The sequence below is a fragment of the Oncorhynchus gorbuscha genome, linkage group LG08 (genome assembly GCF_021184085.1).
Source record: "Oncorhynchus gorbuscha isolate QuinsamMale2020 ecotype Even-year linkage group LG08, OgorEven_v1.0, whole genome shotgun sequence".
Lineage (NCBI taxonomy): Eukaryota > Metazoa > Chordata > Actinopteri > Salmoniformes > Salmonidae > Oncorhynchus > Oncorhynchus gorbuscha.
Window position 1 is genome coordinate 66,707,875 of NC_060180.1, and position 54,799 is coordinate 66,762,673.

General features: G+C 43.6%; 1 protein-coding gene across 23 annotated transcripts; it reads left to right on the top strand.

The window, feature by feature from the left end:
* Positions 1-2,161: 2,161 nt before the first annotated feature.
* LOC124042060 (kinesin-like protein KIF1A) lies at positions 2,162-54,263 on the top strand. 23 transcript variants are annotated; one of them, XM_046360347.1, is made up of 49 exons: positions 2,162-2,475; positions 4,212-4,401; positions 10,983-11,056; positions 11,564-11,746; positions 22,013-22,081; positions 23,163-23,341; positions 23,857-23,968; positions 24,062-24,139; positions 24,363-24,428; positions 24,536-24,553; positions 24,729-24,807; positions 24,979-25,057; positions 25,312-25,454; positions 25,672-25,710; positions 26,705-26,904; positions 27,188-27,267; positions 27,546-27,621; positions 27,785-27,864; positions 28,160-28,266; positions 30,843-30,941; positions 31,219-31,399; positions 31,500-31,572; positions 31,673-31,769; positions 31,898-32,058; positions 33,258-33,436; positions 33,588-33,725; positions 34,007-34,125; positions 34,262-34,356; positions 34,482-34,617; positions 35,025-35,223; positions 37,428-37,518; positions 37,681-37,799; positions 37,878-37,951; positions 38,058-38,166; positions 38,283-38,349; positions 38,449-38,533; positions 38,857-38,962; positions 39,335-39,358; positions 42,253-42,367; positions 42,508-42,641; positions 42,774-42,835; positions 44,295-44,440; positions 44,731-44,919; positions 45,111-45,182; positions 46,379-46,485; positions 48,124-48,246; positions 49,059-49,251; positions 49,550-49,668; positions 49,878-54,263. In XM_046360347.1, the coding sequence occupies exons 2-49, from the start codon at positions 4,296-4,298 to the stop codon at positions 49,915-49,917; spliced, it is 5,220 nt and encodes a 1,739-aa protein (XP_046216303.1). In that variant the 5' UTR covers positions 2,162-2,475; positions 4,212-4,295; the 3' UTR covers positions 49,918-54,263. The 23 variants fall into 23 exon arrangements, with proteins under 23 accessions (XP_046216303.1, XP_046216312.1, XP_046216307.1 ...); XM_046360356.1 differs by having other exon boundaries at positions 45,111-45,155; XM_046360351.1 differs by having other exon boundaries at positions 37,896-37,951.
* Positions 54,264-54,799: the final 536 nt, after the last annotated feature.

Sequence of the window (54,799 nt, forward strand, 5' to 3'; positions counted from 1 at the left end):
CTCCATAGTTAGATTCCTCCATAGTTATATTCCTCCATAGTTAGATTCCTCCATAGTTAGATTCCTCCATAGTTAGATTCCTCCATAGTTATATTCCTCCATAGTTAGATTCCTCCATAGTTATATTCCTCCATAGTTATATTCCTCGCAATGTTAATGTGTGTAACATCTTCTGAATCTGCTGACACGTGTCCAGATAATGTGACAGAGTAACAACTGTTTGTCTAAATAATGTCTTTCCTTATCCGATGAACAGAAGAGCAACAGAGGTGTTGTAACGTTCGTCGTCCTCGTCTGAGGAGTATGAAGGATCGGAGGACCAATGCGCAGCGTGGTACGTGTTCATGATGATATTTATTAAACTCAGAACACTAAAACAAAAATAACAAAGAGAATGACATGAAACGAAACAGTCCTGTACGGTGACAAACACTAAACAGAAAACAATCACCCACAAAACACAGGTGGGAAAAGGATACCTAAGTATGATTCTCAATCAGAGACAACGAACGACACCTGCCTCTGATTGAGAACCATACCAGGCCAAACACATAAACACAACATAGAAAAAAGAACATAGACCATCCACCCAACTCACGCCCTGACCATACTAAAACAAAGATATAACAAAAGAACTAAGGTCAGAACGTGACAGGTGTGATCATCAGGAGAGGATAATGAGAAATGATAAAGGAAGTCATACATTGCTAATGGCAGGTCTTACAATACATTATTACCACATCATAATGCATTATATACACTGAGCGTACAAACATTAGAACACCTGCTCTTTCCATGACATAGACTGACCAGGTGAATCCAGTTGAAAGCTATGATCCCTTCTTTTTTATTTGTTTATTTTATTTTAATTGGATATTGAAACATACAATCTACCTGCAGTGAAGCCGCTCAACATTTACATTACATTCAGTTACATTAACAGACTCCCATCCAGAGCGACCCACGGAAGCAACCAGGTTAAACACCCTGCTCAAGGGCACGTCGACAGATCTCCCACAAGGTCAAAAACGGGAACTGGAACCAGCGACCTATCAGCCAGGCCACCAGCCCTCCAAGATCCCCTCCGCAGTAACCCGAAAGATACATAAAATAAAATAATTCCCCAACCCCAACACCCCCGCGTGTATCAACAATGGTCCACCACCCGAAGGACATCCAGCCAACTTGACACAACTGAGGGAAGCGTTGGAGTCAACATAGACCAGCATCCCTGCGGAACTCTTTTGACACCTTCTGGAGTCCATGCCCCGATGAATTGAGGTAGTTCTGAGCGCAAAAAAAAGAAAGGGGGGTGTTCCTAATGTTTGGTACACTCAGTGTATGTTGGCTTTATGTAATATTGACAGCTGTCCAGCAGATGGGGTCCAATCCAAGAGCTTATTTGACCTTCCTCAGCTCCCTCTATGACCCTCTATGACCAGGCTCTGACAGGGTATGTGATCAACGTTTGATCCTGTTCATTCAAATGGATTACTTTGTGAACTGATTTGATGAAAGAGTTTATGTGGAATATCTTGGAAAAGAGAGGAGTATCTTGGAGGGAGGAAAATCCCATTCAAGTATAATATGTTTCCTTCACATAGATCATTCATGAACATGTCAAATACAATAAAATACATGCTTACTTCTATGAAGATGTATTAACATATCTCTGCTCTCTACTCTGTAATAGCGTTACAGTCCAGTATAATAACATAGATTTGTTGTGGTCACTAGACAAAGAAACCATATTCATGAGAAACAATAGCCTATATTGTTAACTTTTGCCCACACAGCTAAATACTTGAACTTGAACAACAAAGACTTCATTCATTGGACAGCCAGTGGATACATTTCTGTTGTAGTACTGTAGGTATAGAATTACAACCTTACTATCTACTGTTTAGCTCAGTGAGAAACCAATGAGATCTGCATCACCTCAAATGATCTGTGCTTTGTATAATGGGGGCTTCCCATTGGTACCTGCATGCTTCCGCCCTCAACCTGGTCTTCTCCTCCTACCCCTCCCATTCCTTTCTCTCCCTCCCTCCCTCACCCCCCTCCTTCTCTGCGCTGCTTCACTGTTCTCTACCTGCTCCACTCCGATGATGCTGATGATGTCATCATTGACATCATCAGCACCATTTTTTTTGGACCTACCGTATAGGACGTTCTCTCTCTCTGAGCTCTCCTCCTGCATTAATCCAGTCTAGCCCCCTTCTCTCTCTCCTCCCCGTTCACTCCCCTACCCTTGGCTGGCAGACCGACTGACGCACCACTGTGTACCAGGCCCTGTTGTTAGAACCCACCCAGCCATAGCCCTGACTGGGGTGGTCTAGCTCTCGCCGTTTCTCTCTATTGCTCGAAGCGGATACTCCCTGCATGGATACACTGAGGGAAGCTGTTAGCTGATATTAACGGAAGGAAACATATCAAGGAGGAACCCACTGCGGTTGTTGAATTCGAGGTGGTTTGGTAAGACATTTTGAGTTTTTGTTCTTTTCTGATGAGATGTTGTTTCTGATCACGGTCTTGAGTTGACGCAGTGGGGAACCAACGGTGTTGTTGTTCCTCATGGTTGTCTGTTTGGATTGGCCATTTTGAGGCTCTTCTTCCTTATCTTGGGGCAGTAAACAAGGATCTTAAAAGGGCACTGCGACATGTTTATGCATGAAGTCTGGATTATTTGGACAATGTAAACTAAATGTGTTGTTATTATGAGGAACACTGGCATCCACATGATTAGACATTGTGAAACAATTGTTTTTAAATGTATAGAATCATCTTGTCAATAGCTTCTGATCAGATCCACAGTCCAAAATAAACTAAATCTGATAATCATGAATTTGTTAATGTGTTGCAGGGATTCATTTATGTCTGGAGGAATTCAATGACATTGATTTCTACAGTGGGCGAATAGCCTAGCAGTAAATTGAGTGATGGCCTATATTAAATTGCTTCGACAGTGCGTTTGCTTTGAGGTGCGGCAGCGCTAGATGGTGGAGATATTATATTATTTATATTATTTATATTATTATTATAACAATATTTACATTATGAATGTTGGGTCATTTCGAGTGTAAACAAAAACCACGAACTAGGTTGCTGCTTACTAACATTTGTCACTTTAATATCCATGTCAATTATGTCATTTCTGTATTTATTACATTATTTTTTCGGGCTGTAGGTTTTATGATGCTCTGTCTGACAGTGTGCATATAAAATGATATGACTGAGATTTTTAGCTGCTGCGTCGAGTGGACATTGATGTCTGTAGAATCAACGAATTCATGAAACGTAACAAGCCAACCCATTTTGTAATGGGTGGTACATTTTTTGGTCAATATAGGACAACAGACCCAGGCCTCAGTTAGGCTACATATTATTACCCCTAGGCTATGACTCTTCAGGCAGGTGCAGTAACGTCGGCATTGTGAGCTGCAGCGTTGTAGACGCGCCCATTGTAAGTAGGTCCGTCGAGGATGGAGAAAAATAAGGAATGATGTCCGCTACGATGAAAGCAGCCATTTTAATTTTAGATAGCCTAGATTAGAATGTTTACCCCAGCATGTACTAGTTTATAGTCGACTAAAATGACGCAATTTATTGAGAATATTTTAATTTTAGGTTTTGAATTATCCCGACTAAAGAAAAAAAAGTAAGAAGGAGGCCCTACATTGTGATGATGGCATGATGTATCGTAGGCAAATCAACTATACCGATACATTGATTCATGAAGTGCAGGTGATGATGTGGGTCATCCGAATTCATTGAGGAGGTGGCGAATGACGCAGCATGTAGGGCTGCCTAGTCTACGTTTGTGGTTGTCAAAAATAGATTTAGGAGAACTTCATTCTGTGTGCAATAAGTAGACAATGACAACATGTCATGTGTTTCTTGTCATGTGATTCTTCCAGAATAAGAAACACTGTATGTCATCTAGCAGTCAATTCATAACGGAAATATATGTGCCTAGACTACAACCATACAGTGCTACTAAAAACAAGGTGACTGGCTGGCATTTAGTCAGGATCATTATAAGATGCCAGGTCCTCATGAAGTCTTTCAATGCACTATAACTGCATCATAATGCAACCATGCAGGTTATGTAAAGTTGTTACCCGTTTTTATGTTAGATGATAGCATTACAAAGTAGTTGAAGCTCTGAATGAAGATCTGATTTTATCTCACCATGACATCCCTCTCCACAGGTGTCAGGTGTCTACCTGGCAACAAGTCCCTCCCCTCCTGACTGAACTCCTCTATAAACACGTCGCCCCCCACTGACAGGAAGCATGGCGGGGGCTTCAGTGAAAGTGGCAGTCCGGGTCCGCCCCTTCAACTCTCGAGAGATCGGGAAGGAGAGCAAGTGCATCATCCAGATGACAGGGAACACCACAAGTGAGCATTGGATATTTGGTGTTTTAAGACATTTCTAGTATTGTAAGAAAATGCAAAAGGCACTTGCACGTCTGAGTTATCTTTGTTGCAGTTGCATGGTAGTAATTGAATAACATGATAAAAAAGTAGATTTTTTTTGTTGCAAATGTATTAAAAAAAAAACGGATATCACATTTACATAAGTATTCAGACCCATTACTCAGTACTTTGTTGAAGAACCTTTGGCAGCGATTACAGCTTTGAGTCTTCTTGGGTATGACGCTACAAGCTTGGCACACCTTTATTTGGGGAGTTTCTCCCATTCTTCTCTACAGATCCTCTCAAGCTCTGTCAGGTTGGATGGGGAGTGTCGCTGCATAGCTATTTTCAGGTCTCTCCAGAGATGTTTGATCGGGTTCAGGTCTGTGCTCTAGTTGGGCCACTCAAGGACATTCAGAGACTTGTCCCGAAGCCACTCCTGCGTTGTCTTGGCTGTGTGCTTAGGGTTGTTGTTCTGTTCGAAGGTGAACCTACGCCCAATCTGGTCCTGAGGCCCTGAGCGCTCTGGAGCAGGTTTTCATCAAGGATCTCTCTACACTTTGCTCCGTTCAACTTTCCCTCGGTCCTGACTAATCTCTCAGTCCCTGCCGCTGAAAAACATCCCCACAGCATGATGCTGCCACCACCATGCTTCACCATAGGGATGTTATTGGCCAGGTGATGAGCAGTGCCTGGTTTCCCCCAGACGTGAATCTTGACATTCAGGCTTGGTTTCACCAGACCAGAGAATCTTGTTTCTCATGGTGTGAGAGTCCTTTAGGTGCCTTTTGGCAAACTCCAAGCGGGCTGTCATGGGCCTTTTACTGAGGAGTAGCTTCCGAATGGCCACTCTACCATAAATGCTCTGTCAGAGTGACAATCGGGTTCTTGGTCGCCTCCCTGACCAAGGCCCTTCTCCCCCGATTGCTCAATTTGGCTGGGCGGCCAGCTCTAGGAAGAGTCTTGGTGGTTCCAATCTTCTTAATTTAAGACTGATGGAGGTCACTGTGTTCTTGCTGCAGAAATGTGGTACCCTTCCCCAGATCTGTGCCTTGACACAATCCTGTCTCTGAGCTCTATGGACAATTCCTTCGACCTCATGGCTTGGTTTTTGCTCTGACATGCACTGTCACCTGTAGACCCTTATATAGACAGGTGTGTGCCTTTCCAAATCATGTCCAATCAATTGAATGTACCACAGGTGTAGAAACATCTCAAGGATGATAATTGGAAACAGGATGCACCTGAGCTCAATTTCGAGTCTCATAGCAAAGGGTGTGAATACTTATGTAAAGCAGTAGAATGGCCTTACTGAATAGCTCAGTGACTTTCAACATGGCACCGTCATAGAATGCCACCTTTCCAACAAGTCAGTTTGTAAAATTTCTGCCCTGCTAGATTTGCCCCGGTCAACTGTAAGTGGTGTTATTGTGAAGTGGAAACGTCTAAAAGCAACAACAGCTCAGCTGCACACAAGCCTAAGATCACCATGTGCAATGCCAAGCGTCAGCTGGAGTTGTCTAAAGCTCGCCGCTATTGAACTCTGGAGCAGTGGAAACGCATTGTCTGGAGTGATGAATCACGCTTCACCGTTTGGCGGATGTCAGGAGAACGCTACCTGCCCCAATGCATAGTGTCAACTGTAAAGTTTGGTGGAGGAGAAATAATGGTCTGGGGCTGTGTTTCCTGGTTCGGGCTAGGCCCCTTAATTCCAGTGAAGGGAAATCTTAACGCTACAGCATACAATGACATTCTGGATGATTCTGTGAATCCAACAGTTTGGGGAAAGCCCTTTCCTGTTTCTGCATGACAATTCCCCCGTGCACAAAGCAAGGTCCATACAGAAATGTTTTTTTGAGTTCGGTGTGGACGAACATGACTGGCCTGCACAGAGCCCTGACCTCAACCCCATTGAACACCTTAGGGATGAATTGGAATCCCGACTGACTGCGAGTCAGGCCTAATCGTCGAATATCAGTGCCCAGGGTCAGGTCAGGCAGAGGTCGGTACTCCAGAGTAGGGGCAAAGGCACATGACGGCAGGCAGGCCCACGGTCAGGTCAGGCAGAGGTCGGTACTCCAGAGTAGGGTCAAAGGCACAGGATGGCAGGCGGGCCCAGGGTCAGGTCAGGCAGAGGTCGGTACTCCAGAGTAGGGGCAAAGGCACAGGATGGCAGGCAGGCTCAGAGTCAGGACAGGCAAGGGTCACAACCAGGAGGGCGAGACTTAAGAGAGCCTGGGGAAAAGCTGGGACAAACCACTGGTTGACTTGAACAAACAAGACAAACTGGCAACAGACAAACAGAAAACACCGGGATAAATACCCAGGGGATAATGGGGAAGATGGGTGACACCTGGAGGTGGGTGGAGACAAGCACAAAGACAGGTGAAACAGATCAGGGCGTGACAAATCCTTGAAAGTGTCACGAATATTACCGAAGGTGACTCCCCTCCTTGTTCGGGTGGCGCTCGGCGGTCGTCGTCGCAGGTCTACTAGCTATCACCGATCCGTTGTTCTGTGTTCCTTTGGTTTTGTCTGATTGGTATCACCTGTTTCTTGTTTGGTTGTTAGGGTGGGGTTATATAAGTTTGTTCAGCCCGCTTCTGTTTCGTGCGGGCTTGTTCGTCTGTTCAGTGTTTGAGTGTATTTTGTTTGCTTTTTGGGTTTCGCGCTGTCCGTTTATATTTCTGTTCATTTGTTTTCCTACCTTTGTTCATGTTATATTTCCTGGACATTAAAGCGTGTTTTCCCCACATCTTTTGCTCTCTGCGCCTGACTCCACACCTCTTCACTCATTTATTCGTAACAGAAAGGCCTTCCATTGTGATATACATCATTTTCCAGTCTGATAACTCCAGGCAAATATGTTCTTGACAATAATAAATACAGTTTGATGAAATATTTACTATTATGGTCTGATTTAGATTGGGCCTTCAGGAGATGATCTCATATTGTTGCGGTCTGATGAAAAATCTTGTAACTCCTTTTTTTGCCATTACATTTGAAATGTTTTAAATTTGTTGAGAGCAGTAATTCCCCCCAATGTACTCTGAACATTTCATGACTCTCGGACCAAGGACCAAGATGGTAGCCTTGTGGTTAGAGCGTTGGGCAAGTAACCGAAAGGTTGCTAAATCAAATCCCCAAGCTGACAAGGTAAAAATGTGTCGTTCTGTCCCTGATCAAGGCAGTTAACCCACTGTTCTTAAACTGTCGTTGTAAATAAGAATTTGTTCTTAACTGACTTGCCTAGATAAATAAATAATCATTCTGAAGTTTCATATTTTTATGCTCATTCATGGGAAAATGTGGTCAAGAAAAGCTTCTGTTTTGAAGAGAAGAGATTTTCATCAGACATTGACGATATGACATTGAATATGGTTGTAAAATACACGCTTGAAAGCAATGTGACGGTGGGCAGTGGGGCATGTAACACATCTCCATAGGAAGTGAAACAAAGGGTCCAGTCAGAACCGAGTGTGTCTGTGTGTGTGGACCTCTAGAGCGTCTTATCCCTCGACCCAGAGGGTCCAATAGGCCTCGTTGTTTCTGTCTGAGCTGAGACACTGAGTCAGCTGATGTGTGTGTGGGTGTGTCTTGTTCATCTGCTTTGTGCCTGTCGGCGGGTCTGTTTATGACCTCATTCCCACAATCTTTGGCATGGTACTTTCGCGTCTTTACTATCATTAACTGAAGACTGATAGTTTTTATCAAAGATCCTCTGTAATTAGTTACTATGCGATCAACTGATTAATCACGTAACTAATTAACTATGAAATCGGGGCACCAAGGGAAAATAGGGGGATGGCTTGCTATACCCAAAAAGGCCAACGTCATGACAGTACAGATTAGGTTAGATCTCTGGAAATCTCTGAAATTGCTTTGGTGAAGGTAATACATTGTACTGTTTACCATGTAAACATCAGCTAGCATCATCCTCTTCCCGGTTGCTTCCACTCTATGGTTATTTCAAGGAACTTTAGACTATTAGGATGGGAATGCTTGCAGAAATCTCATCTGTCTTGTATCACTGAGGGATTGTAACCACATTTCCATCTACAGTTTCTATGTGATTAAAGTAATTTGTTATGAACAAAAAAAGTCACGACAGCTGTGATGGAAACAGGAAGTTTCAGGGCAATTATATAAATGCTGACAGATAATTTGTTGAGTCGATATGGTGGGATCTTTTTGTGTCTGTAAAATGAATTTAGTTGATAATGGCAGTCGACACGCCTTTATGAGCAAATATTGATATAATAACCATCATATAGGAAGTAAACTTGGAGTTACGAAATGATATGGTGTGTGGTCCTCACACTACAACTCAGGAAACCATGCAGTTTATTAGGCTACAGATTAAATAAGTTATGATGAACTTCACAAGGTGGGGAAGTGCACAGTGATCTTGATGCTCCTTTCCAATAAATATTGAGGGTCTGATTTTTGGTGACATGATGATTGATGCTTGACTGCGTTTGACAAATAAAAATATTCTCACTCTTATCCATAATAATGTCATCATGTAGACTAGACTTCCCGCACAGCCTACCTGTGAGCTGTTGGCTAGAGTGCACGTGCAAAGACCAGAGTAGACACATTTGCTATTTAATTTCAACAGTTTTTGTGACAAAACTATCGGTAGAGCTGAATTGAGATGGAAATACATTGACCTTTAGATTTTTATTCTGTACATGAAAACATAAGTGAAAAAGTACATTTTGTGTGTGGATTTCTGTGCGTTTTCTATGCAGATTTTAGAATATTTAGATGGAAACATAGCTACTGACGCATTCTTCTGTTCAACTGAAACATTGTTTTACGACTTTCTTGCCTACTATGTACTGCCTACATCCTTCCTGTGACTGCCTACATGCTTTTTGTCACTGCCTACTTCCTTCCTGTGACTGCCTACATCCTTCCTGTGACTGCCTACATGCTTTCTGTCACTGCCTACTTCCTTCCTGTGACTGCCTACATCCTTCCTGTGACTGCCTACATGCTTTCTGTCACTGCCTACTTCCTTCCTGTGACTGCCTACATCCTTCCTGTGACTGCCTACATGCTTTCTGTCACTGCCTACTTCCTTCCTGTGACTGCCTACATCCTTCCTGTGACTGCCTACATGCTTTCTGTCACTGCCTACTTCCTTCCTGTGACTGCCTACATCCTTCCTGTGACTGCCTACATGCTTTCTGTCACTGCCTACTTCCTTCCTGTGACTGCCTACATCCTTCCTGTGACTGCCTACATGCTTTCTGTCACTGCCTACTTCCTTCCTGTGACTGCCTACATCCTTCCTGTGACTGCCTACATGCTTTCTGTCACTGCCTACTTCCTTCCTGTGACTGCCTACATCCTTCCTGTGACTGCCTACATGCTTTCTGTCACTGCCTACTTCCTTCCTGTGACTGCCTACATGCTTTCTGTGACTGCCTACATGCTTTCTGTCACTGCCTACTTCCTTCCTGTGACTGCCTACATCCTTCCTGTGACTGCCTACATGCTTTCTGTCACTGCCTACTTCCTTCCTGTGACTGCCTACATCCTTCCTGTGACTGCCTACATCCTTCCTGTGACTGCCTACATGCTTTCTGTCACTGCCTACTTCCTTCCTGTGACTGCCTACATCCTTCCTGTGACTGCCTACATCCTTCCTGTGACTGCTTACTTCCTTCATGTGACTGCCTACATCCTTCCTGTGACTGCCTACATCCTTCCTGTGACTGCCTACATCCTTCCTGTGACTGCCTACATCCTTCCTGTGACTGCCTACATCCTTCATGTGACTGCCTACATCCTTCCTGTGACTGCCTACATCCTTCCCGTGACTGCCTACATCCTTCCTGTGACTGCCTACATCCTTCCTGTGACTGCCTACATCCTTCCTGTGACTGCCTACATCCTTCCTGTGACTGCCTACATCCTTCCGGTGACTGCCTACATCCTTCCTGTGACTGCCTACATCCTTCCTGTGACTGCCTACATATCTCTATCAATACCTAATGCTGATACAGCAGCATCATCAGTGGTGTCTGACCAATCATGATGTCACTTATGTCATAGACTGGGGAATGTACTCTAGCCGCGTTCACGTGCTTGCAAGTTGAAAATGTCAGTTTCCTAGTTCTGACTAGCACATGCACGCGAGTACATTCCCCAGTCTATGACAAAAGTGACATCATGATTGGTCAGACACCACTGATGATGCGGCTGTATCAGTCACGCTCAGATTAACCTAATCGCTGCATTACCTCTAAGGGCCACAGGCACCAGCTGCTGCCAGGTGCTTTCTCTGCTTCTGTGCCTTGGCCATTAAAGCTTTCACAGAGACGGACTTGCTCAGTTTTCCACAAACGCCAGGCCTAGTTTCAGATTCTACCAGCTCCACAATTCTTCCTGAAATGATGACAATGCATTTTCCACTTCTGTATGTAGTCAGCCAAATATATTATATATCTGGTCTGCCATATACAGTGTATCACAATAGTTTACTTGGTGTAGATTTCTGGGTTTGGTTTGGATACTTCTAACCTTTGTTTCCTTCCTGTCTGTCCTTTCAGCGATCCTAAACCCCAAACAGCCGAAGGAGAACAAGAGCTTCAACTTCGACTACTCCTACTGGTCACATACCACGGTGAGTTTTGCCACACAAGTCCCACACTAGAGACTTGAATTTGAATGTTGTGCATTTAAAGATCATGCAAGTCATGAGGTCAGAATTTACTCTGTAATTGCTTAATAAAGGTGTATTAAAACTCAATCCCTTTCGCTCTCCTCTCTCACTCTCTCTCTCTCTTGCGCTCTTGCTCAATCTCTCTCTCTCTGTCTCTCTCTCCTCTCTTGCTCTCTCTCTCTGTTTCTCTCTCCTCTCTTGCTCTCTCTCTCTCTGTTTCTCTCTCCTCTCTTGCTCTCTCTCTGTTTCTCTCTCCTCCTTTGCTCTCTCTCTCTCTCTCTCTCTTGCTCTCTCTCTCTCTCTCTTTCTCTCTCTCTCTCTCTTCTCTCTCTCTCTCTCTCTCTCTCTCTCTCTCTCTCTCTCTCTCTCTCTCTCTCTCTCTCTCTCTCTCTCTCTCTCTCTCTCTCTCTCTCTCTCTCTCTCTCTCTCTCTCTCTCTCTCTCTCTCTCTCTCTCTCTCTCTCTTCAGCCGGACGACATCAACTATCATTCACAGAAGCAGGTGTACAAAGACATTGGAGAGGAGATGTTGCTGCATGCCTTTGAGGGCTACAACGTGTGTATCTTTGCATATGGCCAGACTGGATCTGGGAAGAGCTACACCATGATGGGCAAGCAGGACCAGAAGGACCAGCAAGGCATCATCCCTCTGGTAGGATGGATGGATAAAATGGATGGATGACTAAATGTAGTAAAGACATCATAATCTATAGTTACTTCATCACGTACATGTCAAATACTGAAACTATGAAAACACATTTAGGTTTATGCCAAAGAAATGCCTCTTATTCATAATACATACTGATTGCTGTGTTCAATGACCCAAGCCCAGCTCAGTTAATCCCTACCATTGTGTCGCTGAGTTGTCATAATGCTTCAGCAAATGTACATTACCCCTTGTGTGTTGGTAGACACAATGTAAGTAACCTAATTTATGTCGCTCTTAACCTGAATGTCTCTGCTCATCCTACATATATTGTATGCAGTAATCATGTGCCTATAAACCAGAGTTAAACTGTTAGCACTGAGCTGGTGTGCCCTAGTAGGAAGTCCACTGTGTGCAGCACACCCTGCACTAACATAAATAATATGAGCATGTCTACTTCTGCTAAGCATCCCAGGAAAGCAATGAAAACAATCAAGTATCACAGAAAAGTGCAAAATAAATTGCCCATGTGAACATATGTAGCTTAAGAAACAAGGTTCATGAAATACATTTTTATTAGTAACAGATGACATTCATATACTGACAATCTCTGAAACTCACTTAGATAATACCTTTGATGATACAGTGGTAGCAACACATGGTTATAACATCTACAGAAAAGACAGAAATGCCAATGGTGGAGGTGTTGCGGTTTATATTCATGATCTACAGGGTCATATGTCTCACCTGAATCCCATTCTTGTGGGAAGCTGCTATAGACCACCAAGCGCTAATAGTCCATATCTGGAAAACATGTGAAATGATTGATAATGTATGTGATATTGATAGAGAGGTATAATTTCTGGGTGATTTAAATATTGACTGGCTTTCATTAGGCTGCCCACTCAAGAGAAAACTGTAACTAGTAACTGCAACCTTGTTCAGGTTATCGATCAACCTACCAGTGTAGTTACAAACAGCGCAGGAATGGAATCATCAACATGTATTGATCACATCTTTACTGATGCTGCAGAAATTTGCTTTAAAGCAGTATCCAAATCCATCGGATGTAGTGATCACAATATAGTAATGGCACCAGAGGGGATGGCTGCCGTTTTACAGGGTCCTAACCAACTGCTATTCTGTGTGCTTTTTCGCATTGTTTGTAACTAGTAATGAACATAAAGTTGACGCTATGGTCTCTTATGACTGAAAAGAGCTTCTGGACATCAGAACAGCGATTACTCACCTTGAACTGGGCAAATGAGTCCGACGTAAATGACATACTGCTCTCCGGAGACCCGGCCCAAATCCCTGTCATTTGCGGGAAGAAAAGGCGGAGATACAGAGGGAGAAGGTTGGGATGCCTTGTTAGGATTCGTAGGCGAGTGAGAAAATCACCACTACCATTGGTTCTATTGGCCAATGTGCAATCACTGGAAAACAAACTGGATGAACGGCCGAGACTATCCTACCAATGGGACATTAAAAAATGTAATATCTTATGTTTCACCGAGTCGTGGCTGAACGACGACACGGATAATATAGAGTTGGCCGGGTTTTCCGTGCATCGGCAGGACAGAGCAGCTACGTGTGGTAAGACCAAGGGCAGGGGTGTGTGTCTATTTGTCAATAACAGCTGATGCACAATCTTTAATATTAAAGAAGTCTCAAGATATTGCTCACCTGAGGTAGAGTACCTCATGATGAGCTGTAGATCACACTACCAAGAGAGTTCTCATCTATATTGTTCATAGCCGTCTATTTACCGCCACAAACCGATGCGGGCACTAAGACCGCACTTAACGAGCTGTTTAAGGTCATAAGCAAAAGAAAATGCCCATCCAGAAGCGGCGCTCCTAGTGACCAGGGACTTTAATGCAGGCAAACTAAAATCAATTTTACATAATTTCTACCAGCATGTCACATGTGCAACCAGAGAAAAAAACTCTAGACCACCTTCACTCCACACACAGAGACGCATACAAAGCTCTCCCTCGCCCTCCATTTGTCAAATCTGACCATGATTCTATCCTCCTGAAGCAAAAACTAAAGCAGGAAGTAGCAGTGATTCTCTCAATACGGAAGTGGTCAGATGACACGGATGCTACGCTACAGAACTGTTTTGCTAGCACAGACTGAAATATGTTCCGTGATTCATCCAATGGCATTGAGGAGTATACCCCCTCAGTCACTGGCTTCATCATTAAGTGCATTGACGACGTCGCCCCTACAGTGACTGTACATACATATCCCAACCAGAAGCCATAGATTACAGGCAACATCCACACTGACATAAAGTCTAGAGCTGCGGCTTTCAAGGAGTGGGACACTAATCCGGACGTTTATAAGAAATCCCACTATGCCCTTAGACGAACCATCAAACAGGCAAAGTGTCAATACAGGACTAAGATTGAATCCTACTACACCGGCTCTGACGTCAGATGTGGCAGGGCAGGGCTTGCAAACTATTACGGACTACAAAGGGAAACACAGCCACGAGCTGCCAGTGACGCGAGCCTACCAGATGAGCTAAATGCCTTTAATGCTCGCTTCAAAGCAAGCAAAACTGAAGCATGCATGAGAGCACCAGCTGTTCCGAAAGACTGTGTGATCACGCTCTCCGTAGCCGATGTGAGCAAGACCTTTAAACAGGTCAACATTCACAAGGCCACGGGGTCAGGCGGATTACCAGGGCATGAACTCAGAGCATGAGCAGACCAACTGGCAAGTGTCTTCACTGACATTTTCAACCTCTCCCTGACCGAGTATGTAATTCCCAAGTTTCAAGCAGACCATCATAGTTCCAGTGCCCAAGAAGGTAACTTGCCAAAATGACTACCTCCTCGTGGCACTCACAAAGGTAGCCATGAAGTGCTTTGAAACGCTGGTCATGGCTCACATCAACACCATCAACGCAGAAACCCTAGACCCTCTCCAACTCGCATACCACCCCAACTCCACACTGCCCTTTCCCACCTGGACAAAAATAACAGCTATGTGAGAATGCTGTTCATTGACTACAGCTCAGCATTCAACACCATAGTTTCCTCAAAGCTCATCGCTAAGCTAAGGACTCTGGAACTAAACACCTTCCTCTGCAACTGGATCCTAGACTTCCTCATGGGCCGCTCCCAGGTGGTAAGGGTAGGCAACAACACATCTGCCACGCTGATCCTCAACACAGGGGCACCTCAGGGGTGTGTACTTACTGCCCTCCCGTACTCCCTGTTCACCCACGACTTCGTGGCCAAGCACGACTCCAACAGCATCATTATGTTTGCTGACGACACAACAGTGGTATTTTTTTAAATTTAGCTGTTATTTTACCAGGTAAGTTGACTGAGAACACGTTCTCATTTGCAGCAACGACCTGGGGAATAGTTACAGGGGAGGGGAGGGGGATGAATGAGCCAATTGTAAACTGGGGATTATTAGGTGACCGTGATGGTTTGAGGGCCAGATTGGGAATTTAGCCAGGAAGGCTTGATCACCAACAACGATGAGACAGCCTATAGGGAGGAGTTCAGAGACCTGGCAGTGTGTTTCCAGGACAACCTCTCCCCCAATGTGCGCAAGACAAAGGAGATGATCATGGACTACAGGAAAAGGAGAGCCGAACAGGCCCCAATTAACATCGACAGGGCTGTAGTGGAGCGTGTCGAGAGTTTCACATTATTTGGTGTCCACATCACCGACAAACTATCATGGTCCAAACACACCAAGACAGTTGTGAAGAGGGCACGACAACACCTTTTCCCCCTCATGAGACTGAAAAGATTTGGCATAGGTCCTCAGATCCTCAAAATGTTATACTGCTGCACCATCGAGAGCATCCTTACCGGTTGCATTACCGCCTGGTATGGCAGCTGCTCGGCATCCGACCGTAAGGCGCTACAGAGGGAAGTGCGTACGACCCAGTACATCACTGGGACCAAGCTTCCTGCTGCTACTCAGTGTTTATTATCTATGCATAGTTACTTTACCCCAACCTACACTTTACCCCAAACTACCTCGACTAACCTGTACCCCCACACATTGACTCGGTACCGGTACCCCCTGTATATAGCCTCGTTATTGTTATGTAATTTAATTGTGTTACTTTTTATTGGTTACTTTAGTTTATTTACTAAATATTTTCTTAACTATATTTCTGTCATGTTCTGACCTTAGTTCTTTTGTTATGTCTTTGATTAGTATGGTCAGGGCGTGAGTTGGGTGGGTTGTCAATGTTCCTTTTTCTATGATTTGGGATTTCTGTGTTTGGCCTGGTATGGTTCTCAATCAGAGGCAGCTGTCAATCGTTGTCCCTGATTGAGAACCATACTTAGGTTGCCTGGTTGTCCCTGATTGAGAACCATATTTAGGTAGCCTGGTTGTCCCCTGATTGAGAACCATAGCCTAGGTTGGTAGCCTGGTTGTCTGATTGAGAACCATACTTAGGTAGCCTGGTTGTCCCTGATTGAGAACCATACTTAGGTAGCCTGGTTGTCCCTGATTGAGAACCATATGCTTAGGTAGCCTGGTTGTCTCTGATTGAGAACCATACTTAGGTATCCTTTAGGTAGCCTGGTTGTCCCTGATTGAGAACCATACTTAGGTAGCCTGGTTGTCCCTGATTGAGAACCATACTTAGGTAGCCTGGTTGTCTCTGATTGAGAACCATACTTAGGTATCCTGGTTGTCCCTGATTGAGAACCATACTTAGGTAGCCTGGTTGTCTCTGATTGAGAACCATACTTAGGTATCCTGGTTGTCCCTGATTGAGAACCATACTTAGGTAGCCTGGTTGTCTCTGATTGAGAACCATACTTAGGTATCCTGGTTGTCCCTGATTGAGAACCATACTTAGGTAGCCTGGTTGTCTCTGATTGAGAACCATACTTAGGTATCCTGGTTGTCCCTGATTGAGAACCATACTTAGGTAGCCTGGTTGTCTCTGATTGAGAACCATACTTAGGTATCCTGGTTGTCCCTGATTGAGAACCATACTTAGGTAGCCTGCTTGTCTCTGATTGAGAACCATACTTAGGTATCCTGGTTGTCCCTGATTGAGAACCATACTTAGGTAGCCTGGTTGTCTCTGATTGAGAACCATACTTAGGTAGCCTGGTTGTCCCTGATTGAGAACCATACTTAGGTAGCCTGGTTGTCTCTGATTGAGAACCATATTTAGGTAGCCTGGTTGTCCCTGATTGAGAACCATACTTAGGTAGCCTGGTTGTCTCTGATTGAGAACCATACTTAGGTAGCCTGGTTGTCCCTGATTGAGAACCATACTTAGGTAGCCTGGTTGTCCCTGATTGAGAACCATACTTAGGTATCCTGGTTGTCCCTGATTGAGAACCATACTTAGGTAGCCTGGTTGTCCCTGATTGAGAACCATACTTAGGTAGCCTGGTTGTCCCTGATTGAGAACCATACTTAGGCCTGGTTGTCTCTGAGAGAACCTGGTTGTCCCTGATTGAGAACCATATTTAGGTAGCCTGGTTGTCCCTGATTGAGAACCATATTTAGGTAGCCTGGTTGTCCCTGATTGAGAACCATATTTAGGTAGCCTGGTTGTCCCTGATTGAGAACCATACTTAGGTAGCCTGGTTGTCCCTGATTGAGAACCATACTTAGGTAGCCTGGTTGTCCCTGATTGAGAACCATACTTAGGTAGCCTGGTTGTCCCTGATTCAGAACCATACTTAGGTAACCTGGTTGTCCCTGATTGAGAACCATACTTAGGTAGCCTGGTTGTCCCTGATTGAGAACCATACTTAGGTAGCCTGGTTGTCCCTGATTGAGAACCATACTCAGGTAGCCTGGTTGTCCCTGATTGAGAACCATACTTAGGTAGCCTGGTTGTCCCTGATTGAGAACCATACTTAGGTAGCATGGTTGTCCCTGATTGAGAACCATACTTAGGTAGCCTGGTTTCACTTTGAGTTGTGGGTGATTCTTTTCCGTGTCAGTGTTTGTTCCACACGTTTGTTTCGGTTTTTGTTTCTTCACGTCGTTATTTTGTATTTTGGTGTTCAGGCAAATAAACATAATGAACACGTACCACGCTGCGCATTGGTCCGATCTCTCCTACTCCTCCTCAGACGAAGAGGAGGAAAGCCGTAACAATTTCTTGATCTGCATTGTTGGTTATGGGCTTGTAAGTAAGCATTTCACTGTAAGGTCTACACCTGTTGTATACGGAGCTTGTGACAAATACAATATGGTTTTTAATAACCATATCAAGGAAAACCAAAGTTCCAAAGGCTGGCCCTAATATAGTGTATAAGAGGTCATACAATAAGTTTTGTATTGATTCCTATGTTGTTGATTTAAAGAATATTTGTTGGTCTGTGGTGTGCAATGAGGAGCAACCATACGCTGCACTTGACACATTTATGAAATTGCTTATTCCAGTTACTAATAAGCGCGCGCCCATTAAAAACAATATTGTTGTCTATCAACAATGACAAGCCACTGAGGTCTGATTTAATGGAAAATTACTGAGGATAATAGTGGACAATATTGCCACTCCTATTTGCCATATTTTAAATCTAAGCCTACTAGAAAGTGTGTTCCGTATGGTTACTCCTACAAATCATTCACTAAACTCTAAACCTCAACTAAATCTTGTAATAAATCATATATGCAATATGAGAAAGTTGAGGTGACTAAACTGCTTGGAGTAACTCTGGATTATAAACTGTCATGGTCAAAACATGTTGATACAACAGTAGCTAAGATGGGGAGAAGTCTGTACATAATTAAGCGCTGCTCTGCCCTTTTAACAACACTATCAACAAGGCAGGTCCTACAGGCCCTGGTTTTGTCACACCTGGACTACTGTTCAATTATGTGGTCAGGTGCCACAAAGAGGGACCTCGGAAAATGACAATTGGCTCAGAACAGGGCAGCACGGCTGTCCCTTAAATGTACACGGAGAGCTGACATTAATCATTTGCATGTCAATCTCTCATGGCTCAAAGTGTAGGAGAGATTCACTACTTGTGTAGTGATGACATGCTGAATGCACCGAGGTGTCTGTTTAAACTACTAGCACACAGCTCAGACACCTGATCATACCCCACAATACATGCCAACAGAAGTCTCTTCACAGTCCCCAAGTCTAGAACAGACTATGGGAGGCGCACAGTACTACATAGAGCCATGACTACATGGAACTCTATTCCACAGTACTACATAGAGCCATGGCTACAAGGAACTGTTCCACAGTACTACATAGAGCCATGGCTACATGGAACTCTATTCCATAGTACTACATAGAGCCATGGCTACATGGAACTCTATTCCACAGTACTACATGTGCTGTATGCTTAACACTCTGGCAGTCCTACAATCTAAGCTAGATGCTCTCAATCTCACACAAATCATCAAGGAACCCACCAGGTACAACCCTAAATCTGTAAACAAGGGCACCCTCATAGACATCATCCTGACCAACTGGCCCTCCAAATACACCTCCGCTGTCTTCAACCAGGATCTCAGCGATCACTGCCTCATTGCCTGTATCCGCTACGGAGCCGCAGTCAAACGACCACCCCTCATCACTGTCAAATGCTCCCTAAAACACTTCTGTGAGCAGGCCTTTCTAATCGACCTGGCCCGGGTATCCTGGAAGGACATTGACCTCATCCCGTCAGTTGAGGATGCCTGGTCATTCTTTAAAAGTAACTTCCTCACCATTTTAGATAAGCATGCTCCGTTCAAAAAATGCAGAACTAAGAACAGATATAGCCCTTGGTTCACTCCAGACCTGACTGCCCTCGACCAGCACAAAAACATCCTGTGGCGGACTGCAATAGCATCGAATAGTCCCCGCGATATGCAAATGTTCAGGGAAGTCAGGAACCAATACACGCAGTCAGTCAGGAAAGCTAAGGCCAGCTTCTTCAGGCAGAAGTTTGCATCCTGTAGCTCCAACTCCAAAAAGTTCTGGGACACTGTGAAGTCCACGGAGAACAAGAGCACCTCCTCCCAGCTGCCCACTGCACTGAGGCTAGGTAACACGGTCACCACCGATAAATCCATGATTATCGAAAACTTCAACAAGCATTTCTCAACGGCTGGCCATGCCTTCCGCCTGGCTACTCCAACCTCGGCCAACAGCTCCGCCCCCCCCCGCAGCTACTCGCCCAAGCCTCTCCAGGTTCTCCTTTACCCAAATCCAGATAGCAGATGTTCTGAAAGAGCTGCAAAACCTGGACCTGTACAAATCAGCTGGGCTTGACAATCTGGACCCTCTATTTCTGAAACTATCCGCCGCCATTGTCGCAACCCCTATTACCAGCCTGTTCAACCTCTCTTTCATATCGTCTGAGATCCCCAAGGATTGGAAAGCTGCCGCAGTCATCCCCCTCTTCAAAGGGGGAGACACCCTGGACCGAAACTGTTATAGACCTATATCCATCCTGCCCTGCCTATCTAATGTCTTTGAAAGCCAAGTCAACAAACAGGTCACTGACCATCTCGAATCCCACCGTACCTTCTCCGCTGTGCAATCTGGTTTCCGAGCCGGTCACGGGTGCACCTCAGCCACGCTCAAGGTACTAAATGATATCATAACCGCCATTGATAAAAGACAGTACTGTGCAGACGTCTTCATCGACCTTGCCAAGGCTTTCGACTCTGTCAATCACCATATTCTTATCGGCAGACTCAGACGACACCATTCTATATTCTTCCGGCCCGTCCTTGGACACTGTGCTATCTAACCTCCAAACGAGCTTCAATGCCATACAACACTCCTTCCGTGGCCTCCAACTGCTCTTAAACGCTAGTAAAACCAAATGCATGCTTTTCAACCGTTCGCTGCCTGCACCTGCACGCCTGACCAGCATCACCACCCTGGATGGTTCCGACCTTGAATATGTGGACATCTATAAGTACCTAGGTGTCTGGTTAGACTGTAAACTCTCCTTGCAGACGCATATCAAACATCTCCAATCGAAAATCAAATCAAGAGTCGGCTTTCTATTCCGCAACAAAGCCTCCTTCACTCACGCCGCCAAACTTACCCTAGTAAAACTGACTATCCTACCGATCCTCGACTTCGGCGACGTCATCTACAAAATTGCTTCCAACACTCTACTCAGCAAACTGGATGCAGTTTATCACAATGCCATCCGTTTTGTCACTAAAGCACCTTATACCACCCACCACTGCGACTTGTATGCTCTAGTCGGCTGGCCCTCGCTACATATTCGTCGCCAGACCCACTGGCTCCAGGTCATCTACAAGTCCATGCTAGGTAAAGCTCCGCCTTATCTCAGTTCACTGGTCACGATGGCAACACCCATCCGTAGCACGCGCTCCAGCAGGTGTATCTCACTGATCATCCCTAAAGCCAACACCTCATTTGGCTGCCTTTCGTTCCAGTTCTCTGCTGCCTGTGACTGGAACGAATTGCAAAAAGCAATGAAGTTGGAGACTTTTATCTTCCTCACCAACTTCAAACATCTGCTATCTGAGCAGCTAACCGATCGCTGCAGCTGTACATAGTCTATTGGTAAATAGCCCACCCATTTTTACCTACCTCATCCCCATACTGTTTTTATTTATTTACTTTTCTGCTCTTTTGCACACCAATATCTCTACCTGTACATGACCATCTGATCATTTATCACTCCAGTGTTAATCTGCAAAATTGTAATTATTCGCCTACCTCCTCATGCCTTTTGCACACAATGTATATAGACTCCCCTTTTTTCCCCTACTGTGTTATTGACTTGTTAATTGTTTACTCCATGTGTAACTCTGTGTTGTCTGTTCACACTGCTATGCTTTATCTTGGCCAGGTCGCAGTTGCAAATGAGAACTTGTTCTCAACTAGCCTACCTGGTTGAATAAAGGTGAAATAAAATAAATACATAGAGCCATGGCTACATGGAACTCTATTCCACATCAGATTTTAAAAACAGATAAAAATACACCTTATGGAACAGTGGGGACTGTGAAGGAACACAAACACACAGGTACAGACACACACACAGGTACAGACACACACACACATGAGAAGACACTCATTCTACACATACACATGAATTTTGTAGATATGTAATAGATTAGTGGCCTGAGGGAACACACTTAATGGGTTGTGAAAGTGTTATAACATATAATGTCATGTAATATTTAAAATGTTATATAACTGCCTTAATGTTCCTGGACCCCAGGAAGAGTGCAGCAGCTAATGGGGATCCTTAATAAATACAAACAACAACAATAATAATAACAACAAATAACCCTCCATGCTTTCTTCTCTGCTAGCTGTGTGAGGACCTCTTCACCAAGATCAGTGACAGCAATACCAACAACAGCTTGTCCTACTCCGTAGAGGTGAGTGCTCCCGACCCTCTACTGTTTTTAGAGTAAGCTTGAATACAAGAGAGGCCTACTCCATAGTAGGTTAGGGATTTTAAAGTGTTAACGTTTTGGCGTTTATAATAAGGTTGGTAGCAACATGGAAAATCGTTGTGGAAATCTGTTTCAGCTCAAGTCGACTACAAAGTCCACAATGCATTGCCACAATGCATTGCTCCTTTTTATAATATATCTAGCAACGGCACCATGCAATGCATCCTGGACTAAAGAGGCAGACAAATTGGAAAAATGTGCTAGACCCTCCATTAAATTGACAATTTCTAAGATAGATGCAAAACATGCAAAAGAAAATGCAAACATAAGATCAATGGCTCATTCGAGAGACGCCATCCTCCCGAGTTATGACATCGGCCAGGATTGAAATCTGATGAATGATAAGAGGTTTACGCCATCTTAAAGTCGTAATCCTATTAACTTCCAGAAAAGTGAGAGTGAATTTATCACGGTGCTTCATCATACCGGCCTGCTTTCTGCCTGTTTGAACGCCAATAAATCAGATACACATGAAAACATGAAATGACCCTGGGAAGTGTTAGAACATCACTCAGAGATGCATAAATACAATATAACACCCAAAATGAGGAAAACTTTACTTTAACTCCAGGGGGATATGAATAGCTCTGTTAAATCTATATAGAATCCACCATAACTAATTGTATCCTAACGTGGTTGACAGTCATGAAATGGCAAATCCACATTAGGAATTAGACAAGTGATATGTAAAAACAATGGGGAGGACACAGTATTGTCATAATGCAAACATAAGATAAGAGTTCTGATAAGAGAGTATTTTGTATCCCATGTTCACAATAGATGTTTGATTGGCACTTAGTTGGTTTGATTGGCACTTAGTTGGTTTGATTGGCACTTAGTTGGTTTGATTGGCACTTAGTTGGTTTGATTGGCACTTAGTTAGTTTGATTGGCACTTAGTTGGTTTGATTGGCACTTAGTTAATTTGATTGGCACTTAGTTAATTTGATTGGCACTTAGTTGGTTTGATTGGCACTTCTATAGAGTATTGACGACCTCCACAGGTGAGCTACATGGAGATCTACTGTGAGCGTGTGCGTGACCTGCTAAACCCAAAGAACAAAGGGAACCTGCGTGTGAGAGAGCACCCCCTGATGGGGCCCTACGTGGAGGATCTGTCGAAACTAGCCGTCACCTCCTACAACGACATCCAGGACCTGATGGAGTCTGGCAACAAGGCCAGGTAAATGAGACTTTCAGTGGATGGATGATGGATGGATGGATGATAGATGGATGGGTTGGAAGGGTGTATGGTGGATGAAAGAGGGAGGGATGGATGGATGATAGGTGGGTGGGTTGGAAGGGTGGAGGGGGATGGATGGATGATGGATGGATGGATGATAGGTGGGTGGGTTGGAAGGGTGGATGGTGGATGAAAGAGGGAGGGAAGGATGGATGATGGATGGATGGATGGATGATAGGTGGGTGGGTTGGAAGGGTGGATGAAAGAGGGAGGGATGGATGATGATAGATGGGTGGGTTGGAAGGGTGGATGGTGGATGAAAGAGGGAGGGATGGATGGATGGATGGATGATAGGTGGGTGGGTTGGAAGGGTGGATGAAAGAGGGATGGATGGATGATGGATGGGTGGATGATAGATGGATGGGTGGGCGGGTGGGTGGGTTGGAAGGGTGGATGGTGGATGAAAGAGGGAGGGATGGATGGATGTCATAAGGTTAAATTCTCTCTTCCTTCAGGACGGTGGCAGCCACCAACATGAACGAGACCAGCAGCCGCTCTCACGCTGTCTTCAACATCATCTTCACTCAGAAGAAACACGACATGGATTCAGAGAACACGTCTGAGAAGGTACGGTACAGGCCTTTTCCCTTTACAATACAGAGTACGGAAGCAGATTCATGCCAAAATAAATGATGACACCAGAGTGGTTTCTTGTTGCAGGTGAGCAAGATCAGCCTGGTGGATCTGGCTGGGAGTGAGAGAGCTGACTCTACAGGAGCCAAAGGAACCAGGCTGAAGGTGAGAGGGTCTTTTTTGGGTCTACTTTATGGGCTGAATTTGATCCCCCAGTGATGTCGATGTATGAATTCCTCAAAGTTTTGAGTTAACATTTCTAGTTGACACGTCTATGCATTTTACAAAGCCTCCAGGCTCTGAGTCTCGAGATCGTGGAGATTGTAGTTTTTGCGTCCCAAGCAATGCTTCTCGATTCATTAACTTCGCCCAATCTGTTCCTTTTCAGGAAGGAGCAAATATCAACAAATCTCTAACCACACTGGGAAAAGTCATCTCTGCTTTAGCTGAAGTGGTTAGAGTCCTTACTCTTCTGTACACAACTCATTGTCTGTATGGTAATTTAAGCAACTTGGTAAGACTGTCTATTAATTCAATACTGTCAACTTCTTATCTTTCTAGGACTCCGCACCAAATAAGGTACACCATTTCAATTACTTATTCAATTTCTGTCATGAGAAAATATTTGGGGAAATGGTATTAAGAGATGGATGATTAACAAACGTTTCTTCTTATATGTATTCCTACATTTGTCAACATATAAATGCACTTCTATTGAAGCAGTATTCTAATTGGGAGGATTATCTGTTAACAGAACAAGAAGAAGAAGAAGGTGGAGAGCCATATCCCATACAGAGACTCAGTGCTGACCTGGCTACTGAGAGAGAACCTGGGTACGTGCTTTCCACCTAGTAGCCCAGGTCCTGCCGACTACGATAATTGTAGCGTCCTCATCACTGTTTACTCTTTTGTTTAATTCCTCTGCAGATACCCTTTAAACAATCCTTCCTCCTCTCGCCCTCATCCACAATTCATCTGTTTTCCCCTTTCTTTCTGTCAATTAGGAGGTAACTCTCGCACCGCCATGGTGGCAGCCCTCAGCCCTGCTGATATCAACTATGACGAGACCCTGAGCACCCTCAGGTAAGAACCCAGCTCTGAGGTAACATTCTCCTGTTAAAAACATAGTAGTCATTGGATGACCCTATAGTACTTCACTGTCATCATTTGTGAAGTGTAATGACAATGCATTATAAGACTAAACCAGAAAGTAAACCAAGAGCTTCAAGTAATGATGCCTTGAATGCTCCCATGTTTTCACTGTCAATGTAATTATGAACAAAGTAGAATTGAGATTTTGGGGTGAACGTCCCCTTTAATGGTTTTCATTCTCTCAGGTATGCAGACCGCGCTAAGCAGATCCGCTGTAATGCTGTTATCAACGAGGACCCCAACAACCGTCTGGTGCGTGAGTTGAAGGAGGAGGTGTGTCGCCTCAAGGACCTCCTCTTTGCTCAGGGTCTGGGAGATATCATAGACAGTGAGTACAGACACACACACACACACACACACACACACACACACACACACACACACACACACACACACACACACACACACACACACACACACACACACACACACACACACACACACACACACACACACACACACACACACACACACACACACACACACACACACACACACAGGATGAGTGTCTCACACACACTCTTCTCTCTCCCCTCTCCTCTCAGTGTATCGATGTCCTGGTCCTGTGATAGCTGGTTTGAAAAGTGTGTATATTCTGGCAACCTCAGGCTTTTGCAGCAAACTTGACAATAAAGCTCAAACTCTTATGACACTAAATTCCTTATACCCCAGAGCTATGACAGGACTCCGAACCAAACCTATAGAAAGGTTTTACATGAGACCAGCAGACCCTGTAGACAAGACACTGCTCTCATAGTACTTTCCATGTTCTCATTTCCCTCGTTTATCTGCACTGATCTGCAAACATGGGATAGGTGAACGCAAGATGGTGGACTCCTTTTAGGGACCAGACTTGTCCACCTGTCCAGTCATTTCAGATCAGTGTAGATCAAGAAGAGGAGACGAGGGGAGGAAGCCATTTTAGACTGTTGGGATGCATGCAGCCTTGGTTACACCGGTTCTCTGGGTGTGTAGCTAGCTGATTGGATGCTCTGCTTCTGAAGAGGAGCTTTGATATGTCAGGTTCTTAATGTGGGCTCTGGTTGGGTCTCTAGAGCTCAGCTGCCTTCTAATTCACACAGCTTGCCCGGCATAATTGTCCCTTGCGGATGAATAATGTTTTTTGGAATTGCATTGAATTTAATTCAATAATGCTTTCACAGCCTTTCAGCCTGGAGATTATACTGCAAGTAAGAACTAAAAGACATTTCTTCTAGGCTGCCCTACATATTGGCTGGTCTTCATATAACATTGCTTGTTTTTAGCTTGGTATTTCATGTATTTTGCATATGAATGTCAGAGAAATGAATTGGCTCTAACTTATCGTATGCTTAACATATTCCGTCAGTTTAAGTTGCTCTTTTCTCGCTCTCTCTGCAGTGGCTTTGGTAAGCACCTGTCTGCTTCTACAATCCATCTTTTGAGCTCTCTTCTTCTTTTTGTTGCTCTTCCCTTTCCTCCATATGTCCATCTCTCTGTTTTTCTCTCCACCCCGATGTCTCCTCTTCCTCACCTTCCTGCTGTCTGCTCCCTCTCTCTCCCTCTCTCCCCCACACACTCCCGCTCTTCTTCTGGCAGACTTGTGTGATTACAACAACTTTGTCAATAAACGCCAGGCTGTCAATCAAATGGGTGATCTATCCACAGTGACCAATGCCATGACTGGGATGAGCCCCTCCCCCTCACTCTCTGCTCTGTCCAGCCGCGCGGGCTCCATGGCAAACCTGCACGACCGCATCTTCAGCCCCGCCTCCGAGGAGGCCATAGAGAGACTCAAGGTAGGTAGGAGGGAGGTAGGGTGAAATGAGAGGTAGTGGGGGAGTGAGTAAGTGACTGTGTGAGCTAAAGGGATTGAAGGAGAAAGAGACAGGGTGGGAAAGGGAGAGAGAGGAGGAGAGGAAGGCGGTGGGGAGAGAGAGAAGGCTGGGGACAGATAGAGATAGAGAGGAGAAGTGGAAAATTAGAGAGAGATGGCAAGGGTGAGGGAGGCCAACCACAATGCTTAGTAATACCATGTGTGTACCATACCAATGTAGACATTTGTCATTCTTTCCACCCTAGGAAACAGAGAAAATCATTGCAGAGCTCAATGAAACTTGGGAGGAGAAGCTGCGCCGTACTGAAGATATCCGGATGCAGAGGTGTGTTAGACGGATTGAGCCATTATCCTCATCAAAATCAAAATCAAATGTATTTATATAGCCCTTCGTACATCAGCTGATATCTCAAAGTGCTGTACAGAATCCCAGCCTAAAACCCCAGACAGCAAGCAATGCAGGTGTAGAAGCACGGTGGCTAGGAAAAACTCCCTAGAAAGGCCAAAACCTAGGAAGAAACCTAGAGTCCCTCTGTCTTAAATAACCGTTATAACTAACCCAAACCCCAATCCCCCAAAAACATGGCTCTCTGTTATCTGTAGGGAAGCCCTACTGGCTGAGATGGGTGTGGCCATGAGAGAAGATGGAGGCACTGTGGGCGTGTTCTCCCCCAAGAAGGTCAGAACCTCAAAAATACAGTACACCCCTATCACAACTGTAATGATATCCACTACAGTACCCATAATGCTCTGTACATAATCATTCCCCCCCCCATCATGCTACAACAACCCCTGTCAACAACATTTAGACACAAGTCCTAATGTTCATGTCTTTCTTCCAGACGCCTCACCTGGTGAACCTAAACGAGGACCCGTTGATGTCTGAGTGCTTACTCTACTACATCAAAGATGGGACCACCAAGTAAGAACCCCTTCTTTCTTTCACCTGCAGGAAATGTGCACTTTTCATTGAGAACTATTTTGGACTGAGGTGGCCAACAGTCCTGTAGTACAGCATATATGGATTTGGAGTAGATGGGTCAGCTGTTTAAGTTTACTACCTGGAATATCAAAGGTGATGATGAGTGGTCCTGTGAAGTGGACGAGGATATTTGATCATCTTCCGAATGTGAAGACTGAAATAGCTTTCTTACAAGAAATACATCTGCGTACAGCAAATCACTCTGGACTCCATGTCCTCTGTATCTTTCCCTCAGGGTGGGTCGTGAGGACGCCAGAAGTCGCCAGGACATCGTTCTCAGCGGCCATTTTATCCAGGACGAGCACTGCACCTTCAGCAGCACCACAGGCCCCGGGGGAGAAGGTGAGACTGAATTGACCAACTGTGGACGAACCATGCTAGTTCTATTAGTTATATTTCTATGGGAGAAATAACTGGCAGATTATGCCTGAGTGCACCAGAGGTTATAGAGACTCTGTAGAGACTGGGACTAGTGAGACTGGTGTTATAGAGTAAAATGACTGGGCTATAGACTATAGATTAGGAAAACTGTGTTATAGACTATAGATTAGGATGACTGGGTTATAGACTATATATTAAAATGCCTGGCTAATAGACTATTAATTAGGATGACTGGTGTTATAGACTATAGATTAGGAAAACTGGTGTTATAATCTATAGATTAGGATGACTGGGTTATAGACTATAGATTAAAATGACTGGCTAATAGACTATTAATTAGGATGACTGGTGTTATAGACTATAGATTAGGATGACTGGTGTTATAGACTATAGATTAGGATGACTGGTGTTATAGACTATAGATTAGGATGACTGGTGTTATAGACTATAGATTAGAAAACTGGTGTTATAGACTATGGATTAGGAAAACTGGGTTATAGACTATAGATTAGGATGACTGGTGTTATAGACTATATATTAGGATGACTGGTGTTATAGACTATAGATTAGGAAAACTGGGTTATAGACTATAGATTAGGAAAACTGGGTTATAGACTATAGGATGACTGGTGTTATAGATTAGGATGACGGGTGTTATAGACTATAGGATGACTGGTGTTATAGATTAGGATGACTGGCTAATAGACTATAGATTAGGATGACTGGTGTTATAGATTAGGATGACTGGCTAATAGACTAGACGTTACGTCCGTTAGATGAATGAGAACAAAGCGCAGCGTGGAAAGTGTTCATGATTTTTAATACTGAACTCCGACAAAACAACAAAATACAAAACTGAACTTAAAGTTCTGCAGGGCTAGACAGCAACTATGCAAAAACAAGATCACACAACTAAAGGGGGAAAAAAGGCTGCCTAAGTATGATCCCCAATCAGAGACCACAATAAACAGCTGCCTCTGATTGGGAACCATACTCGACCAACAAAGAAATAGAAAAGAAAAAGAAAAACTAGACACACACACACACACACACGCACACGCACACGCACACGCACACACACATATATATATATACACACACACACACACACATATATATATATATATACACACACACACACATATATACACACACACACACACACACACACACACACACACACACACACACACACACACACACACACACACACACACACACACACACACACACACACACACACACACACACACACACACACACACACACACACACACACACATACACATATACATATACACACACACCCCGACCTAACCAAATAGAGAAATAAAAAGGCTCTCTAAGGTCAGGGCGTGACACTAGGTTAGGATGACTGGGTTATAGACTATAGAGATGTGGACTAGTGAGGTTTTAGACTATAGAGACGTGGACTAGTGAGGTTTTAGACTATAGAGACGTGGATAAGTGAGGTTCTAGACTATAGAGACCTGGACTAGTGAGGTTCTAGACTATAGAGACGTGGACTAGTGAGGTTTTAGACTCTAGAAATTCTGACTAGTGAGGGTTTAGACAATAGAGATTTGGACTAGTGAGGTTTTAGACAATAGAGATTTGGACTAGTGAGGTTTTAGACTATAAAGATGTGGACTAGTGAGGTTCTAGACTATAGCGAAGTGAACTAGTGAGGTTCTAGACTAGAGACGTGCACTAGTGAGGTTTTAGACTATAGAGACGTGGACTAGTGAGGTTCTAGACTATAGAGACGTGGACTAGTGAGGTTTTAGACTATAGAGACGTGGACTAGTGAGGTTTTAGACTATAGAGATGTGGACTAGTGAGGTTTTAGACTATAGAGACCTGGACTAGTGAGGTTCTAGACTATAGAGATGTGGACTAGTGAGGTTCTAGACTTTAGTTATAGTAGTGTAATCACAGCAGACAGTAGGGTCTAGTGAGTGTGTGGGTAGAGTCTAGTGAGTGTGTGGGTAGAGTCTAGTGAGTGTGGTGGTAGAGTCTAGTGAGTGTGTGGGTAGAGTCTAGTGAGTGTGTGGGTAGAGTCTAGTGAGTGTGTGGATAGAGTTTAGTGAGTGTGTGGGTAGAGTCTAGTGAGTGTGTGGGTAGAGTTTAGTGAGTGTGTGGATAGAGTAGTGAGTGTGTGTGTAGAGTCTAGTGAGTGTGTGGATAGAGTAGTGAGTGTGTGGGTAGAGTCTAGTGAGTGTGTGTGTAGAGTCTAGTGAGTGTGTGTGTAGAGTCTAGTGAGTGTGTGGGTAGAGTCTAGTGAGTGTGTGGGTAGAGTCTAGTGAGTGTGTGGGTAGAGTCTAGTGAGTGTGTGGGTAGAGTCTAGTGAGTGTGTGGGTAGAGTAGTGAGTGTGTGGGTAGAGTCTAGTGAGTGTGTGTGTGTAGAGTCTAGTGAGTGTGTGTGTAGAGTCTAGTGAGTGTGTGTGTGTAGAGTCTAGTTAGTGTGCACAGAACCAGTGCAAGAGAGTCAGTAGAATGGTCAAATGTTCACCATCCCCGGTGGTTCTTGTCTGTTGATGATGATGACACAGGGAACGTCTTCCTGGAGCCCTGCGAGGGGGCGGAGATCTATGTCAACGGGAAACTGGTGACCATGCCTACTCTGCTTCGCTCAGGTAAGTCTTGAACCCCTCAGCGTCTTCCACTGAGCGTGGGAAACATATATACCACACACGTAAAACATACTGAAAAACTCTGTAAGGATTTTATTTAAAAATGTTTTATTTGTTTTGGCATGAATCAGCTTCCATATACAACATCTACAAATAAACTAAGAATCATCACAGGTGATTCACACTCCAGGGTTAGAAAAACATCAATAGGTAAAAATGGATGAAACAACTGATGCATGATGCGGTTGACCTCAGATTGACCTTTGACTCCTGACCCCAGGGAACCGCATTATCATGGGGAAGAGCCATGTGTTCCGCTTCAATGACCCGGAGCAGGCGCGGCAGGAGCGGGAGAGGACGCCCTTCGCTGAGACCCCCGTGGAGCCCGTGGACTGGGCCTTCGCCCAGAGAGAGCTGCTGGAGAAACAGGGCATCGACATGAAGCAGGAGATGGAGTCAAGGTACAATAATCGATGGGCTACCTTTGGCAAAGCACCAACTGTAATGAACTAGCATCCTTTTATAAAGCTTAAAACTGATTTGTGATCGTTTTGTCTGCAGGCTTCAAGAGTTAGAAGATCAGTACCGCAGAGAACGAGAGGAGGCCAGTAACCTTCTGGAACAACAGAGACTGGTAAAACAGGCCACTTAAGAGATTTTTTGAAATACGTATGAGATATATGCGCTATATTCTGTCATGTGATTTGATGTGTTTGTACCATGGTCTCTCCTAGGACTATGAGAGTAAACTGGAGGCCCTGCAGAAACAGGTGGACAGAAACTCCCGTTGCCTGGAGCCCCCAGAGGAAGAGGAGGAGCCTGAGGAGGAAGGTGAGACAGTGATTGACTGTTATCCACCTAGACCACCCTTTTTCAAAATTTTACAATCGTTTTGAAATAAGATGCCCGTTGCTGAGGCCAGATAATGGAATATTTTTAGAATGATGGAATGTTTGAAGTTTTTCCCATAGTTCCATGGACCAAGTGTGAGACGGAGCTTGCACTGTGGGCATTCCGTAAGTGGCGTTTCTACCAGTTTACCTCCCTCAGGGACCTGCTGTGGGGAAACGCCATCTTCCTCAAGGAAGCCAACGCCATCAGTGTGGAGCTCAAGAAGAAGGTAGGTACACTGTCATTATATTTTTGGGCGGCAGGTAGCCTAGTGGTTAGAGCGTTGGACTAGTAACCGAAAGGTTGCAAGATCAAATCCCCGAGCTCAAATCCCGAGCCCCTGAACAAGGCAGTTAACCCACTGTTCCTAGGCCATCATTGAAAATAACAATTTGTTCTTAACTGACTTGCCTAGTTAAATAAAGGTAAAATATACAGTGAGGCTCCAAAATGATTGGGACAGTGACACATTTGTTGTTGTTTTGGCTCTGTACTCCAGCACTTTGAATGATACAACAACCATGTGGTTGAACTTTAATTTGAGGGTATTTTGTATTCATATCAGGTGAACCGTTTAGAAATGACAGCTTTTTGTACATAGTCCACCCATTTTAGGGGACCAAAAGTATTGGAACAAATTCACATATATTTGTATTAAAGTTGTCAAAAGGTGAGTATTTGGTCCCATATTCCTAACACGCAATGACTACATAAAGCTTGTGACTCTATACACTTGTTAGATGATAAGAGCGTCTGCTAAATGACTTAAATGTAAATGTAAATGTATTCGCTGTTGTTTTGGTTGTGTTTCAGATTATTTTGTGCCCAATAGAAATGAATGGTAAATAATTATATTCTTATTTACTAGAAAAGTGACTCCATAATGACACAATACATGATTTACCATTAATTTCTATTGGGCACAAAGTATCATTTCAAATCCAAAGTGCTGGAGTACAGAGCCAAAACAGCAACAAACGCGTCACTGTCCCAATACCCTTGGGAGCTCACTGTATGTTATATCTATAAAGTAGAACAAAGATTCAATGGTGAAACTGTCAGCTATCTGTAAAAAGAAACTGTGTTGTTAATCAGTTCAGTCAATCTACTAAATGAGTGTGCACAGAATCAGACGGGTACTGTTCTTAGTATGAACAAAATAAAAAATGTATGTACTCACTGCTGCAAGTCACTCTCGATAAGAGCATCTGCTAAATGACTCAAAAGTAAAAATGTTAACTGTCTTAGGAAACTGTAAATCCATTCAACGTGTCAGCAAAGACTGGTATTGCAATAAAAAAAACTTGCGTAGTCATTGAAACTTTCCAATTGTCAGTGAAATGAAATTTGTCATCAACATTCTAAAACAAAACTATTTTGTTGCTAATGTGCTAAAAATGTTCAAATGATCCACTCTCTCCTTTGCAGGTCCAGTTCCAGTTTGTGCTGCTGACCGACACTCTGTACTCCCCACTGCCCCCGGACCTGCTGCCCCCCAGCGTGACCAAGGAGAGGGAGAGACAGCCCTTCCCCCGCACCATCGTAGCAGTGGACATCCAGGACCAGAAGAACGGGGCCACACACTACTGGACCCTGGAGAAACTCAGGTATGTGTGGGGGGATCGTGGGAGTTTATTTTGCACATAGCTCTGGTATGTAGGACTATATGGGTTCACGTTACCCAGCGTCTACTTTAGTGTGTCTGTTGGTGTGATGTAATCTGTGCTGACTGTGTGTTGACTGTTCTGCCCCCTGTAGGCAGAGGCTGGACCTGATGAGGGAGATGTACGACCGTGCGGCGGAGGTGCCCAGCAGCACTGTGGAGGACTGTGACCAGGCCCTGACCGGGGGAGACCCCTTCTATGACCGCTTCCCATGGTTCCGTCTGGTGGGCAGGTCAGTCATGGACCCAGGCCCTGTTCTTTTCAAATGTAGCCGTCTTTCCCTTACTTCCTTGAGGTAATCACTAAGCAGCCAGTGTCTTCATTCTGAGAGCAAAAGGATGGAAACAGATTCAATAAGATACAGAGGGGAGGATACACGTGAAAAATATTTGAACAGGGCCCGGACTTGTAGACTTGCCCCACTAGAGACCACCTCAAGATTCTATTTCGCCCTGAAATGATTCCCCTGTGTCTGTTCCTGCTCCCCCTCTCCTTCTCTGTCCCCGTCCGCAGGGCCTTTGTGTACCTGAGTAACCTGCTGTACCCCGTGCCCCTGGTGCACCGTGTGGCCATCGTCAGTGAGAAGGGAGAGGTGAAGGGCTTCCTCAGGGTGGCAGTGCAGGCCATCTCAGGTACAGAGAGTTGACTCTTGTGAAACTGAGAGACTGAGACAGAGTGATACAACAGCTATTACAGTTTGTTTATGGATGCTTCTAGTATTTGTTGAGTGTTTGGAGTCGTAACCAACCAGCTGTCTTCTCTCCCCAGCTGATGAAGAAGCCCCTGACTACGGCTCTGGTGTCAGACAGTCAGGAACTGCCAAGATCTCCTTTGAGGACCAACAGTTTGAGAAGGTAGAATCAGTAAGAGATGATATAAAAACTGGAGAACTTGCCAAGCCACTGTCTGCATGCTGTATCTAAAACAATGCAGTATCATTATCTAAAAGGGTTATAATATATATCATATCAAGTGTTTGTCTGGTCAGTTCCAGACAGAGTCGTGTTCTGGCAGCATGTCTCACTCTAACACCTCCCAAGAGGAGCTCCGCTTTGTTGAGGGGGAGGGACAGACCTCTGACATAGGAGCTGACCCTGACGAGGTCAACAACAACACCTGTGCTGGTGAGGGCATCTTAGTCATCATCTTCATCATCATCACACCTGATTTCTCTTTAATATAATGTGTTATGGATGTTCTGTTGGTATTGCAAGTGTGGTCTCAACGTTAGGTCCCCCCCCTTTCTACTATAAATAGATATTCAGTGGTGTACAATGGCAGCGCCCACACTACAAATCATTGAGGATGACAAACAAAGTCAAGGACTTAATCCCATTGTGTTCCTCAGACATTATCCGCACAAATATGTTTAGAGAAGACATATTTATGTAAGCCTATCTAGGGTGTAATGCATCGGATAATTGTTTATTCAATGTGTCGATGTGTTTCGTATCGCTTCCTATCCAAATAAACCATAATATGTCAATGAAATGTTAACTGAAAGGTCAACATGTCCTCACTATGACCCCAGACTTGTCCCCCGTCACAGCCACTCCGGAGGCCCCTCAGAGCCCGTTGAAGGGGGTTCTGGGTCTGGAACTACCCCTGGAGCTGAACCAGGAGAAGGCCCTGTCCCACCTCCGCGTCGGATCCACTTTCACCTTCAGGGTCACCGTGCTGCAAGCCTCCAGCATCTCTGCCGAATATGCCGATATCTTCTGCCAGTTCAAGTTAGTGCCTCCCATCCAACTTCTTGATGTATTTTAGATTTTATTTGACCAGGAAGTGTCTTGAGGTTTAGGTTCAATGTTTTTGAGAGAGACTTGACAAGATGTCAGTGAGGGAAAGCATTTTGAATGATGATGATGTTGCATATGGGGGCATTTGTTTCTAAAATCTCTTCTTAGGAACAACTACAAGTGTCTATGGTTCAGGTACTTTAACTCAGCTAGTCCTCACATTCTAACTGTCTCATAGCTATGCTATGACAATGCCGTGCCATTCAGGACCTGTCACTTCTCTGTATCCAGAAACAACCCATCCTCTCTTGATTTAAACACATTTAAATCTTATGATTAGTATTATTTCTAAAGGTTAGTGTTATTCCTAAGGGTTAGTGTAATTCCTAAGGGTTGGTGTTATTCCTAAGGGTTGGTGTAATTCCTAAGGGTTGGTGTTATTCCTAATGGGTTGGTGTTATTCCTAAGGGTTGGTGTTATTCCTAAGGGTTAGTGTTATTCCTAAGGGTTGGTGTTATTCCTAAGGGTTGGTGTTATTCCTAATGGGTTGGTGTTATTCCTAAGGGTTGGTGTTATTCCTAAGGGTTGGTGTTATTCCTAAGGGTTGGTGTTATTCCTAAGGGTTGGTGTTATTCCTAAGGGTTAGTGTTATTCCTAAGGGTTGGTGTTATTCCTAAGGGTTAGTGTTATTCCTAAGGGTTGGTGTTATTCCTAAGGGTTGGTGTTATTCCTAAGGGTTGGTGTTATTCCTAAGGGTTGGTGTTATTCCTAAGGGTTGGTGTTATTCCTAAGGGTTGGTGTTATTCCTAAGGCAGATTCGTCTGACGGTGAAAGACAAGTTTCCATCAAATGTGCTCATAATCAATGCAGGATATTGAGAGTAGTAAATATTATACACTGAGTGTAAAAAATATCAAGAACACTTTCCCTTATGCCCTCAGAACAGCCTACATTTGTCATGGCATGGACTCTCCAAGGTGTCAAAAGCGTTGCACAGGGATGCTGGCCCAAGTTGACTCTCCAAGGTGTCAAAAGCGTTGCACAGGGATGCTGGCCCAAGTTGACTCTCCAAGGTGTCAAAAGCGTTGCACAGGGATGCTGGCCCAAGTTGACTCTCCAAGGTGTCAAAAGCGTTGCACAGGGATGCTGGCCCATGTTGACTCTCCAAGGTGTCAAAAGCGTTGCACAGGGATGCTGGCCCAAGTTGACTCTCCAAGGTGTCAAAAGCGTTGCACAGGGATGCTGGCCCAAGTTGACTCTCCAAGGTGTCAAAAGCGTTGCACAGGGATGCTGGCCCAAGTTGACTCTCCAAGGTGTCAAAAGCGTTGCACAGGAATGCTGGCCCAAGTTGACTCTCCAAGGTGTCAAAAGCGTTGCACAGGGATGCTGGCACAAGTTGACTCTCCAAGGTGTCAAAAGCGTTGCTGGCCCAAGTTGACAGGGATGCTGGCCCAAGTTGACTCTCCAAGGTGTCAAAAGCGTTGCACAGGGATGCTGGCCCATGTTGACTCTCCAAGGTGTCAAAAGCGTTGCACAGGGATGCTGGCCCAAGTTGACTCTCCAAGGTGTCAAAAGCGTTGCACAGGGATGCTGGCCCAAGTTGACTCTCCAAGGTGTCAAATGCTGGCCCGTTGCACAGGGATGCTGGCCCATGTTGACTCTCCAAGGTGTCAAAAGCGTTGCACAGGGATGCTGGCCCAAGTTGACTCTCCAAGGTGTCAAAAGCGTTGCACAGGGATGCTGGCCCATGTTGACTCCAATGGCAGGATGTCCTTTGGGTGGTGGACCATTCTTGATATGAAAAACTGTTGAGTGTGAAAAACCCAGCAGTGTTGAAGTTCTTGACAAAAACTGGTGGGCCTGGCACCTACAACCATACCCCATTCAAAGGCACTTAAATATTTTGTCTTGTCCGTTCACCCACTGAATGTCTCATTTGCCTCAAGGCTTAAAAATCCTTCTTTAACCGGTCTCCTCTCCTTCATCTGCACTGATTGAAGTGGATTTAACAAGTGACATCAATAAGGGCTCATAGCTTTCACCTGGTCAGTCTATGTCATGGAAAGATGTTTTGTACACTCAGTGTATTTAGTAATGTTACAGTGCAGTAGTTTAATGTATATTGATTTGTATACACTCAATGTACATGATTAATGAATATTTAATACTGATTGAATGTGTTTTTCTACTTCCAGCTTCATCCACCGACATGACGAGGCGTTCTCCACTGAGCCACTGAAGAACACAGGCAGAGGACCTCCTCTGGGATTCTACCATGTACAAAATGTAAGCACTGACCAGAAACAATATGTTATTTTTCATTACAACTAATAGGTCTCATTTCTATGATATTACCATTATTTAATATTATTTTGTATTTCCTTGTATCATCCATTGTTACAGGCCTTATTGAGTGATGGCTAACCTCACTTTTGATTTGTCTATTAGATCACGGTAGAGGTCACCAAGTCGTTTGTGGAGTACATCAAGACCCAGCCCATCGTCTTCGAGGTGTTTGGTCACTACCAGAAACAGCCGTTCCCACCTCTCTGCAAAGACCTCATCAGGTGATAAAACTCTACTTGTTCTCTTCTTCTTCAATTGATCCCGTTTCACTGTCTTGCTAAAATAGTCCATTTTAAAAGTTCGCACTTTTTTTACAGTCCCCTTCGACCTTCTAGGAGGCAATTCCCGAGGGTCATGCCCTTGTCTAAACCAGGTGAGGGTTCAAACATGGCATTGTGTCCTTCTCTTTATCTTAGCAAAGTGTTTTGTCACAGTGCCAGAACGTTAACCAGGCCAGATTCATTCCTTCTCTCTCACAGTGCCGGCCACCAAGCTAAACACCTTGACCCGCTCCATGGCAGGCCCATGTCACTCCAAATATGACCTCATGGCCTTCTTTGAGATCTGTGAGCTGGAGGCCAATGGAGAGTGAGCAACCTTAACATCTATTTCCTTACTTCTCCGTTCGTATCAAGGAATCAAATGGACACAACAATCATAATCTACTCATATAGTTTGTACATTTGTTCTGTGTTTGTCCTCAGCTATATCCCTTCAGTGGTGGACCACAGAGGTGGCATGCCTTGCCATGGAACCTTCCTCCTTCATCAGGTAAAGAATTGCAACATTTTCAGAGGGGAGTTGATTTGAATCTATTTCCCAGTTATTCAAAGCACAGTGTTGACTTCCTGTGTGGTGACCTGTCCACAGGGCATCCAGAGGAGGATCACAGTTACCATAGCACACGAGACAGGAAATGACGTAGAGTGGAAGGAGGTCAAGGAGCTGGTGGTGGGTGAGTACGGTTGGAAGAATGCTTTATTAGGAGACAACAGAGCGTAATGACAATAAAGATCCACTAGCTCCATCTTTACAGTACATCAATCGATCAATCAAATGTATTTGTAGAGGCCTTTTTACATCAACAGATGTCACAATGTGCTATATAGAAACCCAACCTCAAACATCAAAGAATGCAGATGTAGAAGCACTGTGGCTAGGAAAAACTCCCTAGGAACCTAGGAACCAGGCTCTGAGGGGTAGCCAGTCCTCTTCTGGCTGTGTTAGGGTGGATCATAAACATCCATCTCTTGACTTTTGACCTTTGACCTCTCTCAGGTCGTATCCGGAATACTCCGGAGGCTGACGAGACCATCATTGACCCAAACATCCTCTCCCTCAACATCTTGTCTGCAGGCTACGTCTGGCCCTCGTATGATGACAAGTACGTATGCTTTCCCCTTTCTCAGCTTTTTACTGGACATACTGTGCATACTGGACATACTGGGCATACTGTGCATACTGGACATACTGTGCATGCTGTGCATACTGGATATACTGGACATACTGTACATACTGTGCATACTGGACATACTGTAGTTATGAATCAATGGCTTTAGCTTGTTTCTCTCTTTCACAACAACACCGAATATGATTTTCCATAATGTTCTGCTGCAGTATGTCTATGTTTCTCTTTTTATTTGTTGTTGTATATTAACACTGTATATTTTGGTCACTTTGCTGCTGTGAAATCCTCAGCTGCTTGTTTAACCCGCTCGCCCTCTTCTCTTTTTTTTTGTGCTTCGCTGTATTGCAGTGTTTCCCTGGGAGTTGACCATAGGTATAACACACAACCTTTCTCCTTCTCTCCTCTCCTTATACAACCTTTCTGCTTCTCTCCTCTCTTTATACAACCTTTCTGCTTCTCTCTTCTCCTTATACAACCTTTATTCTTCTCTCCTCTCTTTATACAACCTTTCTGCTTCTCTCTTCTCTTTATACAACCTTTCTGCTTCTCTCCTCTCTTTATACAACCTTTCTGCTTCTCTCTTCTCTTTATACAACCTTTCTGCTTCTCTCTTTTATACAACCTTTCTGCTTCTCTTATACAACCTTTCTGCTTCTCTCTTCTCCTTATACAACCTTTCTGCTTCTCTCCTCTCTTTATACAACCTTTCTGCTTCTCTCCTCTCTTTATACAACCTTTCTGCTTCTCTCTTCTCCTTATACAACCTTTATTCTTCTCTCCTCTCTTTATACAACCTTTCTGCTTCTCTCCTCTCTCTTTATACAACCTTTCTGCTTCTCTCCTCTCTTTATACAACCTTTCTGCTTCTCTCCTCTCTTTATACAACCTTTCTGCTTCTCTCCTCTTTATACTTTATACAACCTTTCTGCTTCTTTCTCCTCTCTTTATACAACCTTTCTGCTTCTCTCCTCTCTTTATACAACCTTTCTGCTTCTCTCTCTCCTTCTTTTTATACAACCTTTCTGCTTCTCTCCTCTCTTTATACAACCTTTCTGCTTCTCTCCTCTCTTTATACAACCTTTATTCTTCTCTCCCTCTTTATACAACCTTTCTCCTTCTCTCCTCTCTTTATACAACCTTTATTCTTCTCTCCTCTCTTTATACAACCTTTCTCCTTCTCTCCTCTCTTTATACAACCTTTCTCCTTCTCTCCTCTCTTTATACAACCTTTCTCCTTCTCTCCTCTCTTTATACAACCTTTCTCCTTCTCTCCTCTCTTTATACAACCTTTCTGCTTCTCTCTTCTCTTTATACAACCTTTCTCCTTCTCTCCTCTCTTTATACAACCTTTCTGCTTCTCTCCTCTCTTTATACAACCTTTATGCTTCTCTCCTCTCTTTATACAACCTTTCTGCTTCTCTCCTCTCTTTATACAACCTTTATGCTTCTCTCCTCTCTTTATACAACCTTTATGCTTCTCTCCCTTTTATACAACCTTTCTGCTTCTCTCCTCTCTTTATACAACCTTTATGCTTCTCTCCTCTCTTTATACAACCTTTATGCTTCTCTCCTCTCTTTATACAACCTTTCTGCTTCTCTCCTCTCCTTATACAACCTTTCTGATTCTCTCCTCTTTATACAACCTTTCTGCTTCTCTCCTCTCTTTATACAACATTTCTGCTTCTCTCATCTCTTTATACAACCTTTCTGCTTCTCTCATCTCTTTATACAACATTTCTGCTTCTCTCATCTCTTTATACAACCTTTCTGCTTCTCTCCTCTCTATACAACCTTTATGCTTCTCTCCTCTCTTTATACAACCTTTATGCTTCTCTCCTCTCTTTATACAACCTTTATGCTTCTCTCCTCTCTTTATACAACCTTTCTGCTTCTCTCCTCTCTTTATACAACCTTTATGCTTCTCTCCTCTTTTATACAACCTTTATGCTTCTCTCCTCTCTTTATACAACCTTTATGCTTTCTCTTCCTCTCTCTTATACAACCTTTCTGCTTCTCTCCTCTCTTATACAACCTTTCTGCTTCTCTCTCTCCTTATATCTCTGCTTATACAACAACCTTTCTGCTTCTCTCCTCTCTTTATACAACCTTTCTGCTTCTCTCCTCTTTTTTCTGCTTCTCTCCTCTCTTTATACAACCTTTCTGCTTCTCTCATCTCTTTATACAACCTTTCTGCTTCTCTCCTCTCTTTATACAACCTTTCTGCTTCTCTCCTCTCTTTATACAACCTTTCTGCTTCTCTCCTCTCTTTATACAACCTTTCTGCTTCTCTCCTCTCTTTATACAACCTTTCTGCTTCTCTTTATACAACCTTTCTGCTTCTTTATACAACAACTCTCCTTTTATACTTTCTTCTCTCCTTTCTTTATACAACCTTTCTGCTTCTCTCTCTCCTTATACAACCTTTCTGCTTCTCTCCTCTCTTTATACAACCTTTCTGCTTCTCTCTTCTCCTTATACAACCTTTCTCCTTCTCTCCTCTCTTTATACAATCTTTCTGCTTCTCTCCTCTCTTTATACAACCTTTCTGCTTCTCTCTTCTCCTTATACAACCTTTCTGCTTCTCTCCTCTCTTTATACAACCTTTCTGCTTCTCTCCTCTCTTTATACAACCTTTCTGCTTCTCTCATCTCCTTATACAACCTTTCTGCTTCTCTCATCTCATTATACAACCTTTCTCCTTCTCTCCTCTCTTTATACAACCTTTCTGCTTCTCTCCTCTCTTTATACAACCTTTCTGCTTCTCAACTCTTTGTTTCTTTGCTTTTTGTTGTTTTATTTCTAACTTTTTTCTGCAGTTGTTTTTAACCTGACATGTTCATTTGACATGACGCTTAGCAGAGAATTCAAAGCTGTTGTTTCTGTCCATGTATAGAGTTTGTTTCAGTACCCCTTGTCTTTGAGGGGCTTGCACAACTGAATACCCTTTCCTCTTGATACTGCCTGATCTATTCCGATGAAGGAAAGTCATACTACGTGTTTCCAGTCACTCATCATTGACAAATTGAAAACAACGTCTATACACCAGTGGAGGCTGCTGAGGGGAGGACGGCTCATAATAATGCCTGGAATGGAGTGAATGGAATGGCATCAAAAGCACGGAAGCCATTTGTTTGATGTTGTTGATACCTTTCCACTACTTCCGCTCTGGCCGTTACCACGTGCCTGTCCTCCCCAATTAAGGTACCACCAGCCTCCTGTGCAAAACACAAAAAAACACTAACTTTTTCCCTTGTGTTTACCTACAGGACGTTTTACCGGTTTGAGGCAGCATGGGACAGCTCCATGCACAACTCCCTCCTTCTGAACCGCGTCACTCCCTATGGAGAGAAGATCTACATCACCCTCTCAGCCTACCTAGAGGTAAACATTTCCTTCGCTGCAACCCAGAAACATCACCCATGTTTGCTCTCTATATTGATGGGGGGAAGTGGTGAGTTAGCCTGTACACTACAATGTAAAGTGATGTGAGTTTAATGCTGGTTCTGGTCCATTCCTTTCAGATGGAGAACTGCACCCAGCCGACGGTGATCACCAAAGACTTCTGTATGGTGTTCTACTCCCGTGACGCCAAGCTCCCTGCCTCTCGCTCCATTAGAAACCTTTTCAGCACCGGCTGCCTAAGGCCCTCAGAGAGGTAGCTAGGCCCGTAGAAATAGAATTGGACCATATTATTCTAGGTTATATATCTCTATGCGGGTAGGCCCCACCTCAAGCCCTCTCTGTGGAATCTGACAGTACTAACTCTGTTCTCTCTTCTCTTCCTCAGTAACCGTGTCACTGGAGTGTATGAAGTCAGTCTCTGCCATGTCGCTGATGCCGGAAGTCCAGGTAGAGTAAAGGAATGGCAGAATTATAAACTGGGTGGTTCGGGCACTGAATGCTGATTGGTTGACAGCCGTGGTATATCAGACCGTATACCACGGGTATGACAAAACATGTCTTTTTTTTACTGCTCTAATTACGTTGGTAACCAGTTTATAATAGCAATAAGGCACCTCAGAGATTTGTGGTATTATGACCAATATACCATGGCTACGGGTTGTATCCATGCACTCCGCGTTGCGTCGTTCCCAGGAACAGCCCTTAGCCGTGGTATATTGGCCATATACCACACCCCCTAGTGCCTTATTGCTTAATTATTCACAAGTATCTGGGCTGCATTTCATCCAACTTGTGTAACTGTCAATTTAACAGTTCCATCTGTCTGGAGATAAATCTGGATTGAGCTGCAACCCACATCCCCAGTGTGTTCTGGCAGTATATAGACAGTATATAGAAAGTATATCTGTATATAGACAGTATATAGAAAGTATATCTGTATATAGGCAGTATATAGACAGTATATAGAAAGTATATCTGTATATAGGCAGTATATAGACAGTATATAGAAAGTATATCTGTATATAGGCAGTATATAGACAGTATATCTGTATATAGGCAGTATATAGACAGTATATCTGTATATAGACAGTATATAGAAAGTATATCTGTATATAGGCAGTATATAGAAAGTATATCAGTATATATACAGTATATAGGCAGTATATATAGGCAGTACACAGACTATATATACAGTATATAGGCAGTATATAGACAGTATATAGGCAGTGTATATATAGGCAGTATATAGTCAGTATATGAGCAGTATATAGGCAATATATAGACAGTATATAGGCAGTATACAGACAGTATATAGGCAGTATATAGGCAGTACACAGAAAGTATATAGGCAGTATATATACAGTATATAGGCAGTATATAGGCAGTATACAGACAGTATTATAGGCAGTATATATACAGTATATCTGTATATAGGCAGTATATAGACAGTATATAGAAAGTATATCTGTATATAGACAGTATATCTGTATATAGACAGTATATCTGTATATAGGCAGTATACAGACAGTATATAGGCAGTATATAGACAGTATATCTGTATATAGGCAGTATATAGGCAGTATATAGAAAGTATATCTGTATATAGACAGTATATCTGTATATAGACAGTATATCCGTATAGAGTCAGTATATAGACAGTATATAGGCAGTATATATAGGCAGTATATAGGCAGTACATATAGGCAGTATATATACAGTATATAGGCAGTACACAGACTATATAGACAGTATATAGGCAGTGTATAGGCAGTATATATAGGCAGTACACAGAAAGTATATAGGCAGTATATAGACAGTATATAGACAGTATATATAGGCAGTATACAGACAGTATATAAACATAGTTCTGTTTTTATATTTGACATGGCTGTCTTTTTACCCTCAGGCATGCAGCGGCGGCGCAGGCGCGTCTTGGACACCTCAGTGGCGTACGTCCGTGGAGAGGAGAACCTGGCTGGGTGGAGGCCCCGTAGCGACAGCCTCATCCTGGACCACCAGTGGGAGCTGGAGAAACTCAGCCTGCTGCAGGAGGTGAGGCCTTGGATTGGTAGGGTCTGTAGGGTGGGTGGGCCGGAATTCAGAGGGGTGGAGTCAAGTGTGATAGTTAGTCAATGAATGAATGAAATAAACAAACAATATTTTGCCAATGAAATGTGGTCTGAATAACAAGTAATCAATTATGTTGACATTCATAAACAGTAGCTGTTTTCAAAATAGTATTGTGTGGGGGTACTACTCACCAATGAGTCACTCACCTGGATAATGGACAGTGGCCATTTTGTGCCAGAGACTCAGCAGTTTCTCTGTGTGTGTCACTACAGGTAGAGAAGACCAGGCACTACCTGCTGCTGCGGGAGAAACTAGAGGCCACCCTGGCCGCGGGGCAGGACGCGCTCTGCAAGAGTGGCGACATCAGCGACTTTGCTAAGAGCCCCATCCTCAGCTACAGCCCCGGGGGCAGTCCCGCCCTGGAAAGCCCCAGCCAGAGGCAAAGGGAGCTGGCTGCCAAGGTGACTACAAGTCCCTTGCTTCTATTAGGAACCAGGCCTACCTTGGAGCTCCTAATACAACGCTTGCTTGCCAGAACACTTTCTGGTTCTCTCTCTTTTTGGACTTTTAATGGTTGTGATTATTAGTAATAATAATACATTTTCTGCTCCTCCTCTCCTCTTCTCCCCCTCTCCTCCTCCTGCGGTCTCAGTGTCTGCGGTTGCTCATGCACACCTTCAACAGGGAGTACAGCCAGGTGAGCAGCAGTGCCAGTGAGAGCAAGGTGAGCCCCAGCCCCCAGGCCTGTTAACCCCCTCTATAACCCACTTACAGAACCCAGCCCCCAGGCCTGTTAACCCCCTCTATAACCCACTTACAGAACCCAGCCCCCAGGCCTGTTAACCCCCTCTATAACACATTTACAGAACCCAGCCCCCAGGCCTGTTAACCCCCTCTATAACCCACTTACAGAACCCAGCCCCCAGGCCTGTTAACCCCCTCTATAACCCACTTACAGAACCCAGCCCCCAGGCCTGTTAACCCCCTCTATAACCCATTTACATAACCCAGCCCCCCCCAGGCCTGTTAACCCCCTCTATAACCCACTTACAGAACCCAGCCCCCCCAGGCCTGTTAACCCCCTCTATAACCCATTTACATAACCCAGCCCCCAGGCCTGTTAACCCCCTCTATAACCCACTTACAGAACCCAGCCCCCAGGCCTGTTAACCCCCCTATAACCCGCTTACAGAACCCAGCCCCCAGCCCCTTTAACCCCCTCAAAAGTGCCCCCTATAGATTCCAGCCGATTCTCACTGATCCCACCCAAGACATCTGTCATCTACATCCTTTCTCTCCTGATCCCCTGTCTAGTTAACACACACAGCCTTTCTAATCATTTGTTTATTTGTTAAACAATGAACTAAACTCTAACAAAAAACTGAATTCTAACAAGGAAATACATTCGAATGAAGAACTTAACATTAAAACAAAATAACTACCTTATTCACTTCTCTTAATGAATGAATGAATATTCAGTTGCTCATCATCACTCGTCAACCTCATCCCCCTGAGGTCCCATCTTTTCCATTTACTTCTGTTCTATGGAATCCTTCACCCAACCTACAAATGTTCTCATTCTCACCCCTAGCCCCCTCTCCTCCACCCCCCCTCTCCTCCCACCCCCGTCTCAGAGAATGTCAGGCTTCTCTGTCCCTACTACAGCATGTTGTCTCTACATGTGTTACCAAAGCCTGGGGCTGAAACACATGTCCTCTCATGACCTCATCGGATGACTTTATGAGTATCAGATTCTGTCATAGACCTTGCCGACCCTCCAAATGCAATACATGGGAACTGTTGATGAATGTATAATGGTGTCATTGTATGTGCGTGTTTGTGTATGTATATGTTCATGTTTGTTTGTATGTGTGTGTGTGTGTGTGATTATCTGTGTATGCTTGTGTGTTCGTGTTTCAGCTGTCTGAGATGTCAGCGTCGCTGATGTCACCGTCCTCTTCTGGTCTGAGCACGCTAACGCCGTCCTCTACTTGCCCCTCCTTGGTGGAGGGACATTATGACATCAGGTATGTGTCCTTTCAACTGTCACCCCTCACTCCCATTTTATTCACCCCAGACCTGCTGTTGACAAGTAGTATACGGAAAGTATTCAGACCCTTTGACTTTTTACACATTCTGTTATGTTACAGCCTTATTCTAAAATTGATTAAATAAATGTTTTTCCTTATCAATCTACACAATCTACACACACACCCACACCCCCATAACGACAACATGAAAACTTTTTTTTAGAAATAATTATAAAAAATAAGAAACATAAATATCTTATTTACATAAGTATTCACACCATTTGCTATGAGACTCAAAATTGAGCTCCATCGATCATCTATATAAGATTGTCTATAAGTTCCCACAGTCGACAATGCATGTCAGAGCAAAAACCAAGCCATGAGCTTCGAGACAGGATTGTTTCCAGGCACAGATCTGGGAAAGGGCACAAAAAAATGTATGCAGCATTGAAGGTCCCCAAGAACACAGTGGCCTCCTTCATTCTTAAATGGAAGAAGTTTGGAACCACCAAGACTCTTCTAGAGCTGGCTGCCCGGCCACACTGAGCAATCGGGGGAGAAGGGCCTCAGACAGAGCTCCAGAGTTCCTCTGTGGAGATGGGAGAAACTTCCAGAAGGACAACCATCTCTGCAGCACTCCACCAATCAGGCCTTTATGGTAGAGTGGCCAGATAGAAGCCACTCCTCAGTAAAAGACACATGAAATCCCGCTTGGTGTTTGCCAAAAGGCACCTAAAGGACTCTCAGACCATGAGAAACAAGATTCTCTGGTCTGATGAAACCAAGTTTGAACTCTTTGGCCTGATTGCCAAGCGTCACATCTGGAGGAAACCTGGCACCATCCCTACGGTGAAGCATGGTGGTAGCAGCATCATGCTCTGGGGATGTTTTTCAGTGGCAGGGACTGGGAGACGAGTCAGTATCGAGGGCAAGATGAACAGAGCAAAGTGCAGAGAGATCCTTGATGAAAACCTGCTCCAGAGCGCTCAGGACCTCAGGCTTGGGCGAAGGTTCACCTTCCAACAGAACAACAACCCTAAGCACACATCTAAGACAACGCAGGAGTGGTTTCGGGACAAGTCTCTGACTGTCCTTGAGTGGCCCAGCCAGAGCCCGGACTTGAACCCGATCTAACATCTCTAGAGAGACCTGAAAAAAACTCCCCACAGAGCATGAGAGGACCTGCAGAGAAGAATGGGAGAAACTCCCGAAATACTCCCGAAGTTGTAGCGTCATACCCAAGAGTACTCGAGGCTGTAATCGCTGCCAAAGGGGCTTCAACAAAGTACTGAGTAAAGGGCCTGAATAATTATGTAAATGTGAAATTTCATTTTTTTTAATACATGTGCAAAAGTTCTAAAAATCTGTTTTTGCATTGTCATTATGGGGTATTGTGTGTAGATTGATGAGGGGGAAAATGATTTAATCAATTTTAGAATGAGTCGGTAATGTAAAGAAATGAGGAAACAGTCAAGGGGTCTGAATACTTTCCGAATGCTCTGTATATGCAAATGAATTCATTCGATTTGTAGAAAGAGCTTTGTTAAAAGGGCATTGATAGAACATTGAGAAAGCACAGAGAATGTTTTAAGAAAGTTGAGAGAACATTGATGGAACATTATCTCTGGTCTGCAGACACATTGAGCCCAGCTCTGGAGCTTCAACCCCAGACCTGGACCCCTTCAGCCCTGTAGATAGGAAGAGGATCCCGGGTAGAGGCTGCACTTTTGTCCCTGACATCCAGGAGATCCGCGTCAGGTGAGACCAGACCACTCTGGGGCTTAGCGATTTCAGCTAGGACTAGACTGCTGTACAGGATTCCATAGAGGTCAGACGAGTCCTACAGTTTGATATTGGGGCAAATTAAATCAAATCAAATTTTATTTGTCACATACACATGGTTAGCAGATGTTAATGCGAGTGTAGCGAAATGCTTGTGCTTCTAGTTCCGACAATGCAGTGATAACCAACAAGTAATCTAACTAACAATTCCAAAACTACTGTCTTATACACAGTGTAAGGGGATAAAGAATATGTACATAAGGATATATGAATGAGTGATGGTACAGAGCAGCATACAATAGATGGTATCGAGTACAGTATATACATATGAGATGAGTATGTAGACAAAGTAAACAAAGTGGCATAGTTAAAGTGGCTAGTGATACATGTATTACATAAGGATGCAGTCGATGATGTAGAGTACAGTATATACGTATGCATATGAGATGAATAATGTAGGGTAAGTAACATTATATAAGGTAGCATTGTTTAAAGTGGCTAGTGATATATTTACATAATTTCTCATCAATTCCCATTATTAAAGTGGCTGGAGTTAGGTCAGTGTCAATGACAGTGTGTTGGCAGCAGCCACATGGCAGCAGACACATGATATATCTCTGCTAGATTCATTGTTTGGAATCACTATAAAGATGAAAAAATATATGCGCAATACTTAAGTTATTCGGATGGGCTGTATTTCTACTAAATCAACAATAAATAAGAAAATATGATTTTTACTTCATATATAAGTGAAATGTAACTGTCCTTCTATCTCCCCTGGGCTGCAGCCCCATCGTGTCGAAGAAAGGCTACCTGCACTTCCTGGAGCCCCACACCAGTGGCTGGGTGAAGCGCTACGTGGTGGTACGCCGGCCCTACGTCTACCTGTACCGCAATGAGAGGGACAATGTGGAGCGCGCTGTCATCAACCTCTCCTCTGCCCAGGTGGAATACAGCGAGGACAAGCAGACTCTGCTCCGGGTAGGACTGACAGAAACTTCTTCCAAATATTTCAGAAATATATCAAAAATATACCATATACATTTTACAAATAAATCACTCATATATTACAAATATACAATGGATATACCAAAAATACAGTATACCACTAATATGTTTGTTGGAATGTACTTCTTGGATATATTTTTTGTTTATAGACAAGTATATTTTTAATAAATGGATAATAAATATATGTTTTATACCATTGATTTCCTGTATCTGTCCAATTGTAATTAATTTACCAGATCCTTTTAGTGATCTAAATCATTTCTGCTTTTAGACTCCAAACACATTTGCAGTGTGCACCGAGCATCGTGGAATACTCCTCCAGGCCAGTAATGACAAGGAGATGCACGACTGGCTGTATGCTTTTAACCCCCTGCTCGCCGGAACTATCAGGTATAGTAACCCCTCTCTGCCTCAACATTGTTACCTCGTGTTCATCAATGAAAACCCCTCCTCAAAATGTTATTTTTTGTGTAATACCAGGTTACTTAAATCCCCTCGTAAACACTTGTTCAAGCTAATTTATAATTCAAATTCACTGTCTCCCCCCGATCATTTTCAGTCAAACATTAACCCTCCCCTCTTTTCCCTCCCTCCCAAAGGTCTAAGCTCTCCAGAAGAAAGTCAGGACCAAGGATGTGAGCAAGAGGAACACACACGGGAGGGGGGGGGGAGAAAAAATAAAACAAAAACACAATCTCAAAGCTCCACTGACCCTCTCCTGTATACAGCTCATCTAAACAGCTCTCCCTGTCCTAACAGTGCTCCATCCTGTCGCTGATACTTCCCCAAACTGCACTTAAAACCATCCCAGCTGATGCCCTATTTGAAGCCTCTTCCTGGTTACCTGGTACATGCACAGTTTAAACTACCCATCAAACACCCTTAATACCCATGTAAGACTTAACTAACAACCTGACCCTGTGTAGTGGGGCTTACCCCTGCTGGCTGTATTGTGCCTGGTTGTGACACGCCCCATTGTCATGTGCACGTAACCTTTACCGTTATCTAACATGCTAACAGTCCCCATTGGGTTTATCCAAACAAAGAGAAACGTTATAGTGTATAAGTCTTAGTCCAAGTTGTTATCAGTTCCAATGGCCTGCTACTTACTACCGCCCCACTCTGACTGTACATTATACCCAAGATCAAAACCACTCATGTATTTCTTATAAACACTGTAGACTGATAAGAAAAATATTAATGGTGACATGGTATATTCCCTTTTCTAGTCCTCTCATAAGAGATATCTGTTTCTGTGTGTGTGTTCTCATGTTAAAACAGCATATCCACATTTACCTCATGTTGAAATGGCTGCCAGTCACAAACTGGTACGCGTTGTCATTGCATCTGTTTTGTATCCAAGGTTTTAGACAGTATAGGATGAACGTGATATATGCAGGTTTTAGACAGTATACAGTGGGATAGAAGTGGGGTACTGTAATAGTTGGATAATGTAATGGACAGATTAGGGTAATGGGGATATGATAGGGCAATAGGATGACTCTTTGCCTTCAATGCTTGGAGAATGGCGAGTTCACTGTGTTGACATTTCATAGTAACATGTTTGTAGAGCATTAGGCAATATAATACGCCACCTGCCTGACTCACACTGGAGAGCAATGTGTCCTTGACCGTTTACATATTCTTTGTGTATATATACTATTTATTTGCTATTTTAGTTTTAATTTATATATCACTGACCAGTTAAATTTATTTGTATGGGATCACTGACCAGTTTAATGTATTTGTGTGGGATCACTGACCAGTTTAATTTATTTGTGTGGGATCACTGACCAGTTTAATTTATTTGTGTGGGATCACTGACCAGTTTAATGTATTTGTGTGGGATCACTGACCAGTTTAATGTATTTGTGTGGGATCACTGACCAGTTTAATTTATTTGTGTGGGATCACTGACCAGTTTAATTTATTTGTGTGGGATCACTGACCAGTTTAATTTATTTGTGTGGGATCACTGACCAGTTTTGTCGCATGGCACTTTATTGTTGCATTATATTCTCTTGAGTTGATGTCTGTCCCATTCACTCAGTTGTTTTTAACCAAAGCAGTCCAATCTATTTAAAATAGTGAAGATATCCTCTGTCATGTAGACTTGAAAAAATGGCTCCTAGGTTTTAGTGAGATATTAATGTAATATCTACGATTCTGCTATTGGCCCTGAATGTCTGTTTATAAGTTAAATATTCCACGTGGATACACTAAGAATGGCTCCTCTCCAGCAAGAGGATGTTTATTGCGATCTATGGTGGTGGGTTACTTTGTGTTCTATGGTGGTGGGTTACTTTGCCTTCTATGGTGGTGGGTTACTTTGTGTTCTATGGTGGTGGGTTACTTTGCCTTCTATGGTGGTGGGTTACTTTGTGTTCTATGGTGGTGGGTTACTTTGCCTTCTATGGTGGTGGGTTACTTTGCCTTCTATGGTGGTGGGTTACTTTGCCTTCTATGGTGGTGGGTTACTTTGCCTTCTATGGTGGTGGGTTACTTTGCCTTCTATGGTGGTGGGTTACTTTGCCTTCTATGGTGGTGGGTTACTTTGCCTTCTATGGTGGTGGGTTACTTTGTGTTCTATGGTGGTGGGTTAATTTGCCTTCTATGGTGGTGGTTTGCAGTACATTGAATCATTTAAAAGAACCCTGTGATTATACTCTATTGATAAGTTAGTGGGATGTTTTCAACCTTTTTTCCACCAGTCAAGTGGTCTGAAAGCGCATCGCTATGCACCAGGTAGTGCCTCCCTTTCTCCACTTTGCTCTCTCTCTTTCCTGTTTTTCATCAAATCCACACTTTAGTATCGTTGACGTCCACCACATCAGCTCAATGTTACATGTATTGAAGCAAGCTTTTATTTACTCTGATGCTATGAACCTAATATTGATGCCGTGTGTCCATGTGAATCTATCCATTTGAACTAATATGTGTACAGTCTATAGGCTACAGTAGCTTCTTGTGTAAAGTAGCATCTAACCTCTTCTGCTTTGCTTTTGTATAGCTGTTTTACAGCCTGATGCTTGTGTCAGAAACCTATACAGTTTGAACCTGTAGATGTTATGAAGTCGCACATCCTGGGGACTTTGGCTGGGGTTTACTGTCGCCGTGACCATTCTTTCACACCCAGATGACCACAAACTGCTATCTGAAACGAGAGTAGTCCAAAGTGAATCAAGGTGGCACTGCCGACTGAAGCAAAGTGACTATTCAGTGCCATCTTGGTCTAGCAGCCGTAGGAGATGGACAATTTCAAACGGAAGTTGCCGGTCGTCTCATCGTCTGAGTGTTCTATGCTTTTGTACGTCCTTTTGCTTTATTGAAAACCAAGCGGTAGTTTTGTGTTTACAGCAACATCATGTGTGAGTGCAGCAGACCAGCCATGGCCAGACAGCCAATTGGATCATGTCCTACGGTTGTTCCTGGTTTGTATGGCGAGGTTCGTGTTTTTGGTCAAACACAATTCTCCCATCTAACACACAATGTTAGGTTTTTATGCATGCCTCAGGCCTGCCAACCTACAGAGCATGCTCAGATAGCCACAGCAAGGGAGCAACATGCAAGACATGGCATACTCACACATGATGTTCCTCAAATAATATTAATAAGCGCTTATATCCTCAATTATGAACATATCTTCTTATATCCTTCCTACAAGGAATATATTGCGTATATACTGCAGTGCAATAATTGAGCGTTGATTGGTTTCAGTGGAAAATCACACGATTCTTTGTTTTCTGTTTCTAGAATGCTGAAACTTAAATACAACCTATCACAAGATAAATACTATGAACTAATTACATTTACAACCTATCTCTGGGTTTCATATTGTGGATCTGTTTTTTATTTTTATTTTTTACATTTTAGTCATTTAGCAGACACTCGTTTCCTGAGCGACTTACATGAGCAATTAAGGTTAAGTGCCTTGCTCCAGGTCACATCTATAGATGTTTTTTTTCTCACCTTGTTGGCTCGGGGATTTAAACCAGCAATCTTTTGGGTACTGGCCCAACGCTCTTAACTACTAGGCTACCTGCCCGGTTGTGGTCATTGGTACACTGGTATGCCACTATTTTGCCTGCTCGACCAATGGAAGAAAAGAAAGGTTTATTTATGAATTCTTGTTTCTATTTGGAGGTGGTTTACGTGAGTAAGGAATATTAGGGCTATTGAATTGTCATCCAAGTATAATTTATTGTACTTATCACATCATCATTTATCATATTAAACATTTACAGAATGCATAAGATTGTTTGGGGGTTACAATATTATCCCTCAAAAGAAGGAGACGTTGTTTTGTTTGAAACTGTACTATTGTCGCTTTAGCGTTTAGCGTCTACTAACTCTTAACTCTACTTCTTAAAACTAGGATACTTCTTAAAACTAGGATACTTCTTAAAACCAGGGTATTTCTTTAAACTAAGATCCTCCTTAAAACTAGGATACTTCTTAAAACTAGGGTTCTTCTTACAGCAAGGATATTTGAAGTTCCATCCTCAAGGAAGAAGTTAAAACGATGCATTTGAAGTTCCGTGAGCCGGCTATATATACAAATACAGATGGATTCTGTTACTGCTTTGACAGCTTTTTTTATGTAGCATTACATTTCCCGGATCCAAGCATGTGGACCTGCCTCTTCTTCACCCTGCTCTCTCTTTCCCTCACTGCTTGCTAATGACGCCCTATCCCCCTCAGTGCAGCTTTGTATAGAAACAGCCCCGTATACTAAACGCCCGCCTAAATGACTCTGCATTGAACTTGTCATTTGATTGGCTCTTGTCTTGTCAATAATGAACCTGATTGGCTGTGGTGGGTCCGATCGCACAGATGTAACCCCTGTTCCATAATAACTGGCCTGTGATGTCATCTCAGTGCTCACGTTATCTTTTGAGTGTTGGAGTTCTAGTGTCTTCTAATGTTTGTGGACACGTAAACAATTTGTCAGAATAAAGTGAAATAAATGTGGAACTTATGCAACATTTGCTGGTGTCCTTTGTCTGGATTTTGTTGTCTGGCATCTCTAATAATCTAAAAGTCACAGATCCTACCTTATACAAGGATGCAAGGACGTGCTGGTTTGAAATGTGTAAAAAGGGTCTCTAATGTAGTGTTGTTCAGACCTGTTCCTGGGGCCCCTACTGTGCATGGTGTGCAGGTTTTTGCTCCAGCCCAGCACTAACACATCTAATTCAACTAATGAAATATACTGAACAAAAATATAAACACAACATGCAACAATTTAATTGATTTTACTGAGTTACAGTTCATTTGAGGAAGTCAGTCAATTTAAATAAATTCACTAGGCCCGAATCTATAGATTTCACATGACTGGGAGTACAGATATGCATCTGTTAGCCGCAGATACCTTTAAAAAAATTATCATCACAATGGGCCTCAGGATCTCGGCATGGTAATTTTGTGCATTCAAATTGCCATTGATAAAATGCAATTGTGTTTGTTGTCCGTAGCTTATGCCTGCTCATACCTTAGCCCCACTGCCACCATGGGGCACTCT

Bases quoted from the DNA above. Each gene is read 5' to 3' on its own strand.
- LOC124042060 (XM_046360347.1), top strand. From the start codon at position 4,296: ATGGCGGGGGCTTCAGTGAAAGTGGCAGTCCGGGTCCGCCCCTTCAAC. The intron at 28,267-30,842 runs GTGAGACTGAAT...TCTTGTCTGTTG, and splicing joins CACAGGCCCCGGGGGAGAAG to ATGATGATGACACAGGGAAC. The intron at 32,059-33,257 runs GTAGGTACACTG...TCTCCTTTGCAG, and splicing joins GTGTGGAGCTCAAGAAGAAG to GTCCAGTTCCAGTTTGTGCT.